The sequence below is a fragment of the Rosa chinensis genome, chromosome 5 (genome assembly GCF_002994745.2).
Source record: "Rosa chinensis cultivar Old Blush chromosome 5, RchiOBHm-V2, whole genome shotgun sequence".
Classification (NCBI taxonomy): domain Eukaryota; kingdom Viridiplantae; phylum Streptophyta; class Magnoliopsida; order Rosales; family Rosaceae; genus Rosa; species Rosa chinensis.
In genome coordinates this window covers 78,107,208-78,179,296 of record NC_037092.1, presented here as the reverse complement: position 1 = coordinate 78,179,296, position 72,089 = coordinate 78,107,208, and the positions used below count along the sequence as shown (strand labels likewise).

At 39.9% G+C, this 72,089-nt stretch overlaps 2 protein-coding genes and 2 long non-coding RNA genes across 4 annotated transcripts; 1 reads left to right on the top strand and 3 right to left on the bottom strand.

Moving 5' to 3' along the window:
* Positions 1–17,288: 17,288 nt before the first annotated feature.
* On the bottom strand, positions 17,289–31,776 carry LOC112164137. The gene is made up of 4 exons (XM_024300374.1): positions 28,239–31,776; positions 18,379–18,575; positions 18,178–18,234; positions 17,289–17,378 (listed from the first exon to the last, which is right to left on the bottom strand). Exons 1-4 carry the CDS (start codon positions 31,774–31,776, stop codon positions 17,289–17,291), a joined length of 3,882 nt encoding a protein of 1,293 aa, XP_024156142.1.
* Positions 31,777–41,437: 9,661 nt separating this feature from the next.
* Positions 41,438–43,114, bottom strand: LOC112167465 (transcription factor SCREAM2). The gene is made up of 4 exons (XM_024304496.2): positions 42,978–43,114; positions 42,329–42,463; positions 41,982–42,170; positions 41,438–41,886 (listed from the first exon to the last, which is right to left on the bottom strand). Exons 1-4 carry the CDS (start codon positions 43,056–43,058, stop codon positions 41,791–41,793), a joined length of 501 nt encoding a protein of 166 aa, XP_024160264.1. The 5' UTR covers positions 43,059–43,114; the 3' UTR covers positions 41,438–41,790.
* Positions 43,115–59,104: 15,990 nt separating this feature from the next.
* Positions 59,105–59,623, top strand: LOC112201981. Its single transcript, XR_002937032.2, has 3 exons — positions 59,105–59,290; positions 59,435–59,491; positions 59,599–59,623. It is a non-coding gene; the product is annotated as an uncharacterized LOC112201981 (long non-coding RNA).
* A 595-nt stretch (positions 59,624–60,218) lies between these two features.
* LOC121049033 lies at positions 60,219–61,223 on the bottom strand. Its single transcript, XR_005799176.1, has 3 exons — positions 61,021–61,223; positions 60,793–60,919; positions 60,219–60,687 (listed from the first exon to the last, which is right to left on the bottom strand). It is a non-coding gene; the product is annotated as an uncharacterized LOC121049033 (long non-coding RNA).
* Between the last annotated feature and the right edge of the window lie 10,866 nt (positions 61,224–72,089).

The following is a 72,089-nucleotide window of genomic DNA, read 5'->3' as shown; positions in this document are numbered from 1 at the left end:
TTGTTTTGAAAAGCGTTGAGATTTGGGAAAAGTGTTTGAGGATGTGAGAGTCACAGGTTGTGATTTCTCCTTTTGGTTGATTTAACGTTTTGATCCGACGACCGGTGGTCCGAGGATGTGAGAGTCACAGGTTGTGATTTCTCATTTTGGTTGATTTAACGTTTTGATCCGACGACTGGTGGTCTGAGGATGTGAGAGTCACAGGTTGTGATTTCTCTTTTTGGTTGATTCAATGTTTGGGGTCCAGTGTGACTCGTTTAATGTTTTGATCTGAGGGTCAGGTTGGCTTAAGGATCTAGGGTTGCAGGTTGGCTTAAGGATCCGGGGATGCAGGTTGCATCCTCATGGCAATGTTATATCGTAAGGTTGAACTTTGGCTGGGTGACAGGTTACGATTCAGTTAGAGCTCTAGTCTGTCTGGCATGGTACTTCATGGAGCTAAGTAGGTTACTTACGACTCCTGGGTACGTATTTTGTTCAGGTTGGACTAAGAATCATATTCTAATTGTTAGGTTAACGATAGATATGATTGATATGTGTTTTGTCCAGGTTGGACTGATTTGTTGTTTTGTCTAGGTTGGACCGATTTGATGTTTTGTCCAGGTTGGACCGATTTGTGTTTTGTCCAGGTTGGACCGATTTGTGATATTTGAATTGTTAGGTTAACGATTTATATGATTTTGTCACGGTGTGACTTGCGTTGTTTTCTTTTGGGAAAAAAGTATTGTTTTGGGAAGTATGGTATGTTTTCCTTATTCTCGAGTTGAAAGGTTTTCCTCGTTTTTGGTGTGAGTTGTGTGCGGTTTGAGTTACTCATACGGGCTTGCAAAAGCTTACCAGGTTTGTTGTGTGACAACCCGGTGCACTATTCAAACTGCGAAGGGGTTAATCCTGCAGGTCAGGGTAATCGTGACTGAAGCTGAGGTAGCTTGTTGGCAGCAGAACAGGTAGGAAGTAATTTTGGTTGGCTTTGCCATTGTTATGACTTCCGCTATGTAATAAACTCTGAGGAGCATTTACGTTTTATTTTGTTGTTGACAATTTAATTCATAAGCTTATGTAATATATGGCTCTGTGGGCGGGTCAATATTGACATAGTGGGTTCAGGGCATCAATACGTATGTAGTTTAAAAGGGAAAAAGTTTCAGGTTCTTGGTATTGATGGTGATTATATATCGATTTTTGTTTGTGTTAAAAATCAGGGGCGTGACAGCATAGTTGGAGTGATGTGTCGTTCACAAAGTTGCTTGAATTGTTAAAAGCCTATTTGCCTTTAGGGGAAACTCTTCCTGCTTTGTTTTATTTGACAAAAATTTTTTATTAAAGATCTCGGGCTGACATACCAAAAGATCGATGCATGTCCTAATGATTGTATGTTATATCTAAAAGATCATGCTTCAGACACAGTTTGTCATGTATGTGGAACTAGTCCATATAAAAAGGACACATCTACTGACTCAACATCCAGTAAGAAGACAGCTGCTAAGATTCTGCGTTACTTTCCATATGTCAATGGTACAGATAAAGGAAAAAGTACAACAAAATGAAGATGTCAATCCAGATGTTTGAGCTTTAGCTATAGACCAAATAAAGATGCAAGGTGATTTAACAAGTATATCATGAATGGTTTTCACTTTTTTGTCAAATCTATTGACGCAAAATCAAAGACTCAAAGCTGTGGTATTTTTGTTAAAGCTGAGGTCAGTAGCTATGCTAGAGCAGGAGATTGCAGACCAAGGGACGGTGTAAAAGACTACTATGGTGTACTGACAGACATTATTGAGCTAGACTACCACCATGGTCGAAAAGTCTTATTATTTGATTGTGATTGGGCAAATAATAGAGTCTGCAATAGAGCTGTTAAAATGGATGAATATGGCTTCATTTTGGTAAACTTTGATCATCTACTTCCTAAGCCAGACACTCTCATTCTTGCTTCACAAGCCGTGCAATTTTTCTGTATTCAAAACCCAACTCAACCGGCTTGGCACATGGTGATTCGAACTCGACCCAGAGATTTGTTTGATATGGGCACAGACATAGAACCCGAGCCGTATGACGCCCAAAATTTGATTAATAATGATGACGGAATAACAAGAACAGATGTTGATGGTGTTTTAGTGGATGGGGTGATCGAATAAATTCGAAATAATTGTTTTATTTTATATTCATAAATTTTTTGTTTTTCTTTTTGCATGTATTAGCTGAACCACAAATTAATATTTTGTTTATTTTCTTTTGGTTATAATATTTTGTTTAATTTCTTACGGTGGCCTAGTTTTTTGCTTATATTAGTTTGTTAATTTCTTATGATTCTATCCAATAAATTTTATTCTCAATTAAAAAAAAAAAAAAAAACTCTTTACGGTGGCTTTCAACCTATTTTATTTAATCATCCAATGACTTTATATAATCATATCAATTCCAGATTGAATTATCCATAGTATCGATCAACATGTGAACTGGAGTAGTCCTTATCACCCTTCTGTTTCTTCAATTTCCCGCTTGTACGTCCAAAATGAAAAAAAGAAAAAACAAGAACACGAAGGAGAGTGGGAACACAAGGAATTTAGGCGGAAGATTGGCGCATGATAAAAGCCCCAATCCCTCAAACCTCGCTAATCGATTAGATTAAAAGGGCGTTCTGCTCTTCACTGACCAAGGAAGCAGAGGGAAGTAGAGGTTTGGCTACTGCTCTCCTCTTAAACCCGATTTGTTCATGTTGCCTCTCGTGCACTTGTCTTCCTTTTTTGACTGATTTTGGGTATGTCTTGCGCTTAATCGCTTATGATCAATCTTTGTTTGTTTTGTAGGGTTTGCGAATCAACACGGCTGGGTTTTTAGGAAGCAGGTTCATGTGCTTTTAGGTAGTATTTTTTACTTCCATGTGCCATTTTTGGTCTTATCGTGCTTGGGAATAACGTCTTTGGGTTCTCTACATGTGGGTTGTTCTTGCTTGGTGTTTTCTTCTTTCTATGCTTAGCATTTACGGGTTTTCATGAAAATGCATGTGCTTGTTTTGTATGAGATAGTTTTCTCTGTTGTTTGAGACTATTTTTTGGGGTTATGTTCTTGTACTGATATTTTCAATTCCATTTTTAGACTTGAAAATCTTGGTAGGAGTTATAGTGTTCTTAAGCAATTTATTTTGTTGTCTTTCTAGGCATCGAAAAGACAAAATCACCTACTTAGCAGGTATGACCCTTGCTTTCACTATGCCAAAAATCTTATCAGACGACGGTGGTAAACCGTTGTGTGATATGGAGAGCCACCGTTGTAGACCGAGCCGTTGTTTGATGAAAATAATGACAGCGGTGGAACACAGTTGTCTGACAAACACACAGACGACGGGTATAAAAATGTTGTCTTATAGCTCGGCAGATGCCAGGCGCAGCTGCGCAGCAGTTGAGGCACTGCTTTCAGACATCAGAACTTGTTTAAATCCGTTGTTTGTTAAGCATTGTCAGACAACAGAGTTCTAGTGTTTTTTGTTGTGTGAGAGTGAACTAGAAGACTTATTTTTTGAAAAAACCATTGTCTGATAAATGAGAAATATGTTGTATGATTATTTAAACATCCATTTCACCTAATGAACAGTAGTGATCAAATGGAAATAAAATTTGATGCAAACAATCAAATGAACTAATTAATAGTACTCCAACCCATATTTTAAACTTCAAAATACATTGAATCCACCAAGATACAATTTGTATTAATCATTGTTCCACAAAATTATGAATATGTGAAAATTTATTGTTTAACATTGCATCAAGGGCAAAGATATTAGTTGCTAGAAATGGATAAGTGTTTATTGGACTATTTATGATTGCTTGCCCACTTTGGCCATGACTAATGCTTGCTCCTGCTGCTCCTCTTTTTTTCTTCTGCTTTTGCCACCCACATCAACTTGTTTCAAGAAGCTTCATGCAATACTCCCACATCAAAAGCCACACTATATATCCATGAGCAACATGACAAAATGATACAAGCAAGAAGCTGCAGAGAGAGACCAAATAAAAAGACTTACATTTACATCTAGTAATGCAAACCCAAGTTTGGAAGACATGTGATCTTTCAAAACATAATAACCTTGGTAATTGATCATTCTCTAGCGCCATAACCTTGGTTTAGAGAGTTCAGCAAAGACATTTTATGGCCAGTACAAAATATATGTCTATAGTCATCAGAAACCATAAGACATGCTAATAGATAAGATGAGTATAATAATTTAAAACTGGTATCCTTCAACTATTGCAGTAACAAGTAACTAGCATAATAAGATTCATATATATATATATATATATATATATATATATAACTATTAGCCTATTGATACCTATAGAAGTTTGAAGCAGCACAAGGACTTGAGACATATTTTAGATTCCAAGAAGCTCAGACCAAGCAAAAAAAAAAAACAAGAAAGAAGATAAGGAATGCTTCTTCAATCACGACAAGAAGAACAAATAAAAAGTACTTGTATTGACTTGAAACTTAAAAAGCATCTCGGAATTTCTTCAATAGCTTCTCCGGACTCACCTTCTTTATCCAATATGAGTGTTTAACTGCAATCAAAGATATTCACACAATTCCCAGACCCAAGTAAAATATCAAGCATTTTTCATACGCAGCAAGTATAAATGAAGAGGTCTTACAGCTAATCTCCACTTGTATTTGAAGCCTTATATACATTACTGCAAGAAGACAAACATAGATAAGTTAAGCTGATGATTGTATAAGTTAAGTACTTTATATACTCACCATCTTCTCCCTTCCCCTCTTAGCATAGCAAAAACAGAGATAATAATTAGTAAGCATAACAAAAGTATGGACAGAACATACCCCATTCGGAAAATATAAGCCAGCAGATTGGACATTAATCTCAAATAAGATAGAGGAACTAGAATAGCAATAACCAATCTGTGCTTGGCAGATTTCTAACTCTTCTCTTAGTTTGCATTTTAATAATATGTATATTGTGTGATGACATAAAAGTAAGAGATACAAAAATGAGGTCCTCTTAACACGCAGTTTATACAAATCTATGATGTCTTATAGTTATATATCCTTATATGCAGTTTTGAAATTCTAAAGCTTGATAAAGTACGTCAGAATGGCCTTTTAGAGAAAGTTGGAGATGGGGAGGAGAAAGTACATTAGACTAAAAGTTTTGCAACTATTTCCAACTCACTTGAGCTTACTACAAATGATTGACTTCCATGCTAACTTCTATTTACAAGGGGAGGATTCAATGATATATATATGTACATACATGTACATTTGCAAACATAATTAGCTATAATGGGCCACGCTCATTGTATCGCTGAAGGTACTAATTCCAACTAAAGGAATGACACGCAGACACACCGCCAGGCAGGGTACAGCCTCAGCGTCGGACCATCTCCAGATCATCGTCGACGCGCCGCCATGCGCCACTCCAAGATGGCATCAGAGGCTTCTGAAACTGGGAACTGAAGCATATCAGTCCCACATCGAAAACAAAGAGAAGATCAACCTCTTCCTCACCTATAAAAGGTTCTCTCCTCTCTCCTCATTGATGACGCATTCAATACTCATCTACTGTTACTCTGTCAATACAAGTACATTGACTAACTTAGGCATCAGAGAGCAGAAGACCGCCCGGCGCGGTCTCCCTCTGACGTCCCTTGTATTTCACTTGATAGGTAACGGGAGCTTCGAGAACAACACAAGTACTGATCCGCCCACCGGATCAACGTTAGCTAGGGTCCAGCTACCGCTGGACTTTCAGATATCAACATTGGCGCCATCTGTGGGAATCCTTGAACAGAAGGTCATCCCGCTACAATCACCATGACTAACGATAGGGGGGAAACGCTGAGGAGCAGGCAGAATAGCCCGCCATCCCCCAACCCTTTGACCCCGCGATCGGCGTTAACTGCGCACTATTCACAACCCCGGCCAACCCCGGCGGTGAGGCAAATCCAGGCAGCAGCCGCCCATCAGGCCAAGATCTCGTCACCATGTACGAGCTGGCACTGGCGGATCTTCACAAGGCAAACAGAGAACGTGAGGAGGAGCGCAGGGAAAAGGCTGAAGCCCAAAGGCAGGTGGCTACACTAATGACACGTTTTGAGGAACTAAAGAAGACGCTGGCGGCCGCCGACCTCCCAGCACAGAGCGAGCAGTCACATAGCACCAGGCGTAGTCGACCCAGCACCAGAACATTGGTACCAGGGCCGGTCGTACAGATGCAGGTACCGCTGAACCCACCTGAGTTGTTGGGAATGGGACCTCCGCCTATACCTCAGCTAATGTTAGAGCAGGTGGTAGAATCACTCCCGCACATCGACCGCCCAGAAACCAGGGCGAGGACAGAAGGTAGTCCGCCTGTGCTGAGGTGCAGGCCAACCCAGCGGATCATTCAGACCAATTCCGCCGACGAGGCAACCGCCCAGCTATTGGAAAGGATGCACCAACTGGAGCAGAGATTGATTCGGGCGGAGTCGGGCGTCCCAGAGCCAACTCGGAATCCTCTCTTCACTTCCAAACCCGGGCCCTTTTCCGCTGCAATTCTGTAGGCTGTCAGACCAGCATATGCAAAAACCCCAAAGATGCCGCACTACGGCGGAATGTCCGATCCCTTCGTCCACATGGACACCTTTAAGAAGGTCACCAACAACAAGGGTTTCGACGACGCCACCTTGTGCCATTTGTTCAGCGAAACGTTGGATGGCTAGGCAATGAACTGGTTCTTTGAGTGTCCGCCAGGTTCTATCGGCTCATTCCATGCACTATCACACGCTTTCCTCTCCCGTTTCATCTTATTGTCCGCCGGGCATCACAACACAAGTCAGCTGTTCAGCGTTAAGCAGGGGAGGACGAATCACTGAAGGCCTTCATCACAAGGTGGCGGGCGGCAGCGTCTCAGTGCCGCGACCTAGACAAAACTATGGCATCAGCGGCCTTCAGGAAGGGACTTCTCAAAGGACCGTTCCTCTATCATCTCAACTACAATCATCCCAATGCGACGTATGCCCACGTCATGAGTGAGGCGGTCATTCACGCCCAGGCGGAATTCATCACATATGGAGAAACCCCACCACCACCAGCAACGCCAACAAAGTCAACACAACCATCCTCCAGTCACCAGGAAACCGCTAACAAAACCCCCCAGCACCGCCAACTGACAAGAAAAGGGAGTGGTAGCAGGGCCACCACCAGAACAAGCGGCAGAAGGACCAGCATTACAACAGGGGAAACCGCCCAACCCATGGAGATAACCGCAACAAGCAGGCGGAGTCCTCGCAGCGGTATGCAGTTTTCACGGTCTTAACGGCCTCGTATGAAGATATCTATAATCAGTGCAAGGATCAGATTCCACCGCCACCCCCTCCAAAGTACCCAAAAACGGGTAAACCTAGGAACACTGGCAAGTGGTGCAAATACCACGAGGACAGCGGCCACAATACCAATAGCTGCAATGCTCTCAAAACAGCCGTTGAGACCTTGTACCGTGACGGCAAGATGGAACAGTTCAGGGTGCGCCAACCACCACCAGTAATTGCCAACGTCGAGACCTTGGGCCGCATCAACACCATCGATGGCGGTGCTCCAATCACCAACATGTCCCACAGGGCAAGAAAGCGCTATGCACGCGCTAATCATCCGAAGGAAGTCTGCAACATCCGCTACGAAAGATTCGCCAAACTCCCAAGATTAGGTTGGGAACCTATTACCTTCTCAGAGGAGGAGGAACGCGGAGTGCATTTGCCCCATGATGACCCATTCTTGGTCGATGCCATTCTTGGCAAATTCTCAGTGGGGAGAATCTTAGTGGATAGCGGATCTGCTGTCAACGTTATCTTCAGCGGTTGCTACGACCATCTCAAGCGAAACAAAAAACTACTCCAGGATCACGAGCCACTGCTCAGCTTTTCCGGTGACGTCACACAACGCTAGGGTCGGATTACATGCGCTTGGTTATTGGCACTAGTCCGTGCATGGCGGAGGTGCATACGGAGTTCATTATCGTCGACTGTGTCAGTTCATACAACGCCATCATTGGTCGACCAGCGCTTAACAAGCTCAAGTGCATCATTGCCGGGTACATGCTTCTCATGAAGTTCCCCACACCCAACGGCACGGGCTGTGTGAGGGGAAGCCAGCAGCTGGCACGAGAATGTTATTCAACGACTATAACGCGGTCAACGCGCCGCCATGAAATTCTGACAGTGGGTAATGAGGCACCGCCACCAAACATCTTTGAGGATCCTAGGGATGAGGAGGAGAAATATGTAAGGAAGGAGCCGGTCAACCCGGGCACGTCGTTAAAGGTTGTCTGCATCTCAGACAAACACCCTGAGCGGACAGTCCGCATAGGCGCCCAACTAGATCCAGAGGTGGAGGCAGAACTCACTCAATTCCTGCGTGACAACGCCGCCGTCTTTGCATGGTCCTACGCGGATATGCCAGGTATCTCCCCTGAAATTATCACTCAAAAGCTGACCATCAAACCCTCCTTTTACCCTATCAAGCAGAAGCGGAGGGCCTTTGATGAGGAAAAGTACCGGGCAATCGGAGAGGAGGTCGCCAAACTACGGGACATTGGGTTCATCCGCCAAGTCATCTATCCCCAGTGGATCTCAAATTTGGTAATGGTAAAAAAGCCCAGCGGCAAGTGGCGGATGTGCGTCGACTTCAAAAATCTCAACAAGGCATGCCCAAAGGATAGTTTCCCGCTACCTCGTATCGATCAGTTAGTCGATTCAACTACCGGACACGAGCTCCTCAGCATGATGGACGCTTTCTCCGGATACAATCAGATCAGGATGCACCCCAGAGACCAGGAATGCACCACCTTCACCACCGATAAAGGCCTCTACTGCTACAATGTCATGCCTTTCGGTCTGAAGAACGCCGGTGCAACTTACCAGTGGTTGATGAACGCCATGTTCGCTGAGCATCTGGGCAAAATCATCGAGATCTACGTGGACGACATGCTAGTTAAGATCATAAAGGCCAGTGGGCATGTGGCAAACCTCAGGATCATAGTAACCATCCTCCTGGCCTATGATATGCGCCTCAACCCAGAAAAATGTTTCTTTGCAGTCACCGCTAGCAAATTTCTCGGTTACATCGTTAGCGAGCGAGGTATCGAGGCTAACCCGGATAAGGTACAGGCCATCCTTAACCTGGCAAACCCCGAGTATAAGGTGGACGTCCAGTGCCTCCAGGGCAAGTTAACCGCCCTTTCTCGATTCATCTCTCGACTCACTGATAGGTGTGCCCCATTCTTCAAACTACTCAAAACAACTCACAAGAAGGTCATTGACTGGAACCCAGAGTGTCAGGCGGCGTTCCAGGGCCTAAAGGAATACCTGGCGGCAGTCCCTCTCCTTTCTGTCCCTGTGCAAGGAGAAACACTGTTCATCTATCTAGCGGTCTCGGCAACGGCGATAAGTTGCGCCATTGTCCGGCGGGAGGGCCAGGATGAGCTCCCAGTATTCTACGCCGGCAGAGGCATGAACGGAGCAGAGACAAGATATTCACCGTTGGAGCAACTGGCCCTCGCACTTATCGTTGCCGCCAGACGCCTCCGGCAGTACTTCCAGGCTCACACCATCCATGTGTTAACCGATCAACCGCTGAGGCAAGTGATGCAGAACCTTGAACACTCGGGGCGCCTCAGTAAGTGGGCCATTGAGCTCAGCGAATTCGACATAGAGTACAAGCCAAGAACCGCCATGAAGGGCCAGGCAGTGGCGGATTTCATCGCTGAACTTACTGAGCGTCAGCTGGAACCTGGTACTCAAACAGAGCCCGGAACAGAAATAGTATACGGTGAGGAGGCAACTCCCCTACGGTCAGATTGGAACCTGCACGTGGACGGCTCCGCTTGCGCCAAGGCCAGCGGCGCCGGAGTCATCTTAACAGGACCCGGGGGACTGAACGCGGAGTACGCGTTGAAATTCAACTTCAAAGCTTCAAACAATATGGCGGAATACGAGGCACTTGTCGCCGGTCTACTCCTCGCCATTGACTCAGGAGCTGACAGCGTCAACATATTTAGCGACTCACAACTAGTCGTTAACCAAGTCAACGACAGCTTCCAGGCTAAGGACGAGCAGTTAGCGGCATATTTGGGGTACGTCAAAACGTTGCTAAAAAAGTTCAAATTTCACACCATCACACAAATCCCCAGGGAAAAGAACGCTAAGGCTGATTCACTGGCGAGACTGGCAACCGCCCAACCACATCAGAGTCTAGCGGACACAAGGGTGGAGTACCTTGACAAGCCAAGTATCACAAAGACCCTGGCGGAGATTTTCAACATTCAGGTCAATCCCAGCTGGATGGACGAGATCATTGCATATAAGTGCAGCGGCACATTGCCAGAAGATAAAGTCCACGCAAGACAGCTCAAGCGCAGGGCAACCCGCTACAACATCCAGGACGGCAAGCTTTACCGCCAGGGATTCACCCATCCCAACCTCCGCTGTCTAACCCCAGAGGAGGGAAAGGTCGTCTTAGCAGAAATCCATGGCGGGGAATGCGGAAACCACTCGGGCGCCAGATCCTTGGCCAACCGCACAATGCGACAAGGTTACTTTTAGCCCACGCTTGGTGATGACGCCCGGCGGATTTCGAGGTCTTGCCACAAATGCCAACAGTTTGCAGATCTCCCACACGCACTGGCAGAACCACTATCAGTCATCATCGGCCCATGGATTCATTCCACGTGGGGCCTTGATTTGATGGGAAAGTTCCAAACCGCCAAGGGCCAGTTCAAGTACATCATTGTCGCCATCGACTACAACAGTAAGTGGGTAGAAGCGGAGCCACTGACAGCAATAACTACCGCAAAGGTAATTCGCTTCCTTTGGAAAAATATCTACTGCCGCTATGGTGTCCCACATACAATCATTACAGACAACGGCACACAGTTCAACAATAAGGAACTCATCTCATTTGCCGCCAACCTGGGCACCAAGTTAAGTTTTGCATCTGTCGCCCATCCCCAAACCAACGGCCAGGTCGAAGCAGCAAACAAGATAATCAAGAAGCTGCTAAAAAAGAAGCTCAACGACGCCAAGGGTTTGTGGGCGGAAAAACTTCCAGAGGTCCTATGGGCCATCCGGACAACTCCAACAACCGCCACCGGCGAAACTCCTTTTTGTATGATGTTCGGCACAGAGGCTGTCCTTCCTATTGAAGTAACTCAGCCTACCGCTAGGGTCAACGGCTACTGCCCAGAGACCAACAGCAACGGCGTCAACTTGGACAGGGACCTCCTAGAGGAAAAAAGACACAAGGCCCATTTACACAATTTACAAAACAAACAATGGGTATCGCGTTTCTACAACGCCAGGGTCAAGGCCCGGAACATCCAATTGGGGGACTCGGTCATGAAGGAAGTCATCCCGCCACCAACAAAACTCCGCCCAACATGGGAAGGCCCGTACAAAATTGTGGAAGTCGTTAGCCCAGGCACCTTCTACTTAATGGACAAAGACGGCGTCACATCGACCCACCCTTGGAATACTGAACACCTTCGGTATTACTACAAATAGTCAAACCGCTACCCAAGAGCATCTTGACTTAGCTAAATTTTTGTTCAAATATTTAGCTAAGGGAAGCTACCCAACGGGTACTACCCCACTTTTGTACACTGATCCGTCAGCTATCAATGAAACGAGGAATTATTCTAACCATTGTTACCAAGTCTAGCACTGAGGGCAACTGGCAACGCCAGCAATCGTCGGCGGACTTCGTCCGCTACGTGGTGCACTTGGACCAATCTTAATTCCTTTAATGTTTCATTGATCGACAGAAGAAATATATATAACTCAAAACACTAGCACTTGCAAACACATCATGGCAAACCAATTCAGAAATTTATTTCACTTTCAATATTCTTTACAAGCTATCGTGACTCAGCGGCCACAAAAAAAAAAAAACAAGTAGGAAAGTCTCCAGCGGCCTCAGCCGGCTTCAGGGGTTGCCTTCGACATTTTCTGCTTCAGCGGGCGGCGGCACGATCGATCGACTCGCTTGGTCGGACCCTCGCGCCGTCGAACTAGGGGTCTCCATGGTACCATCCGCCCGGGTGTGTGCCTCCAGGAATCCAGCACGTGACACCTCCGACGGGGTGGGGTGGGGAGTCTGCTGGGACCCTTCCGCCGGATGAGCGCCACTTTCTCCGCTGCCCGAGCAGGCACCTCCGGCTGGGGCAGGCACGTCTGTCTCAGGCGGGATACTCTCAGCCGGCGGCGCGTCAGGCTGTGACGCTTTGGCGAAGTCAATGGCGCCCTTCCGCTTCAGCATGTCTATATTTGCTCGGGCCCCAGCCTTCGCCGATTCGGTCATTGCCTTCTTAAACTCCGCCGACTGCTTGAACGCCTCAACGGTGGCGGCCGCAGCGGTACTCCCTTCAGCCCTCAGCCGGGTAACCCCACCCCCCAGCCGCTTCACTTCAGCCATTCTGTCGGCGGACTCCCGCTGCACAATAATGAGTTTTTTATCCTTGGCGGCTATCCGCTCCTGCAGCAGGACGATGTCTTGCTCCAACTTGGAGACATATTCATTCCTCTCCAAGTCCCGCTCAATGGCTACGTTGAGCTTACCGCGGACGTCGGCATAGTCACATTCCGCCTTGGCAAGCCCCCGCTCCGCCTCCGCTAGCTTCTCCTTCGCCTCCGCCAACTCCCTTTGGAGACCTTGGATTTCATCCCTGAGCTCCCCCTCAATCAGGGGCCGCTTCGACGCCGCCACGAACATGTCGTGTAGTCCCGCCGATATTTGACCAAACGCCGAGCTGAAGGGCGATTGGTCAATTGCCGTGGGGCGTGAGATACCCGCTAGGCCGCCGAACCCTAGCCGTTCGCATAGATGGAAGAGGAACTCCCGCTCACCATCTGTCATGAACGCAGCGTACTCGGCAAACGAGTCCAGATCACTAACGGCGGGCGCCTCTCCCTCCACCGCAACAGTTTTCAAAGGAGCTTGGCGAGCCTTCTTCTGTCGGCGGGCCCCGATTACCTCAACCTCCTCTTCCTCTTCCTCGTCAGGAGAATCAACCTGCCGGCGTTTTCTCTCCAGCGCCCTTTGGTTCCCGGCGGCGGTCCTCGTCACCCTCACTGGCGGCTCCGCCGGTTGCACCACTTTCCCCTTTTGAGGGCCACGCCTCTGAGCAGGCATCCGCTCCTTCTGTTGCCCAGCCGCAACGCTTCCCCTCTCCCCGCCAGCCGCTTGGGTCCCCGTCTGCACTACCGGCAGACCATCCTCACCAAGATGGGAGTGGTGCGGCATAGGCAGCACCACAGGAACCTCGGACTGACTCAGTGCCAGTGTGTCGGGGTTCACCAGCGTCTGCTGAGCCGCCAGCCCCTCGGCGTACATGGCCTCCAGAAAATCGTCTATCTCCGCGCGGCCATGGCCTTTTCGAAAGCGTCGCGACTTGATTTATTACCCGGCGGAGTTTCTAAAAAAAAAAAATAAAAAAAAATTTTTAGTCAGTCCAGATCACACTCACAAAAAAAAAAAAAAAAAAAAAGAAAAAAAAAGAAAGAAAGGAGAAAACGGTCTGGCGGAGATTTCTCACCAATGGAACGCGTTAACCGCTGGTCGACCAGCAACTCCCAACCGATCAGAAGTTGGAAATCTAGCAAGTTGCGGTTCCGCCAGCAACCTCTGATCCTCGCTACGCGGCACTCTTCTTCGCGCGTTAGTGTGTACCGCAGTCCCGCTGCACAAAAACGGTAATCGTTAGTGACAATACAAGTGCAAATACGTAAACCCGCCAACTACGTTCAGCGAAAACCGGTTACCAACCTCGAATGGGTTGGAACTCCGACTTAATCCTAAATGTCGGCCCTTCCTCGTTCAATCTGGCGTGATACTCCCAACCCTCTGTGGCGACGCAGAAGGTCCCCCGCCAGTAGGACATTGAGTCCCTTAGATTCTCGATCAGCTTGGGCGCTCCCTGCCGGCGGCTCAAGTTCACTTGCCCTTTGCAACCTCGGCGCTTCACGTACACCAGCTCGTAGAAGTGAAGCACTTCCACTACAGTAGGCCCCTCGCACCCGGACAACCGCCAAAGTGAGTTCATGGCCAACATCAACCGCCACATGTTGGGGCAAATCTGACCAAACGCAAGGCCAAATTCGCACACTAGGATTTGGAGATTTGGCACCAGCGGGAATGTCACTCCTTGGCGGAATATCGCCTCGTGAACGGCAGCAAGTCCCGCCGGGAGAATAGAGGCCTTCTCATCCACTGTCGGCGGGCGCAGCTTTACGGAGCCCGGCAATCAAAACGTCTGCTTCATTCGGTTAACGGCGGCGGCGTCCATCCGCCCTCCTGCCTCGTCGACGGCGGTGCCATCCGAGAGGAACCACGCCGACTCAGCATTCTGCCCCGCTACTTCTCCTTCTCCAGCAGAGCCTCTAGCAGCACTGTTGCTTGCCAAACGCTCATCGCGCCTAGCTTTGGCAGCAGCGGCCTCACCCGCCATTGAGCTCTCTGGACGCGAACCACGACCCATAGCTACTTCCCAGGGGATAGTCTGGAGTGGCTCAACTTCCAGCGGTTCTGGCAGTGAGGTTCCTGCATGGGCAGACGGACGCAACGAATCAATAAAAATCCTATCCGCCGCGCTGAACGACACGTCAGACCCGGAATCCTCACTGCTCGAAATCTCTATGACTTTAGCCATCCCAAACCCTAAAACCCACATCAGTTAGCACAAACACAGATCTAGCCTATTCTCACATCAGTTATAGCCAAGGACATCAAGAACAAAACCCAGAAAATGCCAAAATACGAACAAACGCACTCAACCCAGATTCGGCCATCTAAATCCCTAAGCACTAACGCTTTGCCAACCACAATTCAACCCCCCCCCCCCCCCCCCCCCCCCAAAAAAAATCTCATTTTACACCTCAGAACACACCCAACAAAACCGGCAATCATCCCAGAAAGACAAAAACAAGACCCCAGAAAATAGCAAACCCACTGAAACAAAAATAAAAGAGGGGGAATCTAGGTACCAACCTCGGTGGTGAAGTCTACGACACGGTGGTGCACGGTAGTCTTAGGGGGCCGCGAGCGTCGTCTCTCCGGGAACGGTATCCCCAAGCTTCGGAAAACTCCTTCTTCGGTCTCGGACAAACAGAGCTTGAAGACGATGACTAGGTTTTCAAATTTTCACAGAGTGGTGAAATCTCCCAAGGTTCCCCCCCCTTTTATGTCAACATCAACGCGTCCTAAGCCGTCCGCTCCATAACGACATCACATACCAGCCGTACACGTGTCGTAACCCTCTACTCACTCTCCGGAGTACCCGAGGCGTCACCTCGGTTACGAAACCCACATTTACTGTCATTAAATGCAAGAAGACGGACAGGCTTAGGAGACAAGCCTACGCACGCTAACCCTCTATGGGTTCGACGCGTGTTAACCACCACGGGGACGACTTCATAATACCGCCCGAAGTCTCCGCTGAGCGAAACCCCGCCACCGGAACTTCTCACTGGTCATCTTCCGAGTGATGAGGTATCCGCTAAGCGAAACCCCGCCAGCGGAATTTCTCACTGGTTACCTTCGGAGTGATGAAGTCTCCGCTGAGCGAAACCCCGCCAGCGGAACTTCTCACTAGTCATCTTCCGAGTGATGAGGTATCCGCTGAGCGAAAACCCGCCAGCGGAACTTCTCACTGGTTACCTTCGGAGTGATGAAGTCTCCGCTGAGCAAAACCCCGCCAGCGGAACTTCTCACTGGTTATCTTCGGAGTGATGAAGTCTCCGCTGAGCGAAACCCCGCCAGCGGAATTTCTCACTGGTTACCTTCGGAGTAATGAAGTCTCCGCTGAGCGAAACCCCGCCAGCGGAACTTCTCGCTATACCGTCCTGCAAGCTGGGTATCTTCCGCTGTACACCTCTGGCGGAACCCACTTTCATCTTGCAAACTGCGTGCTTTGTTTAGACGCAGTATCGTTCAAACAAAATACCGCCAGGCACGTCAGTCGGACACTGCTTCCTGCTACATTTAGCAGGGGGATATCCGCCAAAACGCGTATCCCGAGGCTACGCCTCTCTGACAACGACCACCACGCGGCGTTACCGTCAGACCGTCCCTACGGGACACGGGGACTAGTCAATAGTCTACGACGGCCCTGATCAGGCACGTTGACCCCCGTCATCTGGGTGCTAAACGTTGGGCTCGCTACCCAACACCCTCTGCTCCGTGCAGCTCCCCCTCAACAAACAACTTGCCGACCATCCGGAGGTCTATCTTCGCCGGGGAGTGGGGGACTCCCTGGGGAGCGTTTGCTCAGTAAAACCAACGGTCGACAACGCACTGACGCTAATTATGCTCTTGCAAGTCTAGCGGAGGAAAACGCTTCAAACCGCCGAACAACTCCCCAACCAAGATTGCCCTCCTTGACTGGGGACTTGGGGGACTTGTACATACATGTACATTTGCAAACATAATAAGCTATAATGGGCCACGCTCATTGTACCGCCGAAGGTACTAATTCCAACTAAAGGAATGACACGCAGACACACCGCCAGGCAGGCTACAGCCTCAGTGTCGGACCATCTCCAGATCACCGTCGACGCGCCGCCACGCGCCACGCCAAGATGGCATCAGAGGCTTCTGAAACTGGGAACTGAAGCATATCAGTCCCACATCGAAAACAAAGAGAAGGTCAACCTCTTCCTCACCTATAAAAGGTTCTCTCCTCTCTCCTCTCTCCTCATTGATGACGCATTCAATACTCATCTACTGTTACTCTGTCAATACAAGTACATTGACTAACTTAGGCATCGGAGAGCAGAAGACCGCCCGGCGCGGTCTCCCTCTGACGTCCGTTGTATTTCACTTGACAGGTAACGGGAGCTTCGAGAACAACACAACTACCGATCCGCCCACCGGATCAACATTAGCTAGGGTCCAGCTACCGCTGGACTTTCAGATATCAACAATATACAGAACTTAACATAAGCACTTCTGCAAACTTAGATTTACAACGGAGAATTCATTGATATGAAGAATGTAACACAAGGAATTGTGATTGTTAGACAAAAGCTTGAACACTTAACTTCCAACTTAGGCAAAAGAGTTAGAAGACAATTCCAATTGATTTTTCTTCTACAAAGAAATGTTTGGGAGAGTCTAATATTTGGTAACTATGAAGGAAAACAATTGTTTATAGATAGAAAAATCAACTATCAAAGTGACAACAATATAAGATTGGCTTTTCTTTGATTGTTGTTCACAAGTTGGTTCATGAAAAGTGTTCTTACTATTCATGTAATCTTCAGGATTGAAATAAGTCTCTTGTCAGAGACTCCAATCTTAGCATTGAAGAAGGAATTGCTCCAGTAGGCCTCTGAAATCTGGAACCATTTAGAAGAATACACAAAACGTAGACCAAATGTCACTCTAGTTTATAGAAAAATGGTATAAATTGGCATTATACTATCAGGGTATACAACTACAAAAGTGGAATAATTACACCAATACTTTACGAAATAGTAAAAATACTGAACTTTTGGAACGAAAGGTTCCACTGTCATAATATCAAGGCATGAAAGCTGAACGAAATGTTTTCCAACCATCCAACTAAAGACTGGATAACTAACAAGTAAGCTCCTTTTCTCATATAAATCAAAACATCCCAACTGATATGAACTTGGTGGTTTCCCTGTATAGGCCATGAACTTGATCATAATCAATCTCAACGAGTGACCACTTTTCATTATTTCCCACTCTTTTCATGAACAGATCAGGCACACAAAGAGCATAAAATAGTACCCATTTTGCATATAATCGGGATTCTGCAGATGCTTACATTTTAAACTAATGGTTTTATTGTTACAACTCATGAAGAAGTAACTAATACGAAAATTGAACAAAGCAAGAGAATGCATACACACCTGTGCATTTCGTTGCACAAAGAGAGAACCAAGAGCTTCCCGGAATCAGATACAACCACCAAACGATCTTTGCCTAGCATTTGCAACAAGAGGACAAAATTAATTTTACTCAATGCAATACAATTTAGTTAATTCATGAAACAAAATGGTGAAACTGCTTGTTGAATTGAACTAAACACCTGGCGGTTTTGAGTTCGGAATCTATCATTCCATGATAGGATGACAATGTCTTTAATGGTGCCACACACAAGCCACTCACATATAGACTATACAATCCCCCATCTTCACCAATTATCACCAACTCTATCGATTTCTCCTGAAATGCCAAAAATCACATATTAGTTCATCTTTGTTTCTAATTCCACCAAAATCAGATCTAAAACGAGAAGAGATTGACCTAGAGCGCAGAGAGAGAGAGAAGGGGGAGGGTGCGCGCGTGTGAGAGTGAGAGAGAGAGGACCTTACCGAAAACGATGTTGTTGGAGTTAGGGAAGCGGGTGTGACTGTAGAGGACTTGGAGAACGACAGTGCCTCGGAGGAGGCACTTGGAGAGGTAGTGAGAGCTACTGGAGGTGGACGGCGACGATGATCTGGACCGTTCCACCTTTTGGAACTCTAATCGAAACCCCATTCGGAAACCACATATGAAACCCCAAGCTGAAAGAGAAATTGATATGAAAGATCAAAAATCAACAAAGAGAAACTAACTTTTCCTCACCAAAAGTAGTTCAATTAAAGAGAGGAATGAAGAGTGTCTCTTCCTAATCTGGAAAACAAAAGGAATCCTAAAATCAAAATCAGAAAATCCAAACATGGTAGAATGGGGCGAAGAGACCAAATCTAGAGAAGGAGAAGAGGGAGTTACCTTCATGGTGATGTTGCTTAGAATCAAAATTTCGAGTTTCTTCCTTTTTGGTTTGCAGGTAAGGGGAGATGAGAGAGGAAATGGGTTGGCTTCTAACTAAGAGAGACACGAACAAGAAGAAGGGCCTGAAGGCAGAGTTACTTTGTGCAAGCCAAGTGGGGAGACAAAGTCACTAAGGCCCTAATTAAGTTGTCAAAGGCGGGCTTTTTTTTTTTCCTTACTTTTCTACACAACACATATATGAAGTTAAGTTGTCTGATTATATACATATTAAATTTGAGTTAAGGGAGCAAGGAGGGAAAGTTCCCGCTTATGTGCAATCGAAGTAGCAGTTTTGACATTAGGGACAGACATTTCTCATTCAGACAACACAAATAAGTAAAATGTGTTGTTTGAGCTTACAATCATCACATATATCCATCAGAATTTGTAGTTTTTTTGGGGGAATGAGTGGCATTTGAAGGCACTCCAAACTTTTCCAATATATCTTTCTTGATCATACAACACAAAGTAGAAAACTGTTGTGTGACATTTTGCAAGCTACACTCAAACAAAGATATAACTACTCTGTTGTTACAATGTAGTATAAATTTGGAGCCAAATTTGAGTCAAGGAAGAGGGAAATCTGCCGCTCATTTTTTTTTTTCATTCACACAACAGATCATTCTTGTAAATGTTGTGCAATGACTTTCTAGCTACAAACTTCTGTATTATAACATCCTTGTACAACGGAAGTTCCTTAAACGTATTGTATGAAGAACTTTTCATTAACACACGACGGAAATTTTTTTTTCATTGTCTGAGAAGCGTCGTCTGTTGAGGTTTTTGGCATAGTGTTTGATCTTTGTACACTTGGTATTTTTTCATGCCAGAGCTTCGAAAGCATCTTTTAATACAAATAAGTTGTACAGTATAAGGAGTTAATTTGCGTGTTTGGAGGGGAATTAAATTGCTTTATTTCTACTTAATGATTTTCATTATGGATCACACAGAGGATGGTGACCATCAACAAGAGGAATCGGTCTCAAAAGAGAATGAATCGGTCTCAAAAGAGAATGAATCAGTCAACAGGGACACGAACCTATGCTAGTGTGGCTCATGAATATGTAAGTTAGCCTATACTTTTACTTATTTCCCATTTTATTGACTACAAATTTTGATGTGTTATCTTCACTACACCAATTTCGGAATCAGACAACACATATCAGACAACAGCAAACATTTTAACTATGGTCTGAAATAATCAGACGACAGCAAGAAATATTCTGTTGTCTAAGTTTTCGAATCCAACAATAGTTTTTTCTTAGCTCTTGTGAAAAAGCATTTCAGACAGTGGTTGATTTTTTTTATGTTGTCTGAATGAGTCAATTCAGACAACAGTTATTACATGATGTTGTCCAAGGTTCATTTATACAATGGTTGATAAAAGATGTTGTCTGATTGCTTTTAATCAGACAACATTTATTACTTCTCTGTTGTGCAATTACCATTAATACAATGGTTGAAAAAGATGTCGTCTGATTGTTTTGATTCACATAACAGTTTTTCAGTTGTCTATTATGTAACTCTCTTTTAGACAATATACTGAAATTGCTGTTGTCTGAGTTTTAGGGTTCAAATGTGTTTGCGCGCCCTAGTTATATTGAACACTTGGCCAAATTTTTAATTTTCACTCCTTCCCTCCATTAGTTCGACAAAATTTTACTTTGATAGAGACTAACCCTAGAAACCCAACACACTCTCTCTCTTACTTGGCCGCACGCCCAAATCTCTGTTATCTCTCCCTTCCGTTTCTCCCTACCATCACTGGAGACCACTATTTCTAGCCATCAATTCACAACACTGCCACATACCAATCGAACCAGCACCTTAATAGGATCAAAACCCAAGCCCAGCACCGCCATGCACCGACTCCTGCCTTTGCACGCGACCCTATAAGCCGCGATGCTACTGGTCCTTTACTTTGAGTTTATGGGTTTCGGTTTTTCACTCTTCAATCCATCAATTGATCGGTTTCTTACTTTGAATACTTTCTGGATTTTCAATTTTTAGTCTTCAATTCTTCAATCGCCTCGAATTCAAGTAGCAAAGCATATGTCCTCAAGGCTCAAGTAGATTTGTGGGTTCGATACTTCGATTTCAGTTTTCGATTTCAGATTCTTCAAGCTGGGTTCAATTTCGGAATTTCTGGGTAACTTGCTTGGTTACTCACTTACTTGGTTCGGCTTTCTTCAAGCTTGATTCAAATTGCATGATTTGCATCCCACAGGACCATTATTTTACTACCTCCATCTCATATCTTTTATGCAATGTCAGAGCTCTAAAGCGGCGATAATTTATGCTTTTTCCAGTTTTCTTCATAGTTGTTATTGATATCTGTGTGTGTGTGTGTGTAACTGTGTGTTGAATATAATTTTCATTGATTTGTATGTTTACAATTGTACCATTATATAGCTAAGATCTGCTCTACTATTACCAACATAATTCAATGCTATAAATACAAATATTCAAAACTAATCTACAGTTACACAATAAGTTTTGATTGTGGAGAGGATACACAATCAGTTTTGATTGTGGAGGTTACACAATCAGATTTGATTGTGGAGAGGAAATTAATGTAGGAGAGTGATGTTCTCTAACACCCCCCTTCAAACTGGGTGGCTCAGGACGCACAAGTTTGGTACACAGGAGATTATGGCATTGCTTGTGAAGTGGTTTAGTAAGAAGATCAGCTGGTTAATCGATGGAAGGGACAAAATGAACTTGATGACTCCCAAGAGCTACCTTTTCATGAATGAAGTGATAATCTAACTCGATGTGCTTGGTGCGAGCGTGGAAGACCGGATTAGAAGCCATGTATGTGGCACTTAGGTTATCACAATAAAGCAGAATGGGGTACTGAATATGGACACCAAGTTCATATAGTAAGAAGCCTAACAAGTTGTCTCGACACTGGAATGAGCAAGGGATCAATATTCAGATTCTGCACTAGAGCCAGCAATGGTAGGTTGCTTTTTGGAACACCAAGAGACAAGGGTATTGCCAAGGTAAATGAGATAGCCAGAAGTGAAACGGCAAGATTTAGGGCAACAGGCCCAATCGGCATCAGAGTAAGCAGAAAAGCGGGCAGGTTGGTGTTGAGGACCAAAATGGAGACCATGGCCTAGTGTGCCTTTGACATAGCGGAGAATATGTTTGGCTGCAATGAGATGCGGAGCATGAGGTTCACTCATGAATTGTGACATAGAATTGACTGCAAAGGCGATGTCAGGGCGTGTAATGGTTAGGTACTACAAGGAGCCAACCATCTCACGATAGGCAGTTGGATTTTCAAGAAGATCACCATCATGTGTGGTGAGAATAGCCTTTGCCGACATTGGGGTACTCACTGGTTGACTGAGTAACAGATCATGTCTCTCTAAAATATCATGAGCATACTTGAGTTGATTGATGTGAAGGCCATTGGAATGAGGCCTGACCTGTAAACCAAGGAAATAGTGAAGGGGACCAAGATCTTTAATGTCAAATCCACAGCCCAAGGCATCAATAAAACTTTGAAGAAGCTGATCGCTACTGCCCGTAATGACAATGTCATCAACATAGAGTAAAAAGAAAATTGTATGCTATCCATGTTGATAGATGAATAAAGATGAGTCAGCTTTACTATGCCAAAAACCAACAGAAAGCAGAAAAGAGCTCATACGTTGAAACCAAGCACGGGGTTCATATCCAAAACCAATTGGCAATGGATGGAGTGACCCAAACCCTTATAAACCTATAGGCAAGGTCTCATTTTTCCCATGTGGGATGTATATATTCTCAACACACCCCCGCACGTGTGGCGAATTTTCAAGCCATACACGTGGACAACTTTGGGTGACGTGGAACCCGTGTGGTGGTTAGGCATGCACACGTGGGTAATCTGGCTCTGATACCATGATAAAGTGATCTGGGGTTCACATCCAAAACTAATTGGCAATGGATGGAGTGGCCCAAACCCTTATAAACCCATAGGCAAGGTCTCATTTTTCCCATGTGGGATGTATATATTCTCAACATGCAACACTGTGTATCAGTAGTTGCTTTGAAATCATAGTTGCATTCAAAGCCCCAGAACATATTATTTACTGTTTAAGTGTTTGACAGAATTGACAAATGGTTCATTGTATAAATTGAGATGAAATTTGCATCTGTTTTGGTATGAAAATAATATCAATCAAGCATTTGTTTTGGTATGCTGGCGTGCTGCCAGTTTTGGACTTTTGGTATGCTGCTTTGTTTCTCTATCTGTAATATGTTATTAAGTGTATGTGCCAGTTTTGGTAATATGCAAATTTCGCTGCCGTCGCTGAAGCTATAACTCCAAACCTTCAGAACCAATTTCGGGTGTCAACTCCAATTCATAAGATACAAAGGTGTATCTTCCTTCTCCTTCAAACTATCCACTCTCTTTGTTCTCATTCATTATTGTGTTTGATAGCGATTACACTTTCGTCTAAGTTAGGTTATTAATACAGTGAGAATTGATTATGAACATTGAGAAGGTTTACCTTTATTTGTTTTGGATATTCAATTATGTGTTGGGTGTTCATCTTGTTTTGACTATACTCAAATCAGAATTGGGTTCGTTGTGTTTTGGTTTTAGCTGGTGCGTGCTTTAGGTGGAGCTGTAGCGTCGTCTTCGCTTCTGGGGATTTCTTGTTTCTCTAGGTGCGTACTTTATAATTGAACTTCTTCTCTAGTTTCTCTAGTCACAAATGACATCTCCTCAGTTAGGAAGCACTTCCATTAATTGTTAATTTACCTTGCTTTTAGAAGGATTCAGTTACAACAATCTTGTTTTCAATTCTAGTTTGTGTTCTGTGGTGTTGAAAGTTGGAGAGAGATCGATTGATATGGGAATGAAGGTGGATGGTTTGGTAGAGCAGGGCAGAGAGATCCATAAGTTCATTCTTTTCCAAAGTCCTTGCTATGTTTGTCTAACTGGTGATATCTTTCAATTGATTTTGAGTCTTTTGGTTTATTTTTGTTAAGTTCCAGCTCTTCTATTTAGGATCCATTGGTTAAAATTGAAGGTAGAAAAGAGGTTTTGCAAATGTGAATTTGTGTTTCTGAGTTTCTGACCCAGTTGAACTTTTACTGAAAAATGTACAGTTCGGTTGGGAACTTGAAATTATTATCTTCTTACAAATTGCAATAGACATCTTAAAGATTGTTTTAGAATTGGAATCTCCTAAAAAATTTTTTTCTAGAATTACTTATGATTTTTCAAAGTTGCAGGTCTGCTGCAGGAATTTCTGTACACAGCAATACTGTCTTTTTATTTCAGTCTCTTTAGTAGTTTTCTACGTCTAATCTTTCTTGAAAGCACCAGTACTTAAAAAGTAGGCATTCCCATCCTTCAAATGAAATTAGTCTTGCTCTTTTTGGAGTTCGTACGAAGGATTTATGTCATCATGAAGTTAGCTCTATGCATTAGGATTTCTGCAGCATAATTTTTTGCAAACATTAAGTACTTTTCTTGGTGTTAAACTATCTCAGTTTCTTGGAAAGGTTTCTTGTGCTTAAGGTGTTTGTTGAAATGCATAGCTAAAATTTCCTGTCAGACTTCTTTAACATCTTATATCCCATTTCGGTAACTGAAATAATTTTATGCCCAAGTTGTTCATGTTTTGTCTCTTGGGTCTTCTTTAAACAGCATCCTACAGTTTACTATCTCAGTAAAATTATCATTATCTGGTGTAGGTGTTGGTGTAGAGAAGCCTAACCAGAGGGCATTTTATACAACTCAATTCGACAGCATCATGAAAAGATTGAAAGTGGTAAACTTTGTGATATCTGTAAGTTAAGAGATTTGTATTAATTTTCTGTTAGCTTGTTTTAAAATGAACTCTTAGTCAACTAGGTGGCATTGGGTTGGGCTGGGGAAGTTGTAGATCTTATTGGGTACCAAGCAATGAAGACATTGAGTCCCACCCAATTTGTGAAAACCTGCATTCATCTCCCTGCTATTCGTATGTCAGAACACATGCCATTAGTAGTCAATTATTTGTGTTAAGGTTTAGGTTATTAGGGAAGACTCTAATGCTAACACTTTATTAGTAGTCTATTATTTATGTTAAGCTCTTCATTGTGCTTGGATCTCTAATGCTAACCTAGTGGTTAAATTGGTTGTATGAAGATGTCATAATTCGTGTGATGAGCATTTGGTTGACAAAATTGCATAATCTATGCCTACTCCTTTTGCTTATGTGTCTCTCTTTTCCATCTCCAACTTTCTTTCATTTGTTTTATCCCCATTAATCAACCACCCTTTATGCCTGCTCCTTTTGCTTCTGTGTCTCTCTTTTCCATCTCCAACTTTCTTTCATTTGTTTTATCCCCGTTAATCAACCACCCTTTATGCCTGCTCCTTTTGCTTATGTGTCTCTCTTTTCCATCTCCAACTTTCTTTCATTTGTTTTATCCCCGTTGATCAACCACCCTTTTCCTCTTAAATAACATGTGTGTAAGAGTGGTTATAAAATCGTGGAAATCTGGGATTCAAGATTTTTATTGATCATGGGATAATGGCATCATCAGCTTAGGATGTAGGCCTCATCTGATGTAATTAGTGCTTCTACCACGTCTCTCTCTCTCTCTCTCTCTCTCTCTCTCTCTCTACCACAATTATCTCTATTTTTTCGCTGTTTTTTATCGAGTTAGAAAAGTCTAGATGCGTCATTTTATCGAGTTATGCTTGTTTCTTTTAGACTAGGTTCTTATTCCCGAATTGATCTGATTTATTTTCTTTCCTCAAATTGTGAGCAGGAGGGAACCTGAAAGATCGGCGACCACTCTAAGATCAGACAATGAGGAATGATGCGACTAGTGAAATTCAATTTATGATCTCACTGTCAAAGTAAAGCTTCATATTCAATCAGTTTGCAGTCCCTTTGATGGTTGACTTATTAAGTTTGTTAATGCAGGATGCTAATGGCAACAATGGGGATCTTAGTGTGTACAAGGGGAATGTTCTACTTATTGTCAATTCTTCCAAATGGTATTCACCTCATATTCGTCAATTCTCGCATTTACTGATTCTTTGTTCCATTGTTCACTGCTATTTTTTCTTTTTCTGCTGATTTGTTGTAGTGGACTAACCTAGTTGTAATATAGTTGGATGATCTATTGTAAAATGAAAATGGAGTAATGGTTTTGTAGAGAGTGCTAGCAAAGTAGCAAATGGTTTTGTACAAAGTGCCAGAAATGATTGAATCTATATTTTTCTTTTAAAAAGCTGAATTATTGATTTGATACTTGTTCTACTGTTTTGATTGTCAAATTGAATCTTCGTTCTGTTTTTCTTAATATGTGTTCGGAAAGCTTGCTTCACCTATTCTCAGTCAATATTGAAAGACTCAATTTCCCTAAATCTTTGTAAGTCAAAATATAAGATCTACTTCTACTTAAAGATTTGGCCTACTTCTACTTCTTTACAGTTAATCCTTCTTGTTTCTCCTCTAAAGGATAGAAGATACTATTTAATTGATTATCTTACAATGTCCTTTCCAGTTTCCATCCCTGTAAGAATTAAGTCCAGTTTAGGTATATCTCTTTTGCCCACAAAAGTTCTAGTATCAGGTCCTTTATTTTTATATTTCTGTTTTGGTGACAAATTTATTTATGCTTCTTTGCTAATGGCAGGTTTATTAATTAAGAAGATTCTATATAACTAAATCGGAAGAGGAATTCCCTGTCAGGCAAATAGCTCTTACAAGGGTTACTTCATATCACTGTCCTATTCTATTGGATTCAAACCAGGTACTAAGGATCTTGCAGTGGTATGCTAGAAAAGACTTTCCATGCATGTAGGGTGAAAAAAGTGCTTATCTAACTTCCCATCATTCATACATACATAAAGGAGAGGCATCAAGGCATAGAGGAGTGACAGCGAAAGTAAAGGCTGTTGTTAATGCAACTTTTGCTGGCATCTTCGTTGTCATCACAAAGTGTGTTCTTCTTCAACATTTTATTAAATATTGTTTGTTAGAAAACTAGTTCTGTTGATGTAATCACTTTGTTGGATATATGGATGAATGTATCGGATTTTTATATAAATGAATGTGTTTTGGATGTGATGTCATTTTGAATGTCTATCAGACCATTCAATCTAGCTAAAAACTATTGTCCAATAATTGATCATCACAAAATGCCTAACAAAAACTGTTGTATGAGCCATCTAACTATAATACTATAAGGACTAAAAGAACGAGAAAGTCATTGTCCAGCATAGGGGTGGCCTCGCGAGACCGAAAACAGAAAAAAATCTCACCGAAAGCCGAACCGAAGCCGAACAAAACCGCACCGAAAAAACGGAACCGAAAAAAAAAACCGCACCGAACCGATTCTGTTCGGTTCGGTTTTCGGTTTTCGGTTTCGGCCCAGTAAAAACCGAACCAAACCGAATTACTGTTCATATTTCACAAAACGACGTCGTTTTGTTTTAGGGATCAGAAAACCCTAATGTCGTGATATAAATAGTTTATCGCAGCCTCACTTCTGACTTCGGTTCCTCTCTCAGACTCTTCTAGTTTAGGCTCTCTTCCTCTATCACGCAGCCACATCACGCCAGATCAGACACCGATCAAGGCCGCCAAACCTTGCCATAAGGATGTCGTCGCCACCAGCGTTATCAACTACATCATCTGGTGATGGGTTCGTCAACACCGTCAACATCGTTCTCGGCCGACGCTTTAGTCGAGTATAGGCCTGGCCAGATCAGAAGAGTCTCCCGCATCCCCAATGAACATCTTCGCAAAAAGGTACCATCTTATTGAAATTTCTGGACCCATTTACAAATTTGATGTTATTTCTCAATTGGGTGAATTCCCATTTCTTCTCTTCATCAATCCTCGTAGTTTTCTTGTCGTCGTCAAGAACACAAGATCGCCAAGGAGTGGAAGGTCGTCAGTTCTCTCAGTTTTCTGTTCGTCTCTGGTTTCCGCTACAGCTCTGGTCATCCAGGCCTTCAAGGAGCCGGATCCCGACCACAAGAAGGTCAAGAACATCGAGCACAATGACCTGAGCGGGACCGATGTTCTGACTGCACCCTTCTTCTTCTCATACTCCCCAGATCTGGAGCCTCTTTCTCTCTCTATCTTTCTCTATCTCTCTTTGTATCTGTATATATCTATAGATCTCTCTCTCTCTCTCTCTCTCTCTCTCTGATTCTTGTTGATATTGATAGTTTTGTATTTCGTGAAAACTTAGATGAAGGTGAGACCTCAAGAACATCCTTGTCGCTGGTACGTTTTTGCTTTCTATGGTTTATTTGCTTATTGTTTGGTTAAACATAGGCCCAAAGTTTTTTTTTTGAATTGGGGTTTGGAACCCAGCCTAACTGGGAGGCTCAGCCCCACGCCCGTTATTTATATTATTAAATAAATTTTGCTGCATCGGGGGGGACGTAATACCTGAACCCCGAGCCAGCATAGTTGCGTTACAATTATCCTCATAGAGAACGTCCTGTATAAAAACAGGAGCCTCATCTAAACAAAGATCCACAACATGATCTAGACTAGCAAAGTGTGCCAACCTATTCGCCACACTATTTGCTTCACGATAAATATGTCGAACTCTAATCCAATCAAAACCATGTAAATAATTCTTACAATCATCTAGAATTCGACTAACCTCAGAGTTATCCTCCATTTGTTGGTTAAGGGCAGTAGCTAGGATAGCGCAATCGATTTCCAGCTCCACCTGCTTCCAACTGTGATGTAATGCCATAAGCAAACCAGCCCTACAGGCCTCCGCTTCACCATGGAATGCCGAGTACATATAAGGTATCTTTCTGGACCTAGCACCTCTAAAGATGCCCATTTCGTCCCGGACGACTACCCCTATTCCTCCACACCCTTCATTGCTCTTGTAGGCACCATCAACATTTATTTTAAGTCTCCCACGTGGAGGAAACATCCATTTAGCTGCAGCTCCTCTAGGGCTCTTGTGTGTGCTTTTCTCAGGATGACAACGCTGGTACTCTGATAGTAAATGCATTGACCACGTAACAGTGTGCATGGGATTGAAAGTACCTCCATTCCAGACCAATTTGTTTCTTTCAGACCATATAGCCCATAGTAGCATGAAGAAAATGTCAACCTGGCTTTTATTTAGCACATCCAGCATATCCAATACCCATTCTTTCACAGAATTAGTGGTATGGTTCTTAGCTCGCAGCCCAAGGGAGCTGAAAAGCCACATGCATGCAATCACGTTGCATTCCATAAACACATGCAAAGTAGTCTCACTTTCACACCTGCAGAAAGGACATATACGCTCATCCAAGTTCACCCTCCTACCCAAATTAACCTTTGTAGGCACAATATTCTTGACAAGTCTCCACACAAAATTTCGCACCTTTGGTTGTACTCTAGCATGCCAAACTCGCCGCCACAAGTCTTTATCACCCTGTGAATTAGACGTAGAGACATGAGAGGATAATGAGGCAACACATCTCGCTACATGATACCCACTCTTCACTGAGTACAAACCACGTTTGTCAAAGTGCCAAATCAACCGGTCTTCTGGATTTCGCAAGCTGAGAGGGATTTTACGAATCAGATCAACCTCATCAGCGAAGAATAACTCTTCCAGCCAATCTACCATCCAGTCCTTTGAGTCCGGATCAATCAAATCAGCCACCGTCAAGTCCTCCAGTCCTTCCATCACGGTCGAGTAAGGCCGAAAAGAATAGGGTCTGGGGATCCAAGGATCAAACCAAACAGAAATCCGTGTACCCAAACCAACTTGAAAGCGCAACCCTTTTTCCAACAGCACTTTCCCCTTCATTAAACTCCTCCAGGTATAGGAGTCACCCTGATTCACAGAAGCATGTATAAAATCATTATTGGGGAAATATTTAGCCTTCAAAGTCTTACCAAGCAACGAGTCAGGGTGTCGAAGTATCCTCCAACCCTGTTTCGCTAGAAGAGCTTGATTGAAGTACTCCATGTTTCTAAAACCTAAGCCTCCCTCCTCTTTCGGAACGCACATCTTATCCCATGCAAGCCAATGAATTTTCCGTCCTTTCTCTGAGTCACCCCACCAAAACTCTGCCATGCAACGATGCATCTCTTGACAAAGATGCTTCGGCAACTCAAAGCAACTCATAACATATGTGGGCACCGATTGAACCACAGACTTGATCATTACTTCCTTCCCGGCCACACTCAGAGTCTTGTCCTTCCAGTTCTTCATTTTGTTTTTAGTTTTTTCCATAATGAATTGAAAAGCCTCTATTTTTGAATAACTTACTTTAGTAGGGAGGCCAAGATATTTGTCATGTTTATCAACCCTTTCGACCCCAAACACTTCCGCCAGCTCCTCCTGACAACCAATATCAACATTCTTTGAAAAAGAAATTTTACTCTTTTGAAAGTTAACCTGCTGACCCGATGCATCTTCATACCATTTCAAAATCTCTTTCACTCTTGCACATTCCTCCCTCTCTGCCTTCATAAAGACAAAGGAATCATCCGCGAAGAATAAGTGATTTATTGAGGGAGCCCCCATGGCAATGGCTATTCCATGTAAACGGTGCTGCTCTTCTTCATACGACAACATTCGTGACAAACCTTCCGCGCAAAGCAAGAATAAATACGGGGATATGGAGTCCCCTTGTCTCAATCCCCGAGTAGGAATTAGATGGCCTCTAGGTTCCCCATTTAATAAGAAGGAGTATGACACTGTTGTTACACACCCCATAATCCAGTTAATCCAAATTTGGTCGAACCCCATACTTCGCATTACAGCCTCAATAAATTCCCACTCGACTCTGTCATATGCCTTGCTCATGTCGAGTTTCAATGCACCATAACCATGTGATCCCCCAGTCCGTCTCTTCAAAAAATGAGATAACTCAAAAGCCAGTAACGAATTATCCGATATTTGTCGTCCCGGGACAAATGCGCTTTGGGTCGGAGCAATAATATCTTGGAGGAGAGGTTTAAGTCTGTTTGCGAGCACTTTGGAACCCAATTTATAGATCACGTTGCATAGGCTTATTGGACGGAGTTGTTGCATGTTTTCTACCTCCTTCACCTTAGGTATCAGAGTAACATAGGTGCCATTAACTTCTCGAAGAAAATCCTCAGAATTCATGAAACAACGTACAGCAGCTATGACATCTCTACCAACCACAGACCAATAACGTTGGTAAAAAATTGGTGAAAACCCGTCTGGCCCTGGTGCCTTCAGAGGATGCATTTGATTCAATGCCTGCAGAATTTCCTCTTCCCCAAACTCCCTAACTAACTCGGAGTTCATCTCACCGGTAACCACTTGTGGGAATAGGTTAGTAAACAAGTCCATATTTTTAGGAGAGCTAGTAGAGAATAAGGTACCGAAATAGTCCAGCACAATATTCTCCAAATCAGAGTCTTCAGTACACCACACTCCGTCATTGTTGAACAACCCAGAAATAGCGTTTCTTTTCTTTCTGTTGCTAGCTCTATGATGAAAGAATCTCGTGTTTAAATCTCCATCAGTCAACCACATAACCCTTGACCTTTGTTGCCAATAATTATGTTCATGATACAGCAAGTCATTTAGTTTAGTTTCCAACTCCAAACGCTCCTCCTCAGGATATGCTGACAACGACTTATCATAGAAAACAGCAAGCTTGGCTCGGATCCGCTCAATCTCCGCTTTGAGATGGCCGAACTTCTGATCACTCCAAACCCATAAAGCTTTCCTTGTCTGCTCAATCCTCATACAAATAGTTTGAAAGGGGTCGTTGCCTGTAACACTCTCCCAACCATCCTTTACCACATTTGCACATTCCGCTTCATGCAGCCAATGCTCTTCGAACCGGAAACGTCGCTTCCTCCGTCGCTTCCTCGGTATAGTAGAACGCACCTCCACAAGAATTGGTAAGTGGTCTGACTTTGAGGGTTTAAGATGAGTGACACGTGAGGTAGGAAAAAGATCACTCCAACTTCTCGTAGCCATGAACCTATCCAACCTCACCTTTATTTCTTCACCCCCCCGCTTACCTCTCCAAGTAAAGCAAGGACCTACAAAATTTAGGTCGTTAAGACAACACCCTTCCACACATCTTCTAAAGGCTTCCATTTGTCTAGTACACCACATAGGCCCAAAGTTTGGGGCTTTATGATTGATTATTGCTACTGATTTGTAAATTCATGCTCTGTATTCCTATTATGTGGTGATTTTTTGCAACTGATGATATTATTTTGTGGGTTGTTAATAATGGTAGAGAAGATGGAGCTGCTGGGATTGTTAATGATTGGAGGAAGAAGGTCATGGACGTTGAACCTTTAATGTGGATTAATTGTTCTTGACTGAGAGATGCATGGACATTTATGTATATATGCAGTGACTTCATAGAAGACTGGGTCAAAATTGGCCAAGCTGCCAAGAACAAGGTGAAGGTACTACATGAAGGTGCTTCCTTCCCTGAACTATGCACTCACTGTGAAAAGGTACGTAATTATAGATAAACAAAGCTCGATTCTTTCACTGTTCAATAAATTTCATGCTGTGCTACTACTTATTCGTTTGACATTGCTTCTAGAACTGCCAAAAGCATTTCTAAATGACTACCAGCACAATATAATGTTTGATAGGAACAAATAAAAGTGCTTTCTTAGTTGTATGAGCAGTTTTATGCAGTAATTTTTGTATTTTGGAGTGTGAATATGTTCGGGGATTATTGCAGGAGGCTGTGAATGTTTCCATTGGAAATCTGCTGAGCTATCCTTTTGTAAGAGACGGGTTGGTGAACAAGACCCTTGGATTAAAGGGGGCCTACTATGATTTTGTCAAAGGAAACTTTGAGTTGTGGGATGTTGATTTTGGCCTTTCTCCAGACTTCTCCGTATGAGCACCCTACATCCATATAAATAATCGGTTCCCAATCCTAAGTTTTATTATCTCAATTTTCATCTTTTCATCTGCAATTGTACTCTCTATATTTTCAGTCTCATGTAACATACATGGTTTGACAATAAATATAACGGAGACCAATGTGGTTCTCGCTGTATTACAACTTGCGTCTGAAATAAATAAATAAATATAAAATTCTAGTCATATTAAATACTATCAATACTAGTACTGCAATCTTCTTCTTTGTTTCTTTTGTTGTGTTAGGTCAAAGAAGTGGCTACGGTACTGCATTGGAAGCTCTAGGGAAATGGCTTAGAGCCTAGAGGTGATTGATCAAATGAGAATCTAGTGAGGCCCAAATCGATTCTCAGCCGATTGTTGCAAATCAAATAAACAATGAGGTTGAAACTAAGCCTCAAGGTAGTGTCCAGGTATTGGCTGTTAGCCTCATATTATTGGGTTTGAGTTGTTTTGGTGACTGGAGACTGGAGAGGGTATTAAATCAGAGTAACTATTTATGTGCATCTATTTTTTCAAATGTACTACAGGTACTATATGGTTGATTGAGTTTTGTCATTTGATTATGACATCATTAGTTGATCTTTTGATGTTTGTGATCACCAATCGTGGATATCTATTATCTATGATATGTTATTGAGGAATGATGATAATGTAATTCTGATAGTTAATTAACTATGGTTTATGTATTTCGTGATTTTCACATCTAGTTTCTCTACTTTGAATGACAGGGAAGTGAAGCAGACGAACCTGAATTGTCGGTGTGGTTTGGAAAAAATCAATTGGATCCTAACTGTGGAAAAGTTGTGGTATCATAGTTGCATATGGCTTGGCCAATTCTCTTAGCATGGTTAATGCAATTATTACAGAGGTAGTTTTGTTTCTTGGAAATGTGCTATTCAATCTATTTGTTTGAACAATTATGAGGACAAGTTTGACGATAGGTAGCAAGAATTTGACTAAAGAATATTGATGATGCTATGCACTGTTGTTTTTCTTATTTGCAGATTATACAAATATGCAGTTGAGGCACAGAAAGCAGTTGAGTGGCTTGATGGTATGCTAATCGATTTATTATCATTACTTTTTTTTTTTTCTCTTTTAAAAACTGTGTCACTAATTTTAGTTTTGCTATTGTACGTTTCAGGAAGAGTTGTTGATGGTTGCGAAATAACTGGCCAGTTTGCAAAATTTTAGTGAATCTGAACAAAAATATAGATTAAAGAGATAATGAACTTGATATGTGGCTCCAATGGCCTTTCTTAACTTGGATTTTATTTTTTTGGCTCCAATGGCCTTGATTTCTAGTTTCCATTGTAATTTGCTGTAATTAGAAAGAATGAACTTGATATGTGGCTCACAGCCTCACTTCTACTAAAGATCTATAATATAATTAAATGATTCACGCAAAAAAAACAAAAAACAAAAAACAAAAAAACAAAAACCGAAGTTTGACTTAACCGGACCGAACCGAACTGGTTCGGTTTTCAGTTTTAAATTTAAAAAAGTGAAAAACCGAACCGAACCGAAAGTAAGTTCGGTTCGGTTTTCGGTTTTGGCTCAAAACCGAACCGAATAAAACCGAACCCACCCCTAGTCCAGTAAAACAACAAATAACAGTTTTTTGGAGAAATCTATAGTATCAATAATGGATGGACAATGGGATTTGCAAGTACATATTATCTGACCAAGTCTTCAGACAACAGCAAGCATATAAGTCCCTGTTATCTGGCCAAGCCTTCAGACAACAGCAAGCATATAAGTCCATGTTGTCTGATCAAGCCTTCAGACAACAGCAAGCATATAAGCCCCTGTTGTCTGGAACACCTTAAGATAATAGTAAGTATATAAGCCGATGTTGTTCTTCTTGGTGTTCAGACAACAGACAAGATAGTAACTGCTGTTGTACTAAATATTATCAGACGATAGTTTTGTGTTATTGTCTGATTCATGTATCAGACGGCATTGAGATAGACAACAGCGGCCCCTATAATCAGAAGACAGTGAAAAACTGTCGTCTGGTTGAAAAATTGGTGTAGTGCTTTATATGATAAGTACCACCTTAGAATTGCACAGGAACTTCTGCATGGTAAGAGCCAGATAGATGGGAGTTGTTCAAATTAACACACCAAAAGGCAGGAACTTAAGAGCCAATTGATGCATCAAGTGCAAAAGCAATTGTAAGTGCTATATGAAATATTAATTTTTATTTAGCAAATACGAGACTAGTGCGATTCTTGAATTTATAATATAATATTTACATTTTGTAGGCGGATTTTGAAGAGGTTGAACAAAAGAGGCTAAGCATGAATGTTGACATTATTGCTCCAGAAATCCGTGAAGAGATGTATGCTGAGGTTCTTGGTAAGGAGAAGGGAAACCGAGTAAGGGATCTTGGAGCTGGGGTCACTTGGGATGAAGTTCCTGGAATTCATGTGGAAGAGCGAGCTGTTTCAAAGGAAGTGCAACTCTTTCGAGAGTGATTAGAAGCACAAACCAAAGAGGCACAAGAGAGGGAAGCACGTCTGATAGATGAATTACAAAGGAAAATGGCCGAACAAACAAAAAAATGGAAGAAATGTTTGAAGTAAGGTGTGTAGGCATGGCGGTCCAAAAAATGGGAGAGTTGTTTAAACAATATGGAATATCGGTGGATACACAAGAAGATATGGGGCAAACAATGTCTCAATTTGCTCGATCAGCACATTTCTCAAAGGCCGTCAAATGTGATTTTTTCCCCAAATGATGATGTTTACCGCCCTACATTGCCATTTGAATGTTCTGATATGCAGACGGATTGAAGACATTGCTCGAAGATGATGGTCGCTCGTTCAACTCTATCGAAATTACTTTGATATTACAATAAAGATTTTCATATTAGTATTTCTATTTTCTAGTCATTTGAGATTTCAGACTAATTTTAATTCTTGTCTTTTGTTAGTTTAAAGTTCAAACTTTGTAGATTTTATTATAATCATATTTTCTTTAGAATATTAATGGTTATGACTCATTGTTATTAATATTTTTTTAATTCCGTGAAAATTAGAATTATTTGGATATAATTTAGTTATATTAAAATTACTGATTTTCATAATTTTTTTTAAATATAAAATTTAAACGATACCGATGTGTTAGTGTATCTATTGCTTAATACACATGGATAATTATCCGTACAGTCCCATTCCCCTGGTCAGCAGCTGACTAGGGATTGTGTGGTCACTCACCGTCCGATTGAAATCGGACGGTTGACAGCTCTTACCACAAATCTCATTACTTAGCTGTCAACCGTCCGATTGAACCGGCCACACAATCCCTAGTTAGTAGCTGACCAGGGGAACATTTTCGATTATCCGTAATTATGGATAAGTTAATATTATAAAAATATATATAATATTAAATAAAGTATAACGTATTCTGTATACATTATAAAAGTATTTACGTATTTTGGTAAATATGAAAATAGAAAATGATGAGAGAAAAACAAAATAAAAATTAATGCAGTAAAAAAGAAAAGAAAAATGGGAGATACTGAAGTTTTAAGCGTGGCTTTTGGTTAGTGGAACCTGCGATAGAGAATACCCTTTTTCACTCTATGGCTGCAACGTACCTAATGAGTTTTAGATACCATTTTTTGTATCATTTGAAGCAAAAGATACAGAAAAAAAAAAAAAATCTGTATTCTATGAGCCTTTCGCTAGTAGTGGGCTTTACCAAAAGGTTTGAGAGAAACAACCGTGCAGGAGTCACAGTTTACAACATTGAGTCTCAAATGTTGGGAGTCATGCATGTAAGAGTTACACTTTGCCTAGGGAAGTGGCCAGAAAGAGGAGGTTGCATTTTCTCTTCTCAAATCGGCAGTGGACTTGATAAATACTCGAGAAAGCGATTAGTTATAATCCACTGAGTTTTTTAACCGTTAAATATGATTCTAAAAATATTAGGGCTGTCACTCGTCAGTTTGAATCGGTTATAGGTATTACTAACTTCAAAATCAAAGCTTTCGGTTTCAAAATTGAGCTATCAATTACCAACCAAAATTTTTGATTTTTAATCATGTCTACCAAATTCGGTATTTCGATTTTCGGTATTACTAACTTTAAAACAACTAATTCTTGATATATAAATTAGAATGAATAATATTAGTTTTTTTCATTTTTATAGTCGTAAACTTTATAATCATCTACTTATTATAGCTTTCTTTTGTACATATGAGATCAAGTTTTAGTCATTTTCAATAAAACTAGGTTATTTAACCATATTTGACCAGGTTACGTAAAATACATATACTATTAATGTAGTAATGTTCATACTATTGTAAAAAAAATTATGTTTACTTCTTAGTATACATGTATGTGTATTGAAAACCATAGTATATAAAACTAATATTTAGATAATCATTAGATTTTGTATTTACCAAAACCAACCAACTTTTTCAATAATTTTCAATTTCGACCTTATCTGTTTCGATTATAAAAAAGTCAGTTTAGCAAACCTAAAATATCGGTTGGTATTCAGTCTGTTTAGTAATTATCAAATTAAATGACAGCCCTAAAAAAATATAGATACAAAACATCTTGAATTACATGATTATTTTTCTGACTGCGAAGTGGCCAAAACATGGGTGCTGCTTTTTACTTTTTCTCTGTTTCTATCTATGACATGTCACCACCATGGTAAAAATTCTCGATCAACTAATTAAGCACATGTTGTTCAGAGTTTTGGCTTCTAGCTACTTAGCTAGTACCTGACAATGTGACATGTACTAACCGCTGTCTTTCAATATGGTCGTCCATGAAAACCGGTAGTTTGGAAAACTGATGCCAAGCATATAGGCTTTTCCCTTTTGAGTATCGATAATATTCCTCGTTAGATGAAGTCATCCACAAATGACTAAAACACTGATAGCGTCTGTGATGCTTCTATATAAGACTTTCATATATAAAGACTAGATTCAATGTGGTCGTAGATCTCGGTTTTTATTCCGGAATATATGGTCGGGCAATCACCACAAGCAATCAATGATTAAAAATGACAAAAGAATGGGACATAGGGTATAGAGGCGGAGTCTTGGCTTTAATGGGAGGACTAAGGTCTCGTTTGGTTCAAGGAAAGAAAAGTAATTTCTTGGTTTTTTCCATGGGAAGGGAAATGTAATTTCCCAATAACTTTCCATTCGGTTGTTTGGTAAAGTAACGAAAATTATCAGGAAAGTTGCTAAAAATTTTGTAAATAATGTAATAAAATAATATGGTGTGAGTAATAAATACAAGGAAAGAATGGGAGAATATGATTCCTTTGAAGTCTGGAATGAACCACTTTCCCCCTTATTTTTCCTTCCTTCAGGAAATTATTTCATTTCCTTTTGCATCCCAAACGCAAGAGTAGCTGTAGGTGAGAAAAGTAACACTTTTATAGCGGGTCGACCCTAAAAAGAAGCGAAACATATTGCTGCAATCTTAGTGTCATTCGGTACAAACTTAGATGTCAACAAGCTCTTATTAGATTTTACCGATGCTGAAGGTAGCTTGCTTACCAAGCCACCCACTTGAGAAGCTAGTCGCCAGAAAGAAGCGACGAGGTGTCATGGAAGCCCTTTCCTTACTACCCAATATAGTCTATGAGAACGTTTTTCTGACCAACTCTCATGGCTTTAGGAGGGGGCGAGCCCCTAAGCTAGCTCTCGCCTTCTTCAGGATTATGGCAGAAAAATAAAATGCTAAGATAATATGAATGTTATCTGGCTATATGGTTTATTTAGGTTATTCGATCCTTTTGCTACTAATTGTGACTGATCGATGAATACAGTGGCAGAGTTAGAAGTTAATACTTCAGGCCTCCATTGATAAAAGTCTTAATTAATGCATAGCTTTCAACGATGGGAAAGCAAGCAAGGTGATTAATCCAGATAGGCTTCATCAACGGGCCGGGCCGGGCCCATTGGTAGCGGGCTTGGGCCGGGCCTTACTCCATTTTTAAATAGTAGCGGGCTGGGCCGGGCTTTATTATAAATTGAAGGATCCAAGCCTATCCATTCAATGCGGGCTTCACGGGCTTTTTCGGGGTGGGCCTTGCGGGCTTTATTTACAAATAAATCTTTAAAGATAATATTTTTTATAAACTTATATTTATATATCACACACTCCAAAGAGAAACCTCTATCAACTTAAATAAAATGGGAAAACCGACCGTTGGATGAGATTATTATAATAAATTATGAGTGTGGTAAAAAATTTAGCCAATTTCACCATATTTTCGAATCCGATCAAATTGGTCAACCGTCGTCACTTGTATGTTTTCTCGGTTGACCGATGGCATGATGACCGCGAAACATGCTTATTTTTTCACATCATGTCTGTAAATATTCCATCGATGGATGTGTGTGGACATAAGATAAAAATTTCAATTTTAATTGCAAAGATGTTGGCCTATATCAATTTGCCTCCTAAAGTCGTATGACTTGTATATTGCATTTAAATTGTTGAGGTTCATTCTAAAGCAACCATGAAGTGGAAAATGAATTTAGAGAAATCAACCGCTCGATTGAGAGATTGTAATGTTTTATGGTGATTGTAAAAAATTCAGCTAATTTGATTCTCGTTTAGAATTCGATCAATTAGGTCAAATTTAGTTACTCTTATACACCTATATCTATATATCATACACTCCAAATAGCAACCCCTATCAATTCAAATAAAATGGAAAAATGGACTGTTGGATGAGATTATTACAATAAATTATGAGTGTGGTAAAAAATTTAGCCAATTTCACCATATTTTCGAATCCGATCGAATTGGTCAACCGTCGTCACTTGTATGTTTTCTTGGTTGACCGATGGCATGACGACCGTGAAACATGCTTATTTTTTCACATCACGTCTGTAAGTATTTCGTCGGTAGATGTGCGTGAACATAAGATAAAAATTTCAATTTTAATTACAAAGATGTTGGCCTATATGAATTTGCCTCCTAAAGTTGTATGACTTGTATATTGCATTTAAATTGTTGAGGTTCATTCTAAAGCAACCATGAAGTGGAAAATGAATTTAGAGAAATCAACCTCTCGATTGAGAGATTGTAATGTTTTATGGTGATTGTAAAAAATTCAGCTAATTTGATTCTCATTTTGAATTCGATCAACTAGGTCAAATTTAGTTACTCTTATGAACCTATATCTATACATCATACACTCAAAGAGCAACCCCTATCAATTCAAAGAAAATGGAAAAATGGACTGTTGGATGACATTATTACAATAAATTATGAGTGTGGTAAAAAGTTTAGCCAATTTCACCATATTTTCGAATCCGATCGAATTGGTCAACCGTCGTCACTTGTATGTCTTCTTAGTTGACCAATGACATGACGACCGCGAAACGTGCTTATTTTTTCACATCACGTTTGTAAATATTCTATCGATGGATGTGCGTGGACATAAGATAAAAAAAAAAATTAATTACAAACACATTGGCCTATACCAATTTTCCTCCTAAAGTTGTATTGACTTATACATTGCATTTAAATTGTTGAGGTTCATTCTAAAGCAACCATGAAGTGGAAAATGAATTCGGAGAAACCAACCGCTCGATGGAGAGATTGTAATGTTTTATGGTGGTTGTAGAAAATTCAGCCAATTTGGTTCTCGTTTCGAATTCGATCAACTAGGTCAAACTTAGTTACTCTTATAAACCTATATTTATATATCATACACTCCAAAGAGCAACCCCTATCAATTCAAAGAAAATGGAAAAACCGACCGTTGGATGAGTTTATTACAATAAATTATGAGTGTGGTAAAAAATTTAGCCAATTTCACCATATTTTCGAATCTGATCGAATTGGTCAACCGATATGTAGAATATATATATGCACTAATGCACATATTATGTATAGAAATATAAGAACTTCCCCACACACACACACATATATAAACACATATATATGTGTGTGTGTGTGTGTATAACACACACACACAAATATAAATCTATATGTGTGTGTGTGTGTGTATTTATAAACACACACACACACACACACATATCTACATATATATATATATATATATATATAAAAAATATTTTACGGGCTGGGCCTAGCGGGCCTTTGGTGGGCCGGGCTGGGGTTTAACGGGCTTTTGGCGGGCCGGCCCACTACCCGCCAAAGTGGGTTTTTGCGGGTTTTTTAACGGGCCAGGCCGGGCTTTTAGCCCTCAGGGCCTGCGGGCCTCCATCGGCCCACTTGATCCGCCGGCTTTTTGATAAGGCCTAAATCCAGAAATGTTTCTATGCACCCGAGACTATCTAGAGGTACATGGTCCCATAGTTGTACAACATCTTTCTTTAGTTTCTTTCTTTGTACAGCTTCTTTGAGGCATTTTTGTGAAAAGTCCCTATAATTTTAATAGATTAAAACATTTTATAACTTAATGACAAAAAATCGACTTGGCAGTTGCCTAAATTTACCCCTGAATCCTCCCTAATTTTTTTAATCATACTTTAATCTTGTCTATATTTTTTTAATCATACTTGAATCATCTCTACACTCTTCATTTTATAATCCACACTTCATATTTCTTTTTTTTAGTTACTTAAATTTTGTCTTTTTATGAGAATTTTGACCAAAGAAAGAAAGAGGGAATGTGGATTACAATCCTAATTCAACTTTAAAAATAAAATAATAAAAGAAAGAAAGAAAGAAACAAGAATATTAGTTCATTGCATTGCGATCTTTTTGCTGAAGAAATTAATTTAGTAGATCACCAAATGCATGTAACAATGCATAAATATATAATAAATGCACTTGCAGCTTTAGCGGTAATAATGACCTTTTACTTTTATTCTCATATTAATACCAAAGTCAGGGTCTCTTTCCCTTCGAATCTCCATTGTAATAGAGAGATATATCTACCTAGCTAGCTATATAAGTAACCACTTAAGAAGAACAACGAATACATGACCTAGGCACCTATAGCTAGATGATTTAATGATAACATTATGACATAGAAAACATTAGCTAGGGAAGAGGGAGAGGCAAAATATGGCAGAAGATAGAAGAAAATGGTAAGAGATTTGAAGAATATGAAGATAGAGAGTTGTTTGCATTGTTCTTATTGGGAAACTTCACTCCAGCTTTGAATGGCTTGCAGCATCGCTTTTCTTACTACCTCGGCATCTTTGTTATGATCCTCACCATTTTGGTCGTCCTGCACCACCGAATTCAAGATATTTATAACAACATATCGACATGTACGTGATGATCATGGATATGAAACTAAGACTCGGTTTTATATATGCTAACATTGTTAATTGTGGCCACTGCTTCTAAAAGAAAATTGTTGGAGCAAGAAACCCTAGCTTGATGAACATCTAGGCCTAACTCTTCAAACGCTTCCAATACGAAAACAAGCAACCCACTGCAACTCTTTTCAGTGAACATCTTTATTTGAAAACCTGCTTGATCCTCTTCTCGAGGTTCAACTTTCAGTTGCTGAAAATATTCATATTAACGAAAAGTTAGTACGGAAACCCCCTTTATTTAGCTATATATACAGTAACCGTTAAGCTTTGCTAATAATATTGGAGGTTAGTTTTGCAATATATATATATATATATATATATATATATATATATATATATATATAGTACCATAGGGAACGGGTTTTGGGCGGGTGTTGAGACTTGAGCTCTGGCAGCAACGATCTCTTGATTCATTTCCTCCACTTTTCGCTTCAGTTCTTGTATATATGTTACTGCATCCAATATAATTGAGCTTTTACTGTGCTGCAGACATAATGCAGTACAGAATTTAAAACATAATTAACTAAAGATGAGATTATTTAATTATAAGGCAATTAAGGACAGAACCGCAGTAAGCAATCTAAAGTGGGAGAACATATCTACATATTCGACCCAACAAGGTATTAGAGATCAAGACGGAGATGAAGAGGGAAGGGAAATACGAATTAACCAATAGAGAAACCAGATGGATTTACAAAATTCACATAAGAGAAATAAATCGGACAAGGTAAAGTAACGTTGGACTGAAATCAAGTACCTTTGAAAAAGAAAAGGATACGAGATATATACAGAGAACCGAAACTTTTCGAGGTTTATTTCAAGAAGAAAAAGATCAACAATTGATGATGATGATGATGATGATTTGTAACTTGATTAGGCTATTTTTCCCCAGTAAAGACTACTGTGTGTAGAGGAGTAATACCAGAATTTGCGCGGAAATTAATTCAGCTAATTATTGAAGAGAAACAACATGCGAAGTATAAGTAAGAATAAATACCGCAGGGGAGTTGGAGATTGAACGAAGGGATTGAAGTTTCTTGTATATTGGATCTCTCTTCTGCACCTGTTTGGATACCATGGCTTCGATCTCTCTCTCTCTCTCCCTCTGACTCTCTCTTCTTTCTTGCTGATGCATGTTTCTGTCATTATAAAGAGAATGATAGGTAGAGTTGCAGGGAAAAGAACAAAGAGAAGTAATTACAATAATTAAACTTATTATTATTATTATTATTATTATTATCTATATATTTTTTTTTTGAAGGGCTATATCTATCTATACTATTATTAAGAGAAGAGAGTTTGTCAGCCAAAACAGAAAAATTTTACTAAAATATCCCTCAAATATTAAAAAACATTTGAACTGAAATATTTGAGAAAGTTAAAAGTTTCAATTCACAAATAAAATAAAAACAAAAGAAATTTAACAAAAAAAATCATAAATCAAAAATCAAAAACAAAATATGTGTAGTAATTTTCTCCACATTTTGTGAAGTAGCTTCCGATGAAATTATCTACACTCATAGGGTGTGTTTGGAGTTTAGTTATTATTAAGAGAAGAGAGCTTGCTCTTTAAAAATGAATTTTTTTATCAATTTAACTTTTATATATTAAAAAATTATGAAATATAATTAATTAATATGGATAATATAGTAAATTCTAAAATAAAAAATAAATGAATAAAATTAAAAAAATAGTAGAAAACAGGTTAGTTATATAAAAAGCTTTTTCACTACTTTTAACTTCTCTCCACACACAGAGTGAGTGGGCTCTGCTAGTTATTATTAAGAAAAGAGGCTTTGTTAGCCAAAATTTATGACAGAATTGACCCTAGAAGATTAATAAACTTTGAGAATTAATTAAATGACAAGGATAATTTAGACTTTTACAAAGTATATGTTTATTGAAATTTTTTTTTTAAAAGTACCCACAACCCATTTTTCTCTCTCCCATTTTTTTTTCTGCAATAACCAACTCTTTTCTTTTTTATTTTCTAAAAAAAATAATAACTTGCACATACAGAGCACGTGTGGAGAAATGCTAATAATAATAATAATAATAATAATAATAATAATAATAATAATAATTATTATTATTATTATTATTATAATACACTTTAACTCCAGCAATATATAACACATTAAAGTTAAGCGATTAAATCTATCCTCAGTAGTTAACGAATCAAAAAGACTAATATGAATGTAATTGACTCAAGAATTATAATCTGAAGCATTCTTATTGTTTTATACGTATAGATATATAACTAATTATTACATACACTTAATCTATGCATACGTTGTTTGGGCAAGTTTGTAATTTTTGTGTTCTTACATGTTTACAACCTTATTCGAACACTTACGTACTATGTGTCACAGTCTTTGATTCAACTAGCTGGTGCTTATCTTGTGTACGTATGTTTCAGTAATGCCTTTTGAATTTTTCTTTTTTAAAAGAAGTTTTAGCTCATGTCCTCTCTTTAGTTGTTTTCTTTTCCTTTTAGTTTAATACGTTCTTCTTGACTTTTCGCTACTTCACAATGTTGAGAATGTCAAAAATATAACTCTCATGCACATTGGGAAAATATAACTTTGTTTATGAGTTTATAAGGATTTGAGTAACTCTATCCATTGCCAATTGATTTTGAATGTGAACTTCAAATTATTTTATCATGGTATCAGAGTGGGTTACCCACGTGTATGGTTTCAGCGATGACCACACGTGCTCACCGTCACCCAATATAACTTGTCCACGTGTATGGTTTTAGAAATTGCCACGCGTACGAGAGCATGTTGAGAATTTTATATTTTGCTTATTTGATTTTGGATATAAACCCAGATTATTTTATCACACAATGCTTAGAATTATTTTTTTGCTTATGAATTTATAAGGATTTGGGTCGCTCAATCCATTGCCAATTGATTTTGGATATAAAACCAGATTATTTTATCACACAATGCTTAGAATTACTTTTTCTACTGTGTATTTATGTCCCTTGGCGCATTGCTTTTAAGTTAACTTATTGGTGTAGTTTCTCATTGATATTTAGGATTGGCGCATTGCTTTCTGCATGATATAGAATTAGGCCCTTACCCCTTTCCCAGAGGTAATTAATGATGATGGACATGGAAAGTTGAAAATCTGAAAGCTAGGATTAGAGAGACCATATGGTGTGGGCTGTGGGGACAATTCATATTTAGACATACATATATCCGGTGAGAAGTATGAAACTGCATTTTGCATGGCAAGGAAGCTCGATGAAGATGAAGATACAGTACATGATAGCAAAATGTGAAGGGTGTGGGGTTAGATAGAATTGAACAAGGGAATCTACTCGTGATTGGGACACTGATTGATTATCGAAAGTAGCACAGTAAGCGTCAAAGCACATAATGCTCGATTCCTATCGGTAATCAGTTTCTGTGTTCCCTGGCTTGGCCTGAATGCTTCCAAACCTTTCTCACGGGAATTGGAATGAATTAATCATCTCTCTCCACGACCCCATTTGCGAGCCATTTGGTGCTGCTTGTTATTTACTTGCCTTTAAAAATTCCCTAATTTGATCCATTCATCACAAACATATCTATAATATGTCGTATTCTGATCTCTTTGGTTTCATCTTGATTTCTAGTTTGCACTATCACTGAAGCACTTTTTCATTGGCCTTACGATTGAAATACGAAATCTATTAAATCTATTTATGTACCTGGCACCCACTAAAGTGTTGCGGGGACCAAAGCGTGGTATCTATAGACTATAGTCATGGCCTGGAATGCCCTAGACTGCAAGAAATTAACCAGTTGCGTGCACATACGATCTTGGCACCACTAATAATTAATCAACAGTTTTGATGATCAGTTTAGGATTTGTGGTCTGATTCAGTTTAAACCGATCGATTTCTCATTAAAAAAAAAAATTATATCGATGTAAGATTAGAACATATTTACATATTACTTTAATCTAAACCAGTAAAAATATTTCTACAGTGTCTAATATCCTAGCTCTTGGTTCCAATTATATGTTCTGAAGGCATTTTTTTCCTCTCCAGAGGAAAGAAGGAAAACACTTGAATTTTCTCACGAGCAATCTCATGTATGTATTAGCTGTAGCTTGGGAGTACTACTAGGTGGGACAATTGGGTTGAAACTTGTCTGCAACTGCATTCAACATAAACAATAGCCATCTAGTCATCACATGATATATGAGTGCTGATCTGCCCATTAATCATTACAACCAAGCAATTATACCCCCGGCCATGCACAGTTGCCTTCCATTTGTCTCTTCTCATCGTTGTCATTTCAATTCTATTCTTTCCTCATAAACTTGATCTCTGGTCAGGTCATATAATTATACCATCCCCAATAGGCCATTAACGTTTCCAGGTTTACTCCTAATAAGAATACTGAGAGAATTTTCAAACCATATATAATATAGGATTCGATGAATTTCAAGTTTAGATTTTTATATATATAGATCGTACGTTTTCGTCTCCTTGTTTTTATTAAATGCGTCAAAATCAGATAGTTCCAATTTTACTATCACATTGAGCGTTATAATTTTTTTTTTTAATAGAAATTGATATCGTTAAAATCAATAGCCGGTAAACTGCCGATGGTTAGAGTCTAACTATACTTATAATGAGATAGCGGATAAGAAAATCCGGAAACCCTATTCTAAGCAAACAGACTCATTACAAGTCAATGATAAGCTCGCTAAGATTAGCGAACTTATAAACAAAGAAACTCCGGAACTTCTTCCACCCACCCAGGTGGGTGCTCACCCATGGTGCTTAACAGCGCGTGTATACACGCTCGTTAGGATTTGTGTTTCCGTTATAGTTTGGACGTTTGGTGAGGAACACCAAAAACTGTTGACCTCAGTAAAATCATCTGCACGTGCTATACAACTGAAAAATGGGAGAAATCCCAAATCTAATGTTTCTGGTCTCATACACAGGAGGAGAGATCCGCAAGTGGTGTCAAATAAGAGATCTGATGTCAATGTTTCAATCGTCGGCGACAGTGGTGGGTTGGCGAAAGATTATATCCGAGTCCATGCTGCGTTCCCGTCGCTGGAAATCTGAAGAGGACGATTGAAGCCCAAATGACTAGAAACCAAATTGGGCCATAGCAGAGGTCTTCGTCATCGACTAAGCACCAATCTGAATGTCGGTGTTGTAGTACCTTCGAGAATCCCAAGAAGCCCTCCGCAGCCCGCGTTGTTACTACTGTGTATAGGACGCGATCTTGGTGGTGATTTCTCCGGGCTTCGATGTCAGCGACGGGAAAATCCATACAAGTTGAATGTTAGGTTGGTTGATATCTGGTATAATATCGGATATTGTGATTGCATTCTCAAATTGGATTATCCGCACTTCCTCCTTCGATTTCCATACTCCCAACACTCCGCCGCTGCGTCGTCGTTCTCCGATCATGGCATCTTCTACTACGTCTCGATCCTCCACTGCCACGAACTCTTTTTTCGAGATCCAATTCGAATACCTGAATCAAAAACCAAACAACAATAATCCAATTCGAATACCCGAATCAAGGTGATCATTCTAGCGTCACTATTCTCTAAGATCAATGTTCAATAGATCGATCATCTTCTGCATTCTTTAGCATCCATGGGGTTGAGGCTTGAGGCACAGAAGAGGACTGGTAGTTGGGTACCCATTTAGCGGGTGGGAAAGACTGGGTATGGGTTAGTGTGGGTACGTAATGCCAGATTGCCAACCTTATTGAAGATTGAAGATCTGGAATAGATACCCAGAAGATGAAGATGAAATTTGCATCAAAAAAAGATTTTTTTATAAAAAAAATCTTCTTTTTTAATCATAAACTTAAATTTAAAAAAAAAAATCAGAATCATAAAATTGGTTCTGGTTTGAAAATACAAAAATAAAATAACTAACATTTTTTTTATTTAGAAATAAAGTGATATGAGTATTCTATACAAAACGAAAAACTAAAAATAAGTTATATGGGTATGGGTGCCCCTCCGACGTACGTATTTTTATTTTTTATAAACTGTTTTGTGATAGTATATTGTAATTAACTATACATCATTCTCTCAAATTTGTCTGCCGTTATTCTAAATAAATCACAATGACAAAAAAATTAACATGGCAAAAAAAAGGTTGAAAAAAAATGGTGAAATTAAGTTCTCTAAGATGACAGTGAACAACTGTATGAATTATTTTTTTAAATTTATTTTCAAACTTCTGAAATTCATAATAAAGAGATTTGACGCCTGAAAAATTTCACGAAATTTAGTCGCAATGCATATTTAATTATCGATTTCTCAAATTGGACATTCACATTTAATAAATTTTCAACAAATATGTCCCAAGCTCACTTTTCTATTTTTTTTAATCAATTTTTATAATTTTAAGTTTCATAAATTCATAATAAATATTTTATGTGTTTCCAAAAATTCCCATGAGCTCATCACACAATTTATTTTCATACTTTTAAATTTGAGATTTCTCCTGAATAAAAATTTTGAAAAATTTAAGATGTCACTATTAGGTTTGTAACCGATGTTAGTTTTGTAACTATTATGTTGATTAATGTTGTATCCACCAACAACCATGCCATTAATTTCACACGACATATGTAACTACTCAGTGGATACATCTAAAGAGTTGAAAACAAACTTTATCAACTGATTTGGTTATTAGAAAATAATATCAATACGCCTAGTAGTGTTGTATATATAACTTGTTCATTACATGTAGGAATATGACTTTCAAAAGCGATTGCGTGATGAAAACTTAATTTGGAGAAGCCAACCATTGGATGAGTGGATTACATTTTTTTGATTCCCAATTTTGATTATATGGATTGCACAAAATCCTTATATGCATACTAATGTGATCTAACTTGTTTAGTAGTTATATCGAGAAGTAAACCTTCCATGAGCAACAAGGTGGACTGGTGGAGTAAATAGAAATGATCAAAATCGACTGTTGGATATTACCATGATAAGAAGAAATAGTTATGGTCAAAATTTCAGCCATTTTCTTCATCGTTTGGGTCTCGATCTACTAGGTCAACTCTAAACCCTAAATACTACATAAAATTAATATGCTCATAACCAGTCATTCGCAATTTCTTTTTTCGATCTGTCAACTCTCACACTCTCGTGGATATGAGACATATCTGTCACGCCCCTGATTTTATACACAATAAAATCGATATATAACCCCATAATTATATATGCGTGAAATGTTCAGCCATCAATACAAAATACTTAGAAACTTATTCCCTCTTAACCCAAGTACATATTGATGCCCTGAACCCACAAATTCTATATTGACTCGCCCTACAGAGTCACACAACACACGAGTTTATGAATTAAATTGTCAACAACAAAATAAAACGTAAATACTCCTCAGAGCTCACTACAAACGGAAGTCTCTATAACGGTAAGGTCACAAAATTGACTTATTACCGTTAAGCTGCAAGCACGCTACCTCAGCATCAGCCACGATCAACCTGACCTGCAGAAATAACCCCTACACCGTTGGAATGGTGTACCGGGTTGCCACACAACAAACCCGGTAAGCTTTTGCAAGCCCGTATGAGTAATTCAAAACAACTCATACCAATTTACGGGATGAAAGCCCGCACAACTCACGCCAAACACGAGGAAAACCTTTCAACTCGAGAAACAATAAAGGTCACACCGTGACCAAATCATATAAATTAAAAACTCCAACAATTAAATATGATACACAAGTCCTCCCAAGACATTTAAAAGAAAGAATCCTCGAAACTCCCTTTTAAAAACACGCACTCATGAGCATCAGATAGCTCCCCGCTACCCCCCATGATGTACCAACAACAAATCAGTCCAACCTAGACACACAACACAACAACACAGATTCACCACGAAGCCACCAATACATGAATACATATGTATATATATATATATATATATATATATATATATCCCATAATATATATATATATATATATATATATGTACACACATAGTCATTCACTCAGAAATGCCACCAATACATGAATACATATGTATATATATATATATATATATATATATATCCCATAATATATATATGCACACACGTAATCATTCACTCAGAAATGCCATTAATATCATCTATAGTCACAGTTAATTCCATAACTCAAAGACAACATGGTAACTAGACTCATAACACAGATAAATCATTGGTCACCATCTGCAACCTATCACCGTCTGTGACTCTTAGTTTTCATACCCCGTCTGGTCTTAGAACCAACCGTTGGTCACCATCTGCGACCCATACTTTTCAGACCCCATCTGGTCTCAAGTCAATGTCAAGTAAGTCACACCTGACCTAAAAACGTTACGACCATCTAGTTCCGGCTTTCCCCATCCCTGCTCACCATCTGTGACCCTTGGTACAAGGACCAATACATTTAAAATGAGTCACGCTTGACCCCAAAATATAACATCAAACTCAATACTTTTCAAACAATAGAAAACATCTTTTTCCATAATATTGTTTATATGAAAAGTCCCATTCAACAATAATATGAACCTATCATGCATATTATTCATCACACATCATCCACAAGAATATATATATTTCACGTAAATATATATATATATATACACGTAGTCATTCGCTCAGGAATGCCTACTAATACCAACTATAGTTTGCAGTTAAATAATTAACGCCAAAACGATAATGGTAATTCTGTTCATTAATGAACCTTGTGAGATTACTCACCTCGAAACTCCCACTGCATCTTCACACCACTAGACTGCTTACAGAACGTCCTCTGTCAAGCACCTAAGGAAGTATAGCCTTGATTCAGTCAATGAAACACAAGGAATAACATTCGAAAACCCTAAATCGAACCAAAATTCCCAAAGTAATGCCAATCAAGGCGAAACCACATCCGAGACCACCCAATGTCTCCGGAATACTTCCACGATCGATATATCAAATTCACAAGTCGATCGGACGCTCAATTCCTCACGGATCGAATCATCGAACTGTCTGAAACTGAAAAAATCACAACATATTCATACGATCTCCAAAAATTACAAACAACATATCGAAATGCTTGTATCGACGAGTAGATCGAACTTAGGAACAGAAACTGTCCCTGAGGTGGCCGGAAACCGCCGGAAAACACCACCACAGTGGCGGCACCGCTGCCGGACCAAAGTCGGAATTTGACAAAACTCCCAACACCAAAGTTCTTCATCTCAACCCCAATTTCAACTTTCATAATTACAACAAAGTCCAAATATGAACCAATCGATCGAATTTTACCTTAGAACAAAACAGCTCGATTGAAACCCTAGAATTTCAATTCCAAAATTTGACCTCCACGAGTTGAATCGATGCAAGCCACCTTGTGGGAAGCATCAACGTCCTCCAAGCTCCAAAAGCCCTCAAGAATCACCGGCAAAGGTGGCCGGAATCTCCGACTCCGATCAAGACGATTTCATCCCTGAAGCGGCCACTTCCAGTCGATGTAGCTCCCTCCACAGCTTGAATCTCTCTTCAATCCTTCCACAGACCTCAAGAGGGGATTGAGACGAGCAAAACCCACTCTTGAATCGAAGCAAACGGTGGCCGGAGGAGCGAGAACGACGCCGGCGAAGTGGAGGCCGCGCGCGGGCTAGGGAGAGGGCTGGGTTTCCGTTTTTGGAAATATGGCCTTCTTTGCAATTTCCGGAAAATTTAGTCCTTTTATACCAAAATGGAAAGTTTTTCCGAAGCCCATAACTTCTTCATACGAACTCCGATTCTCGCGTTCCGCATGTCCACGAACTCGTATCGACGCGCTCTACAACTTTCGTGAAGGAAGTTTTCGGAGAATCTCAACGTATCAAAAGTCAACCTTGAAACCCCCCTAATTCCACACTTTACGAATAAAAATTCGTCCGAAACACTTCCGCTCCGTCCACGAGCCACGAAACCGTCCGATACCCAAAATTTAAATTCCGGAAAATCCTTAGAAAATAAATACGAATTTCTGGGGCATCACAATATCAACCAATGTAAAACTTTTCAGGAAGTTTATCTCTTCGTGGTATAGCTCCCCTTAGGGATGTATAAGTGTATAAAGAGTTGATAGCTTTGTTTGATATCGAAATGTCGGTGGATCGGATTAATTTTTTTACTCAGTACCTATTGATATGCTATAAATAGATAGGTAATGTCACATTTATCAATTCCTAGTTTTGATTTTTTGGATCGCACAAAATCCTTATATGACTTCTAATGTGGTCTAACTTGTTTATTATGTGTATAAAAGGGAAAAATTCACCAACGGTGTCTGGACACTTAGGGGACTTTCAGAATGATACCTGAACTTACAAAGTTATCAATGTGATACCTGGACTCATTTTTTCGTATCAACATCGTACCTATGACCAATTTCCGTAACGGCTCCGTGACGGAAATTGGCCATAGGTATCACATTGATACAAAAAAATGAGTCCAGGTATCACATTGATAACTTTGTAAGTTCAGGTATCATTCTGAAAGTCCCTAAGTGTCCAGACACCGTTGGTGAATTTTTCCCAATTTTGCACGTGCGATGCACGTGAGTCACTTAATGAAGACAAAATGACCGATTTACCCTCAAATTCTTTCTTTCTTTTCTTTTCTTTTTTTCTTTATTCTTCTCTCTTTCTTTCTTTCTTTTCTTGATTCAAATCATCTTGCTCATCCGATTCCCACCGCCGATCGCCGATCAAACACCGCCGCTGCGTCTCAATCCATCTTCATGCACCACAGATGGTCAGTTGTTTCTGGTTCCCCCAACTTCAAATCCTATAGCAAATTGAAATTGTGGATTGAGTCTTCACCGCTCACTCCGAGTTCATTCCCACCGCCGCCGCCAATGACTTGACCACCACTACTCTCGTTCTCTCCTCCGACCCCCTTTTATACACCATTGATCAGAAACTCAGACCCCGCCAGCCCTCCACTCTCAAATCACAGCTCCAATCACACCGCTCCATCCTCTCCTTCTTCCCGACATGCAACACCACCTCCACACCATCCTCACCTGCAACTTCATCGGTTTAGCCGACAACTTCGGCCTCTAGCCCAACTTCGATCAGAGGCAATTTTAGGCAGACAAAGATTAACAACTTCGGCCTCCACACCATCCTCACCTGCAGAAAATTCGAGCTGTTCTTATTCACCAGCTTCGCCACTCCGCTGCTACCTACTATTGTGCCTCTCCGATTAGTAAACAAAGATCTCGGAGCCTCTACCATCGAGAAATTGAGGCTCACGTTCTGCGTGTCCTGCGCGGCGGATATCGGCATCGTCGGAGAAAATGTTGTGTGAACATAAATTTAGTTTGGGTTCCACGGTGGCAGCTAGTCGAGCTCGTTGATTGCGGCCTTGGCTTTCTTGATTAGCCAATCGACGACCTTGCTAGGTTGGTCGTATCCAAGCCGGTCCTGCATGTCGTAGAATTGAATGGCGGTGTGGGCGACGAGCGTGATGCTGCCATCCCTGGGGCCTTTGGTGGTGCAAACCTTGTTGTGGCTGTCCTTCCGGCCGGTGGCCCTTAGAATGTGGCCTTGAGCCTCCACGATTTCGCTAGCGGTGGAGGAAGAAGCAGTCCTTATCCCCAAACCCAATCGAGAAGCAGCGGAGGATGACGTTGTTGTGCGGTGGTGGAGGTTGTTGTGGTCAAGTCATTGGCGACGGCGGCGGGGATGAACTCGGAGTGAGCTGTGAAGCCTCAATGCACAATTTCAATTTGCTATAGGATTTGAAGTTGGGGGAACCAGAAACATATGTGGTGCATGAAGGTGGATTGAGACGCAACGGCAGTGGGAATCGGACGAGCAAGATGATTTGAATCTTGATGATTCAAATCAAGGGAAGAAGAAACCAGAAAAGAAGAAGAAAGAAAGAAAGAAAGAAGGAAAGAAGAATAAAGAAAAAAAGAAAAGAAAAGAAAGAAAGAATTTGAGGGTAAATCGGTCATTTTGTCTTCATTAAGTGACTCACGTGCATTGCAAGTGCAAAATTGGGAAAAATTCACCAACGGTGTCTGGACACTTAGGGACTTTCAGAATGATACCTGAACTTACAAAGTTATCAATGTGATACCTGGACTCATTTTTTCGTATCAATGTGATACCTACGGCCAATTTCCGTCACGGAGCCGTTACGGAAATTGGTCATAGGTAAGATGTTGATACGAAAAAATGAGTCCAGGTATCACATTGATAACTTTGTAAGTTCAGGTATCATTCTGAAAGTCCCTTAAGTGTCCAGACACCGTTGGTGAATTTTTCCCGTGTATAAAAATATAAACCTTTCACAAGCAACAAGGTGGAGGAAATAGAATTTATTAAAATAGACCGTCAGATTTTAACATGATAAGAAGAAAAGGATATGGTCAAAATTTCAGCTATTTTCGTCATCGTTTGGGTCTCGATCTACTAGGTCAACTTTAAACCCGGAATACCACATAAAACTAATATGCTTATAACCGGTCATTCGCAATTATTTTTTCAATCTACCAGCTCTCACACTCTCGTGGGCATGAAATATATCAACTAATGTAAAACTTTCGAGAAATTTATCTCCTCGTGGTATACCTAGCCTTATGGAAGTGTAAGTGTGTAAAGAGTTGACTGCTTTGTTTGATGTCAAAATGACAGTGGATCGGGTTACTTTTTTTACATAATACCTATTGATATGCTATAAATAGATGAATAATGTCACATTTATCGATTTTCTAGTTTAGATTTTTTGGATCGCACAAAATTCTCATATATGCTTACTAATGTGGTCTAACATGTTTATTATGTGTACAAAAATATAAACCTTTTACAAGCAACAAGGTGGAGGAAATCAAATTTATTAAAATCGACCTTCGGATTTTATCATGATAAGAAGAAATGGGTATTGTCAAAATTTCAGCTATTTTCGTTATCGTTTGGATCTCTATTTACTAGGTCTACCCTAAACCATAAATACCACATAAAACTAATATGCCCATAACCGGTCATTCAAAACTTTTTTTTTATCTATCAGCTCTCACACTCTTCTGGGTTTGAGCTATATCAATCAATGTAAAAATTTTGGAAAGTTTATCTCCTCGTGGTATTGTTTCCCTTAGGGAAGTATAAGTGTTTAAAGGGTTGATGGTTTTGTTTGATGCCGAAATAACGGCGGATCGGGTTACTTTTGTACACAGGACCTATTAATACATTATAAATAGATGGATAATGTCAAATTTATTAATTTCATTTTTTTAGAATGAAATTGAAAATCGATAAATTTAACAAAAAGTTTATTACTAGTAGGAAAAATTTAAGGTGGAATACATGAGTAAGGTAATATCAAATATTACTACTAATGTCATGTCAAATAATGGGTACATATCACTACTCGAAAAAAAATTAAGGAATTAAAGAGGAATTATTAGAAATTGAGAATATGGTCTCGGTGATTGTTTAGAGATCTCGGAAATATTTTCTAAATTTTTCTTAATGTAAAGTCTCTATTTTATAGGTTCGATAATAAAAGACGTGACGTGACGAATCCGTGAGAATTTTCTGAAAATTTTTCGGAACTTGAGCTATTTATTACAATTTTCTAAAATTATATAAAAATATTTAAAGAAAAGGAAATTAACGCGGTGCAATCTGAGCCGTCTATAAACTCACTGCTTGACCTGAGCCGTTGACCAAAATATAATTCTTGGCTGTATATTCCCAATTCAGATTGAAGAGCCAAGAAGCATAGAGCCTGTTGACCTGTTTTCTTGACCCACGAAGCAACAACTGTATCTCCCAGGTTAGGCCATGTTGCGGTGGGGAACCAGTCCCTTCCGACCTACCTCTTGATCGCCGATGTCTCTATGGTCTTTAGTTTGTCCATCGGTCGAGTTTGGAGGGAGAATCGAAGGCTGAAAGCTTCGGCAGCTCCGATGGTTCTTCGATTCAGTTTTCCGGTGACTCAGTCACCATTGGCGGTGCTCTTTTGCTGCGATAACGGCCATGTTTTCCTCTTTTTCCTTACTTTTCATAGATACAGCAATCGAAATGAAGTAGTAAAGCCCATTAGCTAATTATTTCACTCTAAACATTTATTTCCTCTCGCTTTGTCTCTGTTCCCCCTCTCTGCAGCTCTTCTCATTCTCAGACCCAAACTCGACAACAAAAGATAATCAATTCCACCTTGGGATTATGAATGAAAAAGGAGGTTGAAAAACTATAACTTCCAAGTCAATCTCATCTAATTAGGAGCAAACAAATTTGAAACAGTTGAATCTAATGATTGAAAGTTTGAAACACTAAATTGCTTGGCTGCACAAGAAATTTTTGGTTAGGTTTGCAGGCGGTAATGGTGATTATATGTTGACTTCCCTATCAATTAACACGATTGAAATTTAGTTCCTAAACCCATATATTCTAAATCAAACACGATTTGTTTCTTGTTTGGCTACTTCTTGATTCCGGCGATGAGGCAGTGTAGTCGACGCCCTCGATGATGAAGGCCTTGCGGCTGGCGTAGCCACTGTGGAGGAGGATCACCGCATTGGTTGGCCTCAGACAATTTACCATGCAGGCAACCTCTCTCCTGGGTTCTTTCAAAGCTCTCGCTGCTCGTGCTTGGATTCACCCAAAACTTCGTGACCTCTTTGTAAACAAGGAAGAAGAAACAGAGACCCAATTTAATCGTGACCCATTCATTGATTTTTTACCGCATATATTGAAGAGTTTTTTGGCCAACAATATTCAAAACCGTGACCATATCTCCGTCTATTAACTAACGACTGATCCAATGGCCTACATTGGCTAGTCGCGTAAGGAGCGCCAGATCTCTTGACAGCACATGGGGTGACCACCCACCTGGGTGGGTGGAAGAATTTTCGAAAGAAACTCTGTGTCTTCTAGGTTAAAATCATTTCCTAGCATCCCCATTGGCCAAGCGCGCAATTGTGGTACCAATACAAAGTCACTTCCTAGCAAACAAATAGGAGCACCTCCTTATTCATAAGCCGCTATAAAAAAACGTCAATCCTATTTCAGATAATTACCAACTCCCGTAGCAGCCATGATCCGAAATTGATTGGTCATTAACCACATATTGACCCAAATACCCAAGAAGGTCCGCATCTCAGGTTAGGCCCACCCTCAACATTAAGTAATAAGTGAGGGCTTGCCACCCTCCTTGAAGGCCCCCAAAACAGAGCCCATCAACCCAAGTTGGAGCCTAGGCCCAAAGGGCCAAGCCCATACCCAGGCAAATAGAACAGAAGCCCTAATCATCTCCTGCCACGCCATCGCCGCCGCCAGTCAACTTTCCTACGGCCGACCCACCCAGCCGGACATCAGACGACTTCCTCAATCCAAGCCCGCAAAAGAGAGGTCGGCCAGAACCAAGAATCAATCCGGCCAAGTTCAACCTGAAGCAATCCTGGCAACTGCTCCGATCAGTGATTAGACGGAGAAGCAGCACAGATCTGCAAACCAGAGATGTCGCCGAGCTGCAGTCTCCTAGTCCAGAAATCGGTCCCTCTCGTCAAGGCTCCAAGAAGAAAGCCAAATCCTCTACTCCTCCTAATCGTCGGCGCCGATCTGTCCTCAAAGCACGTGCGCTGCCCTACGTAAACCTTGCCCTGACGAGGAATCTCACCGGTATTAGATCAGCCGGCCACCGAAGGGAGCCCGCCGCCGTTCTGCTCAAACCCTAGGTTGGGTTTGCTTTTACTTAGAACTCCTAGACTCAATCTCTCCAGCGTTATAATTTTATTGTGTCCATTTCTTTGTGATAAATATATCATATATGAAATTTATATAGAAAATGAAACAGAAGCCGGTGGGAACTTTTTTTTTTTTTTTTTTGACAAATGAACTTGCATTGAAAGAGTAAAGAAACTTAGACGCTGAAGAATAGCAAAACAACCAAAGAATTAAAACCTGCCTAGCAATCTGAAAAACAGCAAACAAACCAAAGAAATACAAACCAGAAACTCAGAAAGCCCAAATTTCAAACAAAGAAATCAGAGCACAAAATAACTAAGAAGCTAACTAAGAAGCTAAGTTGGAGTAGCTCCAGCATTGTAAATGAGAATGAGTGAAGGAGGAATTGCTACACGAAAAACATGCATATTTGATAATCAGTCATTTTCATATCAACATCTCAACATTCCATCACTGTAAATATAGAAGTTACCAAGTCAATCACACACACACACACACACACAATGCTTCTCGGTTACAGACGTCCGTAACTTTTGAATTCTGCGGATTTGCAACAGTAGCCATTGGATCTGCTTAAATGATCCTCTATGGATATGATTAAAACAAGAAGGCATGGATCTGTTTAAGGTCATATGGGTTGGAGATTAAAATGGATCCGACCCGGATCTTATATAAGACCCACTTGCAAAGGTTTGAGTTGAATCTCGATTCTTCTCAAGTTGTCTTCTTTAGCACAACTTCGTCCGTTTCTTCAGTCCTTCAAGCCCTCCCCAACTCCCGACCAGGCTTCAGTTAGTTCAAGGTTGCTGCGTACTGAAGAGCTTCACTCCTTTAATCCTTCAAGCCCACCCAGAGTCCCGACCAAGTGACCAGGTGACCACGATCGTCAAGCAAGGCAGCAAGGTGCTGCATTCCTTTCTCTTCTTCTCTCAGAGTCTTAGAGATCGAAGGCTCCTTCTCTTCTACTCTTCTTCTTCTTTGGGGCAATCAATTGAATGTAGTGTAAGTAAGATTCAATTTTGTTGTATTTATTCAATTCAATTTGGGGAAATTTTTAGGGTTAAGAATTGATGTTGATTTCAATTTCGTGGGTGTTGATTTAGGGTCTGGAACATGCTCTCTTGCTTACAATTTATTGTGGGTTTCTCCTTCTCTTTCCTCCAATTCGATGTGAGCAACTGACTCAACTGAGGACTGAGCCACTGAGGAACAATGGTTTCGAATTTATTGGTATGGTTTTAGTTTAATTTTCTTATTGGACAACAGATTTATCTTGTCATGTTCAGCCATTTCAGCTGTCTGACTGTTCAAATTCTGATCATACAGAATGAATATTGAAATAATTTATAAAGAATTTATATAGTCACTGTAAGATTGTTGGAATTTGGCATCTAAAGTATAGCATGCCTATTTTGCGTCTTGTACTGTTTAAGTACACTCCCAAGTAACTTGAGCGGGTTTTGATTGAGATATATTGTTTCAATATGGCAGGTTGTCTTGCTCTGTTCCTGTGTACTGGCATTCTTCCTGAATTACTGTATATTTCTTAATACGACACTAAATTCAGCACTAACGCAGACAATTTGCGATAACTTGAAGGTTCGTAACTTTGTATCCACTAAATTTCTGCATCTCCGGAATGTATTACAACATAGTTTAGCAGCCTGTGTGCAATGTTTTGTTAATTGGTCTATTAGTTCTTTATTTGGGCTCTTATATTTTCTGGTTATTATACTGGTATAGGATTTCTTTACCATTGGACTTGGCTGGGTGATATTTGGTGGCCTTCCATTTGATATTGTAAGTGTCAACCGGTTCTCATCCTGACAGTGAAACAATACTATTAGAAGAAAAGCGTTTGCTTCTTTTTTATGAATGGAAACTGATATATTTCTTTGTATGTGCAGTTGAATGTCATTGGGCAATGTCTCGATTTTCTTGGTTATGGATTGTACGCGTACAATAAGCTTGTAGGGAAGTAGCATAATCAATGGATGGTTAGTTTTCTCTATTGAAGATGATTAGTTGCTGCCTTTGCCCCGGTTCCCGCTCCAATTTTGGGTTTGTGATTATGGATCTTAGAAGGGAGAGGCGATTGTTAAAGATAGGAGATTTCTGCTCAGTGGATACACAACTATTAACTGGAAACAAAGCCTGCTTCTTTGGCCTTGTAGTTATTCTTCTACAGGATAGGTATTAGATTAGAAACAGTGACGGCAATTTAGTGCTGGCTGCTGCTTGCTGATCTAATTTGTTAGACTTGACATTGTATATGATGATTCTCTCTTCTTCCAATGTTTCCAGACACATTATATGCTCAAATTTTGAAGAGATGAAGTTTTGGATAAAAGTATATTAACCACAGATTATCGCTTCATATATAGCAAGAACTGTTTTTCCTGCAAAACTAAAACACACCGGCCTTGGGCATTTGCCAGTGAGCTACATATCACCTGTGGTTTAAGCCCCCAGTTGGCCAGTTGCAGAGTCTGAAAACAACTGTTTAATTTCATTGAGTGTCAAAATTCTTGGATGCAATGACTTTAATCGTTGCACTTCCGAAAATGAATGCATTGTGTAGTCTTACAAATTTCCTGTTAAATCATCTGCCAAGCTCCATATTTTTGTAAAAAGATAATAAATGAAAAAATAATTAACGATAAACTGTTAGCTATCGAATAATATTTCTTATCTATAATGTTTGGTGAGGTATAAGTTCGAACCCTCTCTGCTCTAAAAATTAGAAGCCAGCTAGTACAATGCTTCGGACGGTAGACAAGTCACCAAGCCAGTATGATTCTCTTGTAATTGGTATAGTGCAAACTTCTTAATATATTATTAATCAAGCTGCTGAGGTGCGAAGCAGCCCGTCCCACTGTATAAAACATAGCAGCACCTCCCATAGAGCAAAATAGAGCAGCTTAGCGAAACAGATCCATTTTAATCTCCAACCCGTATGACCTTAAACAGATCCATCTTGATAATAGTTATTCTTTCTGCCAAAAGAATGAATTGAGAAAGAGAGGATTTAGAGTGACAATTACACAAAAACAAATCAAACTAAAAGTCATACCAATAAGAAAATGAAACTAAAACCATACCAATAAATTCGAAACCATTGTTCCTCAGTGGCTCAGTCCTCAGTTGAGTCAGTTGCTCACATCGAATTGGAGGAAAGAGAAGGAGAAACCCACAATAAATTGTAAGCAAGAGAGCATGTTCCAGACCCTAAATCAATACCCACGAAATTGAAATCAACATCAATTCTTAACCCTAAAAATTTCCCCAAATTGAATTGAATAAATACAACAAAATTGAATCTTACTTACACTACATTCAATTGATTGCCCCAAAGAAGAAGAAGAGTAGAAGAGAAGGAGCCTTCGATCTCTAAGACTCTGAGAGAAGAAGAGAAAGGAATGCAGCACCTTGCTGCCTTGCTCCACGATCGTGGTCACCTGGTCGGGACTCTGGGTGGGCTTGAAGGATTGAAGGAGTGAAGCTCTTCAATACGCAGCAACCTTGAACTAACTGAAGCCTTGTCGGGAGTTGGGGAGGGCTTGAAGGACTGAAGAAACGGACGAAGTTGTGCTAAAGAAGACAACTTGAGAAGAATCGAGATTCAACTCAAACCTTTGCAGGTGGGTCTAATATAAGATCCGGGTCAGATCCATTTTAATCTCCAACCCGTATGACCTTAAACAGATCCATGCCTTCTTGTTTTAATCATAGCCGTAGAGGATCATTTAAGCAGATCCAATGGCTACTGTTGCAAATCCGCAGAATTCAAAAGTTACGGACGTTCGTAACCGAGAAGCATTGTGTGTGTGTCTATATATATATATATATATATATATATATATATATATATATATCGAGGGGTGACTTGCTGCTCATCATCGTTGGGATAATTTACTATTTTATCTCGAGAAAACTACAAAGTTGTAAAAACAGGAAAACAAGTACAATTGTCTGCCCCAGACATCACCAATGACTAGGTACGTTAATGTAATTTTCAATTAATAGGAATATAAAAAAATAAAATAAAAAATTGAAATGGTTTACCTGCTTATGTGTAATATATATCCAGATTAATTAGGTTAACTTCCAGTGCTCTGCTGAGCTGTACATGTCTCATATTAGCATATCAGATAATATACAAATCTAGCGTTAGGTTTCCCTTTTAATTAACTATGTTTTCAGGATGATTAATATAACTGTGTCTAATATAATACTGAGCAATCCCGATTCCAAACTTATATTCTTGCTTTGCTCGTGACATCCATATAATACAGATTATTACATTCCTTTTGGTAGGTTTTGGACAAGTTGCTCTTCAGATTCCTAGGTACATTCAATGATTCAATGTTATTCCTTCCCAGTATAGCAGCTGTACTTCTAGAACCCTAGCAAAGAAGTTCTCTTTTCAAAGGCTTTATATCCATGTTCTCGCATTCCTAATTAATTTTTCAATCATACTATATATTACTCTCTTGACCTGGTACTGTTCACAATTCAAGTGATGATAGAGCAACTGGTCCTGTTAATTAACATTTATTAATTGGATATTGTGTTTATGGCTCAGTCAATTCGTTTTCGGTGTTCATCTTAATTTAACCATGGTAAGTGATTCAATGGATGCACTGGGTATCCTCATGAGAACGTTCAAGATGTGGAACTCATATGTCCTGTGTTTGAACACTGGATTGATTTAGTGTTATTTACTAAATTATAAACATGGCTAAAGGAGGGACTGCAATGCATTGCTGGTCATTCGAGTCTCCAGCAGATTAATCTCTGGGCGTAGGAATCCTTTGAGATACAACATATTTGAGAATATAACAAGCATTATGTTTACAATAAAAATAAAAGGAACATCCAACCAAAATAGCTAATGAGGTACCACACAAGTATAAATTTGGATGAAGTAGAAAAATGTGACCCAATAATGTTAGCCAAGTGAACCATTCATATTACCTTATGTGGCAGCTGATGATGTGACACGTACAACCATGTCATTTAATGAAATTATCTTATAAGTTGGCCTTTGTGCTATATCAATTGTCATATAAGATGAAATGTAGATGATACTAAAAAATGTGGTTAACGTAACAATGCTAAAATGTGATAGGTAAATTAACTTCACATTATTAAGGACAAGTTATGCACATAACAGTTTACCTACTCAATTGATATCTTACTATAAGAGTTTATTTATTGTTCCTTTTCTTTTCTTGTTAAAAAAGAAGAAATGTTGATTCTCATAATACTAATCACAGCCAACTTTTCCGATGACTTTTTCCAGCGAGCCGCCACTCATGCAGAACCCTTTGTCCAGCCAAAAAGAACCCATGGTTGTGAGAATCTCCCACAATTGAAATTATTCAAACATCTCCCTGCACATTTTCTTTTGTCACCTTGAAAATTTGGGACCATTTGGGGACAAAGATGTAAGGGTATCTCTTGCACATCTTGGGACCAAAGGGACATAGCTAATCAAAAGAGGCCAAAGATCTTACGGCATCTCCAACCCCCTTAGTTAAAAGCTATAACCATTTCAAATTTGACACCTCTAATGTCATTACTATTTATTCAAATTTTGCATCCCCAACCCCCTTTAGTAAAAAACCATAGTCATTTCAGAATTTTAATCATTTTAGACAATCATACAACTACAATATGGATTTATATATCATATATAATCATTTTATATAACATATTGTTATAATACGATACTTTTCCTAATTTTTCAGAAAATTTTCTTTTATTGTTTCATGTTGTTTTCGTTTATAAATCTATTGCTTTATTATTAACAATTGAATTAAATCTGGCTATCACATTTTTCTGGGTGTCAGATTAGTTGTTTTCTGTACCAATTGATATGGTCCCCTCATTTTGAATTGAATCAATGCAGAGTGTCCGGCCATCACATTTTTCTGGCTGTCAGATTAAAATGTTCTCTGTACCAATTGATCTGGTCCCCTCATTTTGAATTGAATCAATGCACCATCACATTTTTCTGGATGTTAGATTAGAATGTTTTATGTACCAATTGATCTGGTCCCCTCATTTTGAATTCAATCAATGCAGAGTGAATCTCGATCTTCCATTGTGTAGCTGCCATCTGAGGCCCACCATGTGTCCCACCGAGCCAATTTGGCTTTCGTCCTCCACTTCTTAGTCAAAATGATTCATAACTCGAGATTCATTTTGACTCTACAATTCTTTGGGTTGGAGTAGCTGAAATAGCTAGGACAGTCATTTGGCTTCTGACTAAAGAGTTGGAGTTGCCATCTTCAATTCTTGACTCCATTCATCATCTTCATCTCACCAAGACATCCCTTTTTCTCTCTACAACACCGCACCACTATTTCTACCCCCATAACCACCATTCCACCACCACACTCATCTTCCCACCAATTTCATAACCCTCCATCACCATAAATCATTACTAGATACTCTTTCTTCCACCATTCTCATATCATCAAGAGCTTGGAGCAAGGAGAATGAGACATCTACCACATCAAAAGCTTGGAGACCCATCTCCACCACCACTTTTGGCATTACCAATAGTCACTCTTACTCTCTACCTCTGTATTCTTGATGTATATTAGAATGTTGAAATTTGTCTATCTAGTTATGAGTGAGTAGTAAATTTGTTGGGGCTATGGTTGAAAACCCTAGCCAATCTTGTATGATATTGATGTGAATACCATGTTTGATGCAATTTTCCATTCCCACCTTTACATGCTAAATCAAAAAGTGAATGCTTATATTTGGATTTGACTAGTTTAAGTATAAACTGTATAATGCATTTGTCATCTCATGATTAGTGTTTTGAGATTAGTCACCTCTAAACATTAAGAGCATGAAAGTACACCATGTGTGCATGTGAGGGTAGTGAGTTAAAATTGTGTTGAGAATATATACATCCCACATGGGAAAAATGAGACCTTGCCTATGGGTTTATAAGGGTTTGAGCCACTCCATCCATTGCCAATTAGTTTTGGATGTGAACCCCAGATTACTTTATCACGGTATCAGAGCAGGTTACCCACGTGTGCATGCCTCACGGCCACACGGGCTCCACGTCACCTAAAGTTGTCCACGTGTATGGCTTGAAAATTCACCACACGTGCGGGCGCGTGTTGAGAATATATACATCCCATATGGGAAAAGGAGACATTGCCTATGAGTTTATAAGGGTTTGGATCACTCTATCCATTTCCAATTGGTTTTGGTTGATAGGCTTATTTATGCTTAAGTTGTGGTTAGTTCCTTCTCAACTCAAACTATGCCAGCATCATCCTATCAATCTCAACAAGAATTTTGGCCGGCTGATAGTTGTCCTCTAGCTGAGTTCAATACTAAGAGTGTAACTCAAGGTTCCTATATAGCCTTGAAGTCCTTTAAATAGGTATAAATACAAAGAATACTATAGTTACAAGCACAATTGTATTCGACATATTCATTTTTGATAAATAGCTCTGTTTTCTTTTCCCTTCCTCTTCTCTCCTTTCCTTCTTCTTCAAGTTTCTTCAAGTTTCTCTGTAAAGCTAACAAAAATCACCTAGACCTAGGATTGGTTTGCTTGCTTGGTTATCTAATTAAACTATAATTTTATGCATCTAGGAACAATGAATTGAAACTTACTAAGTAATAGGATTTGTTCTTCAGTAGTTAATTCTAGACTTACCTAGTTAGAATTGATAAAATCAAAGAAGTTTCTGCTTTAGTACTCTTACACAGATGCTAAGAGGGTAATTGGGTATTTGGGATTGCATCACTTGTAATTTGAGCATCAATGCATGCAATGGAGGCTATGATGGGCAACCTAAGTGTTAATATCTAAAAATTCAGCGGTAGCTGAACCTCGTTTAACGCTGATCCAATGGGCGGATCGTTACTTGTAATATTCAGTTTCCGCTACCTATCAAGTAAAATACAAAGCGGCATCAGAGGGAGACCGCGTTGGGTGGTCTTCTCTTCTCCAATGCCTAAGTTAGTCAATGTATTTGTGTTGACAAAGTAATAGTAGGTAAGTAGTAAATGCGTAATTAATGAGGAGAAAGGAGAGAACCTTTTATAGGTGAGGAGGAAGCTGATCTTCTCCATGTTTTCAATGTGGGACTGATGTGCTTCAGTCCCCAGCTTCTGGAGATTCTGATGTTGTCTTTCCGTGGCGCGTGGCGGTGATCTGGAGGTAAGCCGGGGCTCAGGTGGTAGCCTGCTTGGCTGTGTTCCCATAGGTTACTCCTTTGGCGGGAGTTGTTACCGCTGGCGGTAGTATGTGCGCGGCTCATTGTAGCTAATTATGCTTCCAAATGCTCATGTAAGTACACTAAGCTCTAAATTTCATTCATCTTATAATAACTTGTTTAGCTTAGCTTAGTTTACTTTACTTTCTCTAGTTGTTTCAATTTGAATCGAAACTATTCCCAACATTAAATCAAATCACTACACACCATGAACTTGGGTTCACTTGTGAGCTTTTGTTTGTGATTTTATATTTACATAGTCTTTCTAGTTTTCCTCTAGGTTTTCCCTAGCTAGGAAAGGATTTACCAATCCTTGTGAGTTCTAATCCTTACTTAATCCTCTATTCTATAACTTGTACTTGTTGCACTTGAGGGTGGTTTTAATGCTAACAATACCTCCTTTGAAAAATGGAATCAAATTGCATGCAAAATAGTTTTAACCTTTCTTCATACTATAAAGCAAGCTCAATATCTAAAAAACCTCCTCGTCCTTTTTGACAAATTGGCCAACATTTGTTTTCTGATCAAAAAATTGTCCTACTATTTATTTGCTCACCTATGTACAACAGAGAGAATTATATCATAAGTTTATACAAGACTTTTTTCCAATTGTTCGTATTATAGATCTTGAAATTTCACATTCTCTTAAACATCAAGATTAGGATGTACTGAAAAGAAGCAAAATTATTCTTAACCTTAGAACGTGCCGCATGCGCCCAACCCTTCCTCGACTTTTTTTTTGTGCTCGTCTGGAGACACGTCATCTCAGTGTTGTTGTCGGACGACTTATCTGGTGATTCCTCTTTGATGTGTGAGCCCGATTTTGTTGAAAATTTGATGGCAGGAGTTATTGCAGTGGCTAGTGATATAGGGATGTGGTTTCATTGGTGGATGCACTTGGTTGATCTAGTTTGAGTCATGAGTTATGGTCTGATCAGAGTGTTTATGGTGGGTGGTCGCATCAGGGCGATTTGGCTGCGCTCCCCTTTATTCGATGGTAGGCAGAGCATATAGGCGAGGGCTGCTTGTGAGCACAAGAATGGGAACCTGGATCTGGGCTGCATGAAATCTGGTGGAGACCTTGGTGCATGAGGTGCCGATGGTGGGGCAATGGCGATAGCCCGACTGGGCCAGTGGTGGTGCGACGGGACCGGTGATGTCACGGTGGAGGGTATGGTGCAAGGTTTATGGCACGATTTATGGGCTTGGCTAGTGGACTGTAGTGATTCCCCTGATGATTGGGTTGAGGCAGTATCGTGGGCTCAGCTAGGCCCAAGTATTTTTTTTTCATTATTTTACTGTACCAGTTTATTTTAATTATCTAGTTAATGGTGGCTTTATGCAATTAATTACCATTATTTGTTAGGACGACATGGACTTAGTCCTGGTTTTTGCACCTTGTTTGTCTTGGTGGCCCTGGTTAGTCGATGAGTTTCTTATTTAGTCAAATGGTCGCAACTTCCTAGTGGCAGATTGAAACAGAGTGTCCCGGATTTATTTTCCGGTGGCAACTTAGTGGGAAAACTGTTCTTAATAGAATTTTATGGCTTCGAGTGAGCATTTACTTTTCGATATGTCACCATAATTGTAAAGCGAATGGAATAACCAGTAGAGCACTCATTGCTAATTAGGGCAAGTTAGAATACATACTTTTGATGAAGACTTCTGATATTATTTTAGGATGTTCTCTTGATACTTATTGTAAGTTGGGATTTAGGTACCATGTCCACCTCATGTATTCTATCGTTTCATTAATGTTCAAAGCTTGAGAGCAGCCAGACTGGCCATTTTTCAAAAAATTAGGATGTACTCTAAATCCTTCATCAGATTTCAGATATATAAACAACATTCCAATTGTCTCAATTATATCTAGCATTATCTTTACTATTTATATTTTGATGGGCACATTTTCGTTAACTATTGACTATAAATGACTATAAATGGTAATCTTTCCTTTGCTTGGAGTATTGTTCATTGCTCCATTCTAGATTTTAATGAGGTCGTAGTTTAGTAATTGTACTCTTTAGGCTCTACTTCAGTTTATAGTTATAACTTAAATTACTTTCTAAAACATGTAAGGATATTTTTTTGTGGTAAAATAGCCAAATTACCCCTTCTATTTTCTCATGACTGCCGATTTATTCCCTGACATTTTAATTTTGATTATTTACACCCTCACTTTTCTAAATGTTACCAATTTGCACCCTATAATTAAATTTTAGATTTTCCATCCAATTTCTCCGTTAACTTGGTATGTGAGGGGTCTTTTCGTCTCTGCCATTGTCACCCAAAAAAAAAGAGTGTTGCTATTTGTACCGAACAAAATCTTAGTACACCCCGGCCAACTATAAATTTTTTGCCTCTAATCTTCCAATATTACCCTCGTCTATTAATAAATCAAGGAAAAAAAAATACAAAACTACTTTGTATGCTAACGAACAAATATTAATTAAGCTATCAGTTGCAAGCTAATGACCAATCTTGAAATAAACGAAGTGAAGAAGAAGAAGAGATGGACAAGGAAGAAATGACCAAGGGCAAGTTTTTGTTTTTTTTTTTTTCCCTTCTTTTAACGAAGACCAGTTTTGTATTTTTTTTTAAATTTCTTTAACGATGTGTTGGTTTGTTTAATTTTTTTTTTTTTTGTGACAGTTGAAAATATGAAAAAGCCCCTCACGTGCTAACCAAGTTAACGGAAAATTGGATGGAAAGTCTAAAAAATAACGATAGGGTGTAAATCGGCAACAATTAGAAAAGTGAGGGTGTAGATAATCAAAATTGAAATGTCATAGGGTAAATCGGCAGCCATGAGAAAAGCCAAGGGGTAATTTGACTATTTTACCTTTTTTTTTTTTTACTTCTTTTAATTTGATATGATTGTGTTTTTTTTTTGGTCATTACAGTCATGAATATAATTAATTAGTAGGATGACTTTGCTTTTGTTCTAGCGAGCTATGAGCTGTCCCTATGTTAGGGGCAAGCCTTTCTTGAACTCTCTTGTACTTACATTGTCTGCATATATGCCTGAAAATAATTTTTTTTTTATAAATCTTTACGTTTGATGCAAATATCAGTCTCATCAAATAATTATTCTTGGGGGTTGAGACAATACATACAAAAAGTTCTATAATTTACTAGCTCACGTGAGTTGGATATATGAGGAAAGTACATTCACATGCAAATTATGCAATGCACGACAACAGGCATAAAGTTGCAAGGAAAATGCATCAGTATCTGTTATGTATTCAAAGAATTAGTTCCAACGTATAAGATAAACACCAAAGACAAGAATTTTGGTTGGCCATGTAACTATATATGATCGAAGCAGGACCGGCTGTAAGGGGCGCCAACTAAGGCAGCCGCCTCAGACCACTAATTTTCAGGGGCCTTCGAGAACTCATCTTTGTATATACCTTATATTATGCACCACTCTGCAATTTGCTTTGCAGCAAACCAACTGCACACATAATTGAACAAAAGCTCTTTTTCCAAAACACATGACTTTGTATAGTTACTCACTTGCTTACGTGGCATAAAAATAAAAATAAAAGTTTATGTACATGGGTGATCACATTTTGATCATTCACCTCAAGCCTTTAAAATTTAAAAACTTGATGGATGGTTAATAAATGTATATATCAAGAATAACCTGCATTTGATAAAAAAAAATAATAATAATATGCACAATCAAGATATGTAAGAATAGGTACAGTGACAAAGCAGCAAGTCAAAAATGGACTTCATCAGGTCAAGTACAACTACTCTGCATAACAAGTTAACCAGAAAGTCATTTTCAATTGTCATATTGGTTCTTATTAAATTACCTTACATGGTCCATCCCCTCGTACAAATGTCGATCTTTTCAAGTTTATCTTTGCGTGCTTTATGAGTTGTCTTGAGGTAGGGGAAGATTGACTCGTTGATTCCTTCACTCTAACATCACCCCTCAACCTGTTGAGTGCAATCATAAGGATACCACAGACGTACGTAGTTAGAATTGAGTTAATTGAAGAGGCTACAATATGTTGGGTTTGTTTCACAATATGTTCTCACAACCTTCTTAGGTAAGATTTAATAAATCAAGGGCATTAATATTGTGATAATTAATAAGATGAATGTATGTAAAAAAGATTAATCAAAATCCTTCTCTTATCTCCCACTTTCACTCCAATAACCAACTTCTTTATTCTCTACGATAATTGCTCTGCAATAATGTGTGTTGGCCGTGTGGTACATGTGTGTAAATTTTGATTAAACATTAAATTAAAATTTTATTTTAATTTGCTGAGTTTTGATGGATCTAGACCAAAATTAAAAATTAAAAAAAATTCCTGCTTACATTTAAAATGACCTTTTGACCCAACTCAATCTCAAACAGCGGGGGGGGGGGGGGGGGGAATCACCTAGCATCGAAATAGATTATGCCATCCATTTGTGTGTAATACATAATATAATAGGGGACGTGAAATGAAGCTTTCCGCTTCCGCAACTTCCAAACCTCCCAAAGGAGATCATTAAGGAAATTCCTTATAAACTTCCATTGGTTAAAAGACTATAATATGTTGGCTCTTGTGAAAATATGAATGGATTTTTTAAAACTTTGTTCATCTGTCAATACGTTGTTAATCAAACATTATTTGCTCCAAGTTCAGCCACTCACTGTTCTATACAAAATTTTCATTGGTGAAGTGGTCATATATCAGTCATATTCATGCATTCAATTATTAATTGCTCATTAGTTATGCTCAATTGTCATTCAATTTAAATCTAACAGTGGATAATAATGAGGCAACTAAATTAATTTCAACTATCTTATTAGTCTCTACTGTTGGATTTAAATCCAATGGTAGCTGAACACAAGTGAGTAAACAATTAACTGAGTATATTTAGGTGAAGAGAGAGTATTCAGTGCACCAACGTGCACTTGATCAACAGAAGTGGACGGTTAGAAAACATAAAGTTGTCTATAAATATCAACAACTCAGATTTGCTAGCCGAAATTGTTGGTTCACTTGCACCGTAATTTTTCCTTAAGTGAATAGGACTCGACTATATATATGTAGCATGTTGTGAGTCGTGAAGACAGAAAGAGATTTACTTCTTAAGCTATCAATAATTGTTTAACCAAAAGCTTTACCAAACTCATTTACAAAATTATATTGGTGAAGAGTCATATATATTGTGTATGTTGGATTTTGTGAAGGCACAATGAGATTAATAGAAATTTAAAAAGCTCTTAATAATAAAATTTATGACAAATGACTTAAGAAACTCCGACAAGATGATTTATTTTGAATTAGTTGGAACTCAAATATTCAAGATATTGATAAGTTAATCTTCTTAATATTACTAACTAGAGGTTTTATTAATAATAGGGTTTTTGTCCATTTACCTCATTTTTAGAGATTTTTTCCCCACTTACCCCATTAAGTTTTCTTAATTCCCCCTTACCCAAAACACTCTGAGGTCTTCCCTAATAAAGTAATCTGGGGTTCACATCCAAAACCAATTGGCAATGGATGAAGTGTCCCAAACCCATATAAACCCATAGGCAAGGTCCCATTTTTCCCATGTGGGATGTGTATATTCTCAACACGCCCTCGCACGTGTGGCTAATTTTCAAGCCATACACGTGAACAACTTTGGGTGACGTGGAGCTCGTGTGGCCATGAGGCATGCTCAAGTGGGTAACTCGCTCTGATACCATGATAAAGTAATCTGGGGTTCACATCTAAAATCAATTGGCAATGGATGGAGTGGCCCAAACCCTTATAAACCCATAGGCAAGGTCCCATTTTTCCTATGTGGGATGTGTATATTCTCAACATTCCCTAATACCCCATTAATTTTTTCTTTTTGTTTGTTTTTAGACTATTTTACCCCCACCCCTTTATTATATATATATCTATATATATATAGATATATAGAGAGAGAGAGAGAGAGAGAGAGAGAGAGAGAGAGAGAAATTATAGGAGACTTTGCCGGAGTCCCGTCACCAGCCGCTAGAGTCCGGCCAAAATTCGCCTGATTCCGGTCTCCGACTGCCAGATTCCAGTCACCGACCACCGCCCACCGGACTTTTTTGAAAACCTCGCCGGAGGTCCCCAAAGAGGTCGTCGGAGATCTCATAGGTCGCCGGA

Coding starts and splice junctions, on each gene's coding strand:
- LOC112164137 (XM_024300374.1), bottom strand. CDS start 31,776: ATGGCTACGAGAAGTTGGAGTGATCTTTTTCCTACCTCACGTGTCACT. Junction 18,235..18,378: donor ACAACATCGTTTTCGGTAAG/GTCCTCTCTCTC, acceptor TTGGCATTTCAG/GAGAAATCGATAGAGTTGGT. Junction 17,379..18,177: donor GGGGATTGTATAGTCTATAT/GTGAGTGGCTTG, acceptor AAATGGTTCCAG/ATTTCAGAGGCCTACTGGAG.
- LOC112167465 (XM_024304496.2), bottom strand. CDS start 43,058: ATGGTATCCAAACAGGTGCAGAAGAGAGATCCAATATACAAGAAACTT. Junction 42,464..42,977: donor CAATCTCCAACTCCCCTGCG/GTATTTATTCTT, acceptor TTATGTCTGCAG/CACAGTAAAAGCTCAATTAT. Junction 41,887..41,981: donor CAGTGGCCACAATTAACAAT/GTTAGCATATAT, acceptor TCGGTGGTGCAG/GACGACCAAAATGGTGAGGA.